Here is a 72,089-nt window from a genome sequence, read left to right as displayed (position 1 = left end):
GTCTGGTAAGAGTCCTCCAATAAGCACTACCAACAGGAATGACTCTTGCAAGGCTGTTTTGATATGTGACTATTTATTAACTAAATTAATATATTTCTTATGCTATATTTTTTCATATATTTGTGATACTTGTTGCTGACAATAAACATTTTTTTTTCCATACATGCAGTCTTATGTGCATTAATTCTGTGATGGTATTGCAAATTTAGGCTGTATTACATATACGTTATATAGATGTTTAATTTGCAATAATGTAACACTTCTCAGTAGTGCATCCAGGTGAGGTTGTCCAAACATTTCAGTATTTGATAGCATACCAGTGATATTTGAGGATCCCAATATCAATTTTAAACATACTCCTTTATTTCAAAAGTAAATTGTTATAAGAAATAAAGAACCTTTTCCTGGAGTGTGTGTTCCAGGTCATTTCAGTTTATATGAGGCAAACCAAACAACTCCTGCACATAACGTTCAGGCTTTTTATAATATTTTAAAGTGACAAAGTTAAAAACCCATGTTTTGGTGTAATGGATAAAATTACAAAAGCTTTCAGAATCATAACTCCATTGACATTTATACTTGGTGCTGTCCACTGATCATACCACCTGAGACAATGTTAACATGACATAAAAACAAGGATGCCTTGCCATTGATATTTTAGAACAGATCTGATTGAGAAAGAATTTAGACTTGAACATAAGTAAGCCCATATTAAGTCCATATTGATCATACAAACGATAAAATACAGATACATGTGTAGTTTGTGAAGCAATGCAGTGATATTCAAACATCTTAAAGTGACTTAAGTGTCCAAATACTTTTTTGGAGTCAGTGCATGTTTCAATATGTAGACAGATGAGCACCTTCTGTTCTTAAAGAGGGGTCACTGGGCAAACAAATGCAGCTGACTTTATTATTTGAACTGGAATCCAGGCCCGTGTGAACGTTCCAAATATTGCTGGGAAAATATCTGAACAATCCCCTTTTCACCCTGACCATGACATGTGAGGGCATTTTGACCTGTGTTCGCGTGTGCATTGGAATTCTGCACTGGGAATGCTTTGTGGTCATGCATAAATGCATAAAATGTGTTTTCAGTTGTTCCTGCATGGGGGTCTCAGTGAGCTGATGTGCCGTCAGGCTGCAGGAGGGGTGGTCAGAGGAGTATGGGCTGGGCTCAAGCCCTTCAGGGACCACAATAGGAGCAGCTGCAAGGCGTTTGGGAAAAGTGTGACGACTAATGCGCACTCAGTGTTCGGCCAAGCACAGGGTGTTCTGTGCCTCATCCTTTGTGTCATGTAAGATGGCAGCGTGGAGTGTTTTCACAAGCCTCAATCATGGTGGCTTTGTAATTAGCACAACATTGGCAGTGATATGGGCCTTCAATTAAAGGCCATTTGGATTATAATGCTCCAGTGAATTTGGGTAAACAACATGTGCATGAACTTTTCTCAAAGATTGTAAATGAAAATATATACATTTATGAGCGAAAGTGTATTTTTTTAGGTACTAAAAGTGGATATTTTGTTTTCCACCATTTTTAATGCTTTTAGCTTCTTTGAACTTCACTAGTTCTGTTGGGTGACAAATGATTATTTAAATGTACAGATATTTGTAATGGAATTATTTATTTCACAGAGAAATGTAATATTCATGGTCTTGCATTTGTACACACACCTAAAAATACTAAGTCCCCAAAAATAAGAATTTTTTGTATTTATTTTATGAACAGGTGAAAAAAAAAAATTTATTACCGGTAATGAATAAAAAAAAAAAAAAAAAACATTGCTCAATAAAGTACAATCATTTTATGCAGTGTCCCAATTAGTATAAGACCATACAAATGAATGTAAAAGTTGTTTAACCAGGTTATACAGTTTAGTAGCCTATCACTGATATATTATTATAGTTTTTAATCAATTTAATTAAAATGTATTTTTATATTTTTATTTAATTAAAGTGTTAGTAAATTTGTCATGCTTTTGTCATTTTTCTTCTTCTACTACTTATTTTTTTAATAATAAAAAAAATGTTTTTAAGCCAGTATAGTTTTTTATTACAGTATATTCAAGTTTATTTAGTTTGCTCACACTTTATTTTAAGGTCCAGTTCTCGCTATTAACAAACTATTAACTCCGACTTCTGCCTCCTAATTTGCTGCCAGTGAATAGTTAGTAAGGTAGTTGTTAAGTTTAGGTATTAAGTAGGATTAGGGATGTAGAATATGGTCATGCAGAATATGTGCTTTGTAAGTATTAATAAACAACCAATATGTTAATAATAGGCATGCTAATAAACAACTAATTCATAGTGAGAATTGGTCCCATACTGAAGTGTTACATTTGCTTTTAGTTATTTTAGACTTGAATGAATGAATTAAGCAGTTATATGGTGCTTTTCTTATGTGCTACTATACCCCTAAAGCACTTTACAATCATATCAGGAGGTCTCTCCTCGATCAGCACCAGTGTGCAGCATTTACCTGGATGAGTGCTCACCACACACCAGGTGTGTTCTTTTATGTGCTTTAGTTTTAGCTAATGATATTAACCTGCACTGCGGTTCACCGCTCGGACTACTTATTGTTTAAAAAACCTAAACAAAAGTCAAGTCACCTTTATTTATATAGAGCTTTATACACAATGTGCAGCTTTACAGGAAAACAATGTTTCAATGTTACAAACAAAATTCAATTCTTCTATAAAGCAGCTCTGAAAGGGGACAAAAGTAAGCAGTACGTTTTCCAGTTAAAGTCTGCTCATTGAGATTCAGCGATGCCATCATCCAGCTCAGTTCTGTTGCTAAATGTTGTTTACCAATGAAATCCAGCCGATTTCAGTGGCATATGCTCTCTTCAGTGTCCAGACTGATCTTTTGTGCCTGTGAAGAAAGGGAGGCCTGCTTTTGTGGTTGTCCTTTAGTCTTCAGGGGAAGGGGTAGAGAAGGCCACCGCAAGCACCCATCACTGATACGTGGTCAAAATAAATGTTCTCTCATCAGCATAAACAAACAAAACAAACACGAAACACTTTTTGTTTGCTAATTACTCTTGCTCATGGTTAACTATATCAGAGAGACAAATTATCAAAATATCAGAGACAATAGCAATTGTCTGGTATCCACCCTAGCACTTAATATTTTCTTCAAAACATTTTTTAAACTCTTTTCATTTGCAGGCATACATGCAGCAAGTTAATTTCAAACGAAAGTCTACATTTAAATAAACTCGCATAATTAAATAGTCACTATCTGTCTCTTTGCATAAATGTATTTTCTTTCATTAAACAAGCATAATGATAAAGAGAGGGGTTTGTTGTCACAGTGGGTGTCATAACACTGAGTGGAACTGAGCAAAGGTCACTTATTGCTAAATGTTTTGCGTCTGTTTCTTAAAGGTTGAGCATAAATCACAGATGGAATAAATGACATGTTATTTTCATTTTGTTTGTAGGTGATCTTTATCCAGCTCTGTCTAATGCTGCTGTTAATCTGTCTCTGTGTGTCATAATAAAGCAGCTTGAGGAGCTGCTCTGATGTCATATCATGGCTCATAGGAGATGTGAGAATTGATTATGGTAATGCAATCAGTCTAAAATGAGTACAGAGTGTGCAAGATCTTAAATCTGATCCTATGAAAAGAAAACAATATTAACAATGATTTTTAAATTCTAATTTTAACAACATTTATAACAATAACGTTGGAATTTATAGCCCTTGGAAACTGCTCACCTGGTTACATATAGCTTCTGTGTTTGTAAGAAGATGCAGACGTGTGAAGGAACGTGTGCTGTATGCTTGAGAAGGGCTGCTTGCACAGTCCAGGGTTTGAAATTAAATATCCTGATATTTGTGTACTATAATCTCAATGTCTATAGAAAGTAGCGGTCTTATGTTTTATTTGTTCCATATGTTTAGAAACATATTGCTGTAATATATAAAATTGAACAATTGTTTTACCTACAATTACAGTTAAATTTACTTACAGTTAGTCTTCTTGTCTCCTGAACTGGTTTAAATGAAAAATGTGTAGGATACAGTTTTGTTTTTAAGCTGAAGTCTATATATTTCATGACAATCCAGACAGGGCATGACTGTTAAAAATATAGTGTATAAAAGCACCATAAAGATCCAAAAACGATTAAAGAGCGCCACCTGGCGTAAATAAGTTAACTTTCTTCCTTCCTTCCTCTTATATGACGTGACATTCAGCCAAGTATGGCGACCCATACTCAGAATTCGTGCTCTGCATTTAACCCATCAGAAGTCTGTGTACACACACACACTATGCTGTGGCACCCCAGGAGCAGTTGGGGGTTCGATGCATTGCTCAAGGGCACCTCAGTCATGGTATTTCCAGCCCAAGATTAAGCCCCACAACCCTATGGTTAGGAGTCCAACTCTCTAACCAGGCCACGATGTCCCACACATATTTTTGCTTTGACCTAAGGGAATAAATAAATAAATAAATAAACACACACACGCATAATAATAATAAAAAAAATGATAGTTTATAATATAATTTAGTTTATATTTTTGTTGGTTTTATGTATATATATATATATTTATTTATTTATTTATATTTATATTTATATTTATTTGTACCATAAGGTCAAATAAAAAATATAAGAGAATTTAGGATAATAATAATAATAATTTGTTAATATAGCCACTGTGCTAAATAAAAACCTTGGATTGAATCATGTTTAAATCACACAAAATTCTGTTCTTTTTAACAGCATCATATAAGCCCTTTAACAGCAAATAAACAGACAGTGTATGTGCATTCTCTGATAGCTTTTTGCACAAGCACATTTCAGTATGGTCGCATGTCTGGCAATTGTTTTATAATGGACACTCGCTGAGGAAGCCTGTTTTTTATAGGAGTTTGCTGCGTTCAGCACTCTGACAGAAGAAATTCAACCAATTCAGAATGTTTTTATTTGCTTTTTTAATGTTTTGTTTTGCTCTGTTTAATAATTCTGAATGGAACTGTATAAGGTCAGGTTAAGGTGACTGGTATAGTGGTCTGTTGGCATCTCTGTGTGCTTTTGTTTGGTATTGCAGCTTGACTTGTGCTGTAGTTACAGAAAATGCTCCTAACCAGAGATGTTAACCTCAATTCCTGGCTGCCCAGAGCCCTGCAGAGTTTAGATAATTCAGCCCTTATTAAACACACCTGATCCAACTAATGAAAACTACATGGTATAGGCTTATGTAAGTTGCAGAAGGGCTGGAGCTAAACTGCAGGGCTCTGCTCTAAACAATGTGTGTACGAAAGCCTGTCCTAGGGACCAGAGTTGTTATCAACACGGACTGATCTACTGTGTGACACACAAAGGACGGTTTGGTGAACGCTCATTTCTGCACAATTGCTTTGTTCTGTATAATGCGTTTATGCCTTGATGTAAGTACATCTGCATATGTATGTCTATATAATGTATCTTATTGATGTCCCGCGATTGTTCTGCGGTTATCATCGGTGACTTTTGAGCGCCGTAGCGGCCGTAATTTGCCGCGAGAGAAATGCGCTAATCTGTATTAGCATCAGCTGTATTATTATTCTGCGTCAGACTTGTGTTTACATTAATATCGCATCATTGCACAACTATGTCATGTTTATTTGCATAGATTAGGCTGCTGTTAATGTTAAAGATGCAGACTTGAGTGTATAATCAGTGTTTATTTGCATATGTTTGATTATCATGTTAGTGTAAATAATTATCAGAATATTGTTGTAATTATATTTCTTTATTATTCTTTTAGACCATTAATACAGATGTCAGTGCCAAAGAATGACTAGTGCCGATGACAACCCAAAGACTGTTAAATAAAAGCATCTTTGTGAAGAATCTCTTCTCCAGCCCTGATTCTCTTACCGGAATCCTGTCCCTATTTGGCCGCCTCAGCCAGTGTAATATAGAGTTGTAACGTGCCTCCGTTACAAAGGTGGTCCTTCGAGCCGGATTGAGAGCAAGATTGAACCAATATGGACAAAGCACAAAGTGACGCATCTGAGACAAGCTCCAGACCTCGGCGCAAGACTAATCTACCTACCCATCTGGATGATTATGATGTTGGCTACCAACCTTCAAGTGACCCTCCTCCAAAAGCTTCCTCTCATTGTCCTAGTGAGCCCCGAAGCAGCTCGAGGAAAACGTCTCACAGTGGTGTCAGCTCTCACTCCAGGACGAGTAGGCGTTCCATTACTTCAGCTGGTGTCTATGTCCCACCAGAGCTCTCTAGCGTCCAGACTGCTATGTTGGAGGAGAAGATTAAACAGAGACAGTATGACAGTCTACGGCAGCAAGTAGAAGAGGACTCACTGATTGATCTGGAACACCAAAGACTGCAAGCACAAGCAAAAGAAGCCCAGCGTATGCAAGAGGAGGCGCTTGCCGCAAAGGAGGCCTTGTCGAAACAACTAGAACGACAGCGTAAGCTTCAACAAGCAGAGACTGAACTTGAAGTAGCTAAACTTGTATCCTCCATGCTGTCTATGGACTCTGGTACGACCACTCCAGTTCCTCCAGACTCTGGTTCTCCAAACACGCAACAGCTTACAATGGAGCTCAAGCAGGCTTGTTCACCTCAGCTGCACCACTTCCAGTCACCAGCTGTGACATCATCGCTGCTGCCCTGTCCTACTGAACTGCCTGATCCTGATGTCTCTGCAGTTTCCCTGCCATCACCTAGACCGCCACAGTGGGCCCCACCTGTCACTTACTCTGCAGGTACACATTTGCCTGTTGCACCTCACACAGGGCCACAAGCATTCTCATTGCCAGTCTCTGACATTGCACCATCTGCCCATACTGCCGTTCCAGTACACTCTGTATCATTAACATCGAATGTGGCACCTCAGCCTCCAGCAGTGTACACCATCCCGACATCCGCTGCATACCAGGGTGTGACCCAGCAACCTGTTACTGCCACAGTACCTACCCTTGGCTACGGGCTACAACAGACAGGAACAATGCCAGTGAAAACACTCCCAGTTCCATCGCAGCTCCCTGTCTCCAGCCACCAAACATTGGCGACAGCACTTCATGCTCCTGGTTACGTTCAAGCAGCTTCATCTGGGCCTTTCCCCCCAGCTGTCCACTCACCTCACCCGAGTCCAGAGCTCCTGTTTGCATCAGCCTATGGCATTCCATGACCCACGTTACCAGTTTTCGAAAGTGGTGCTGAGAGTGACTTTGCATTGTTTAAACTAGCATTGGACAATTTGTTGAGTAATCACAATCATATCAGTGAACAGTATAAATACCATGTTCTACTAAGCCATTTGAAACTTTCCAGTGCTCATCAGCTAGCTAAATCCTTCATGTACCACCCCCAGCCTTACACCGCTGCTCTGCAGGCGCTTCAAGACAAGTATGGACAGCCAAGACAGCTTGTTCAGTCCGAGTTGGGTGCCATCCTGAGCACCCCACCTCTTAAGTTGGGTGATGCTAATGCCTTTGACTCATTTGCATTGTCAATACAATCCTTAGTGGGTATGCTGAGAACTCTTGAGGGCCAGAATGGTTATGAGCTTTTGTGTGGCTCACATGTGGACCGCCTCTTGAGTAAACTGCCACCAGCCTATCGCGACAGTTTTGTTGAATACTGTTTAAGTCGGGGTATTCTCCAAACGGGCACAGACAAGACCTACACACTTCCTGATTTTGCAGACTGGCTCCAGATAAAGTCCCAAGCAAAACGGATCTCCAGCAGAGCCGCGGCTATGTACCAGAGTGAGACTCTAAAGGCCCCTGGTAGAGCTAGAGGAGCACCTCATCCCAGGGAGCAGCCAAGGCCAGTTCTCCTGACAAGGGAGAGTACAACCAAGACTCCTGAGCCGACAGCATCTAAGTTCAGCTCCAAACCCAAGCCATACTGTCCACACTGTGACAACAGGGAACACTATCTCAACTCTTGCGAGGCTTTCAAGAAGTTGACTACCTCCCAGATTGTAGCTTGGATTAAAGATAGTAAACGCTGCTGGAGATGCGGACGGTTCCATGCTGTAGAGTCTTGCAACCTCAAACGTCCATGTACAATCTGTAAAGAGCTACATCTCACAGTTCTTCACAATTCTATCAAAGACACCACCAGTGCTGTCCTTACCGTCAGCCTTCCATCTACCCGGGTTTACTTGGACAGACCAAACCGTACACCCAGAGTCATGCTGAAGGTCGTCAAGGTCCTCCTCCATAATGGACACCACACAATGGAGGCACATGCCATTCTCGATGATGGGTCAGAGAGAACACTCGTGCTTTCCCCAGTCGTGCAGCAGCTCAAGCTAACCTGTACCCCAGAGTTACTTCATTTACAGACTGTTCAACAATCTCACACAGAACTTGAAGGGTCGTCTGTTTCCTTTGAGGTCTCATCAGTCACCAAACCCATGCAGAGGTTCACTATCCCCAATGCCTTTACTGCGACCGGTTTGAGCCTGGCAGAACATAACTACCCAGTGGCTGCACTTCAACAAGCTTATCGTCATCTGAGAGCTCTTCCTCTTCACCCTGTTGACAGAGTAAAACCATTACTTCTCATTGGTTCTGACATGCCACACCTCTTAATGCCAATACAGCCTGTATGCCGAGGTCCAGACGGAGGTCCAATAGCCATCAGAACACAGCTGGGATGGTCTCTTCAAGGTCCCATGAGCCCCAAGCAGCCCTCACGGCGTTATCAGCAGTGCCTTCATATCACCACCGCTCCACCACATGATGATCTGATTCGGCATGTTGAACGACTTTGGTTGGTCGACACCCTCCCATACAATGAGAGAATGGTCACCAGGTCCAAACAAGACAAAGACGCTCTCGCCATGCTCCAGAATGACACCACTAGAGTGAACATAGATGGCGTTCAGCGTTATGCCACACCTTTGCTCCGACGCCTGCCCATGACCATACTCCATGCCGACAAGGATGCTGTTCTTCCCAGTCTTCGAAGTACAGAGCGCAGACTGGCACGAGATCCTGAACTAGCCAAATCTTACTGCACTGAAATCCATAAATTGGAATCTGCTGGATATGTAGCCAAGATAACCTCAGAAGAAGCGCACAATACTTCAGAGTCCTGGTACATTCCACACCACATCGTACATCACAATGGTAAGGACAGGATCGTCTTTAACTGTTCCTTTCAACATCAAGGGCAGTCCTTGAACAGTCAGCTACTTCCTGGTCCGATGCTGGGACCATCATTGTTAGGTGTGCTCCTGAGGTTCCGACAACACAGTGTGGCTGTGAGTGGAGACATAAAGGGTATGTTCCACCAGGTTCGCTTGCTACCCAAAGACAAACCAGTGTTGCGGTTCATTTGGAGGAACATGTGCAGAGACCAGGAACCTGATATATATGAATGGCAGGTGCTTCCGTTCGGAACTACATGCAGCCCATGCTGCGCCATCTACGCCCTCCAGCGCAATGCCCAAGAACACCAGGATGACAAGGTCAGTCTGGTTAACATAGTTGAGAATTCCTTCTATGTTGATAACTGCCTGCACAGCACTTCGAACTCTGATGAAGCTAAGAAGGTAGTCGATGGACTTCGTCAACAGTTGTCTGAGGGAGGATTTGATATAAGACAATGGGCCTGCAATGTACCCTCTGTCATTGAACATCTTCCCACAGAAGCCCGGTCTGCTAACACTGACCTGTGGTTGACCAAAGCCAGTACCGACCTACAAGAACCCACTCTAGGTTTACAGTGGGATTGTCTTAGTGACACCCTGGGCTATAATTTGCGCTCAACTGAGCCCCTAGAGCCTACTATGAGAAACGTGTACAAAACCTTGGCCAGCCAGTATGACCCACTGGGGTATATCATCCCATTTACCACCCGGGCCAAGGTTCTCATCCAAGACCTCTGGAAGCGGAATTTGGGCTGGGACGATCCGATAACACCTCTACAGTTAAGAGAGAAGTGGCTATCATGGATAAGAGAGATTCCTAACCTCCTACAGCTGCAATTTCCTCGGCCTTATGCACCAGCCTGTGCTGATAACCCTAGTGCCATCCGGGAACTCCACATCTTTTGCGATGCGTCAGAAAGAGCATACGGCTCAGTGGCCTATTTGCGCACTACTGATGATCAAGGCCACGTCCATATCACTTTCATTTTGGCCAGATCCAGAGTGGCTCCCAGAAAATGTCTCTCCATGCCTCGTTTGGAACTGAGTGCAGCCCTGACCGGCGCTCAGTTAGCCAAAGTGATCCAGACTGAGTTGTATCTTAACATCCATACAGTCATCCTCTGGTCTGACTCAACAACCGTGCTGAACTGGCTGACATCTGAGTCCTGTCGCTACAAGGTATTTGTGGGGACACGTGTAGCAGAAATCCAGACCCTCACAGACAAAGCTGAATGGCGGTACATTGATTCAGCTCACAACCCTGCTGACCACATCACAAGAGGTCTGACACTGACCCAGCTAGCAAGTCCCCACCAGTGGAGTTCAGGACCAGACTTCCTCCTTCAACCTTCTGAACAGTGGCCATCTACACCCGTAATTAAGGTAGAACCAGAGGTCAGTGAGTTGAGGAAAACTGCATTCATCGGCACTGTCACAGTCTCCAGTCATTCACTTCTGGACCCCAATCAATTCCACACATGGCTAGAGCTTGTTCAGGCCACTGTCAGGTCCCTTCACGGGGCGGCTGCCACAGACAGTGACTCTTCCCCGCAAGCTGACGATTACGTAGAAGCAGAGAAACTTATCCTGGCTCAAGCTCAACAGGACTCATTCCCACTAGAAATCCAAGCTCTGAAGACTGGACAGCCGATTCCAGCTAACAGCCGTTTGGCATCCCTTGCACCAGAGTATGATAAGGACACAGGTCTCATCAGAGTAGGGGGGCGATTACGTCGAGCAACTAACCTTGACTTCGATGCCATTCACCCGATTGTGTTGGATCCTAGCCATTCTACAACTAAGCTGTTAATCAAAGAGACAGACTGTAGACTTCTTCATCCTGGTTCTGAAAGGGTGCTAGCAGAATTACGTCGTCAGTTTTGGATACTTCGGGGCAGAGAAGCCATCCGTAAGCATCAGCGCAAATGTCAAGATTGTCAGTTCTGGCGAGCTAAGCCTGAAGTCCCCCAAATGGCCGATCTTCCATCCTGCAGGCTGCAACTTCACCAACCGCCATTCTATTCTACTGGGGTAGATTGTTTTGGCCCCTTTTCAATCAAAGTTGGTCGTCGCCATGAAAAAAGATGGGGCATCCTCTATAAATGTATGACCACCCGATGTGTGCACCTTGACCTGTTGGAACACCTTGACACTGATGCATTCCTGCTCTCTCTGCGTCGGTTTATAGCACGACGAGGTAAGCCCATGGAATTGCTCTGCGACAATGGTACCAACTTCGTAGGAGGAGATCGAGAACTACGTGAGACCTTCAATGTCATGGCCCCCAAGCTTCAAGAGCTGCTTGCTCCACAGACGATCAGATTCCACTACATTCCACCTAATGCTCCTCATTTCGGAGGAACTTGGGAGCGTGAAGTCAAGTCTGTAAAGACTGCACTACGTGTCATTCTACGAGAGCAAACGGTGCCAGAGCCAGTGCTGCAGACCTTGTTAGTGGAAGTCGAGGGCATTCTAAATGCCAAGCCTCTTGGCTACGTATCTTCTGATGTCGCAGACGTGGACCCAGTCACTCCGAACCTACTCCTTATGGGCCGTCGCGTTGCCTCCCTACCTCAAGTCTTATTTGACTCTACCAACCTGCTCGGAAGACGCAGATGGAGACACAGCCAGGTGTTGGCGGATCATTTCTGGACTGCCTTCATCCGAGATTACCTCCCAAGTTTGCAGAATCGGCATAAGTGGAGAAAGGATGGTCGAGAGCTGACTATGGGCCAAGTGGTTCTCATTGTTGACCCCCAACTTCCTCGTGCCCTCTGGCCTGTAGGCACAGTGACTGAGACGTTGGCTGGACCTGATGGAAAAATTCGCACTGCTCGGGTCAGAGTTCATGAGAAATCCTACACTCGCCCAGTTGTTGGGTTGATTCCACTTCCTCACTTTGAGGAAGAGCCTAAGACACTGTAGACAGACTTTCTTGATGTTTACAATTATCCAGTCAGATAATTGGGGGCGGCTGTGTACGAAAGCCTGTCCTAGGGACCAGAGTTGTTATCAACACGGACTGATCTACTGTGTGACACACAAAGGACGGTTTGGTGAACGCTCATTTCTGCACAATTGCTTTGTTCTGTATAATGCGTTTATGCCTTGATGTAAGTACATCTGCATATGTATGTCTATATAATGTATCTTATTGATGTCCCGCGATTGTTCTGCGGTTATCATCGGTGACTTTTGAGCGCCGTAGCGGCCGTAATTTGCCGCGAGAGAAATGCGCTAATCTGTATTAGCATCAGCTGTATTATTATTCTGCGTCAGACTTGTGTTTACATTAATATCGCATCATTGCACAACTATGTCATGTTTATTTGCATAGATTAGGCTGCTGTTAATGTTAAAGATGCAGACTTGAGTGTATAATCAGTGTTTATTTGCATATGTTTGATTATCATGTTAGTGTAAATAATTATCAGAATATTGTTGTAATTATATTTCTTTATTATTCTTTTAGACCATTAATACAGATGTCAGTGCCAAAGAATGACTAGTGCCGATGACAACCCAAAGACTGTTAAATAAAAGCATCTTTGTGAAGAATCTCTTCTCCAGCCCTGATTCTCTTACCGGAATCCTGTCCCTATTTGGCCGCCTCAGCCAGTGTAATATAGAGTTGTAACGTGCCTCCGTTACAATGTGACATTTATTTATTTTTTCCCTCTCAGTTTTTGCTTTTTGCCCTGTATACATAAATTATGATTTTATATATGTATAGTATTTTTTGAAAATTGTTTTAATTTATCTTTGTCTTGTGAGAATCAAACTCGAACTTAATCTTGAATTTAGTGTAACAATTGTCTTCATTTAAAATGTTTCAAGTCTTAAAATTGTTCCCTTCGTTATACTGGGATAAATCACACTGGGATCGGATGTATGCTAAAATAGTTGGACGTGGCGCCTGACATAGAACATTTTCCACCAGCTGGACATTTCTACACATTCGACTGAGGCGGGTCAGCGGGAGGGACCGTGTTTGTCAGGAGCTTTGGGGCGTTCACACGAGGAGCCGGACATAGCGATTGGACAGTTCACGAGAGATACAAACACACGTGTGATGTGTTTTTAGCTTTCAAACTGAATTTAGGCGGGTTGTTCGGTTTTCCTCCGCAGTATCCACTGCAGTCTGTATCGAGATCAGACAGCTCCGTGACGGCTGTTTGGAATGATTCGGTTGTATTAAGATTCAGTTAGAAGTGTTTTGATGGGGAATAACGGATCTTCCACGGGGGGTTCCGCTCAAGGGACAGTTCACAAGACAAGAGTTCAGTGGCAAAGCAGAAGTCTGCATGGTGAGTGTCTGGTTTATTTGTGATTATAATAGCAATATAGTGTATAGACCTGTAGCTAATGGTAAATTATTTTAACAGTTCAATATGTCACCGCATTAGATACAAAATAACAAAGCGAGTGACATCTCAAATGCTGCTTGAGCTTCTCTGACTCTTGGAAGTAACGTAACTTTTCTGAGACGTTTTCGTGGATGTATGACGTCAGATCCCCTCACAGGTATCCCAGCAGTGTAACTACAGATGTAGCTCATTATCACACTGTCTATGATCAAATAACGCTTCACAGATTTTAACAATATGGGCTTCATCTGAATATGCCCAATTCCCCACTATATGTGAAAGTGAGTAGTATGTCCAACCTCACAATATTCTTAAAACAGTAGGCAAAAGGTACCCGGATAACCTACCAATTTAGTATGTCTGGATTATGCTCGTATTACACTCATCATTCATACTTTTTTATGTAATTTTAAATGTAAACTGATGTATGAAAGCAGCATCACACTTGCAGTTGTGCGTTGGTCTGAATATGGGAGCATCAGCAGCACTCTTGCCTGTGATATAACCCAGTTCTAAAATTGTATAATTATTGTATTAATTATTGTATAATTAAAAAACAACACAATCAGAGACTGCTGAAGTGGCCTTTTTTACTTCAGAATTGTGGCATTATTATTAATCCATAATCTTTTTCTAACTCTTTTCTCCATTCTGTTATAATAGTTTATAATATTGTTGGGTTGCCATTTCTAAATATTTTTTGGAAAATTCCATGAGAATGGACACTGTTCTACATAATTTTCGAGTCAAACAGGAAATGTAACTCCCACGATGAGAGAGGGGTGGCCACTAGCTTCTGAGCTATGCAGAGTTGGCAAGGTTGTGGTTTTCCCAGGACCTTGATGAGAAGAGAGGGGGAACAATTATTTCAAGTACAGAAATGAGGACTCTGGAAAAACATTTGGTCTGACTAACTAACATTATGTAAAATATGAAAGTAAATATGAATTAAATCTTTCAATAAAGAGTTTCAAGAATTAGCCCAAGTATAAATTGTCTAAGATTTCGAGGAGCAAATGATTATACACAACCGTTAGAGGGCAGTTTGAAATTATTGCCATTATCTTACCAGCAGATGGCAGCTAATGTGGGATATACTGTAATGAGAACAATAATAACAAAATGTGCTATTTCTTTTACTAATAGCAATAGTGAACATTTTAAAATAAAAGTAGACACATTTTGCTCATTTTGAATGCTTATCTTTATACATCTTTTTATTGATCTTCACTTGAATGAATTTTATTGTAGCCTTTATCAAATAATTTCATGTTTTCTGTAAAACAAGTGTTTTCTTGCTGACAAATACAGACGCAGGGCTCTACCGTGTGTGTGTGTGTGTTTTTTTAAATGTATGTTTCTCATTTGTTTAATTGAGTAATGACTCTTTGAACATACTTGCATTGTTTAAGGCTTGTAGTCATATGAGTAGTTTGTCTGTATTCCTTCATCCACTGAGTCACAGGCCAGTCAGCTGCAAACTGCAAAAAACTAAAAAGTGTGTTGTAAAATAAAATGTCTATAGAGTATCAGATTTATTCTATATCTTAGAGGGAGGGGATATACCTTAAAGGAGTATATATATTAGAATTCTTCAAATGGTTTGTAGCAGCTATTCTTTGATAGTCAGGCAAACAGGCACAAAGTTTAATGAGGGTTAACAACACATCCCAGAGCAGAGGTCATGAAAGTGTCATACAGCGAGTGATAAGGACCAGATACTGGTTGTAGTCATCACAGACATGCAAATAAAGAGGTAACAACACCGACCGTGACAGCTAGCAGTATATACTAATCTATATTTATAGTGCCTGCCTGCATTCACCTTACAGAGATTTAACCCATTATGCTGGTCCTTTAAGTAGGGCCTTCAGATAATGTTTATTTTATTTTATTTTTTTCAATTTTCTGTAGTTTTTCTTTGGTAAATTGCAGAATGGTAGGGCTTCCCACATGGAAAGAACCTATATGTGGATATATGCGCATATATGAAACCTATATGCAGTGTATATGCACATATAGGCAAAATTGAAATGCATATATGTGCATATACAGTAAATATAGGTCTCCTGTATTGCTTCTTCTTATCCACATATAAGCCCTATACATACAAGATATGTCTTCTAGGCTATATAATAGCCAATGGCAGGATCTGGTCATTTTGTAGCTCATATCTAATTTTTGACTGTCATATATGATGCCTAGCTCATATTTTCTATTATCAAGGCAAAAACTAAGAATTAACGAAAAAAATTATGCAAGAACTTATGTATGTGCGAACACGTGAAATTTGTATCACATGTAATTGGCATGTTATGGAATTTAACTATGGCAATATATTAACATGATATACAGAGCCGGACAGTAACGGAGTACATTTACTTGAGTACAGTACTTAAGTACAATTTTGAGGCATCTGTACTTTACTAGAGTATCATTTTTGGGGAGTACTCATGAGTCACGACAAATATTGTACTCTTTACTCCGCTACATTCTATCCATAACCGTAAGTACCCGTTATTTCTTCGGCCCCGTCCACACGGAGATGGACCCCCGATCTTTTTTTCCCTTGTCTCAAGAAATATCAGCGTCCACACGAAACCGATGTAGTATACATGCCAGACCAGCATGTGGCGCTGTAATTCTGCCACAGAGATGCACTTAAAACGGAGAAGACATGGATTTGCTGATAAACCTTGCGCGTGGTACACAAGCGAACATCGAACAATACATTTATTAATCCGTGTTAATGTTAGCGTTCAGTGTTTGTTCATGTTTTTGTTGCTGTTACGTGATGTAGTGGTGTTTGACTATAGGGCGAGACGTGGGCTAATGACGCCATATTTTCAGAAAATGTACGTTACGGATTCGCCGTTGAGACGAAACGTAAAGGCGGTGTTTTCAAATATATCCACTCTGGGACCCGGTTTCAAAACATCGGTTTCACTCTTCCAAAACGCCAGATCTGTGTGGACGAAAATGCCTATCCGCTAAAAATTTTTTAACAAATCTCGGACACCCTATCAAATGTCATTGGATAGTGCAGGAAGGAGGAGGAGGAGGAGGAGGAGGATGATGAGGCGCGTCATGATGACAGACCTTCAAAGAATAATAAAGATATATATTTTTTCTGTTCAGTTTTTTGTCTTATTTTTTGTTATTGTACTATTTGATTGTTCTTGTAAATACATAATGTACATTTCTACATTTTGGACTTTTATTTATGTTGCCTAGCAGCTATGTATTTAAATTTCACTATTATAGGTGAACATAAAGGTGCATATATACGTGCATTACAATAAGACCTCACTAGTTAACCTTAGTTAATGCATTAACATTCATAATGAGCAATAGCTACATTTGCTACAGTTATTAATCTTTGTTAAAAAAAAAATCATATTAGCTCATTAAATAACAGTTGCCTATTAGAATTATAAATTATTCTTATTATTAGAAAATAAATAGCCTATTAAGTCTAAATATTTAAGTATTTGGAGCTGTGATGAACACCATAGCAAGTCCACAAAAGCTTAATGGCTATTTAAATCTCTTAATTTAAGAAAGTAGCAGCTGCTTTATTTATGCAATTTCCAGGGTAAAGGCTGCATTTTCTGCAGTTTAGCGCCATCTGCTGTCAGCGAGTGAACGTGCTTTCATTCAGCGCTTCTCTCAGGAGTTCCCCATGTGCTTCTCATGCGTGCTTGTTTACATCAGAGCATACAGCTCTTTCAAGCAGCATACAGTGGTGTTGTGCATTTTGACCAGTTGATGGGAAAATAATTCTTAAAATGCATTCCAAATTCGTAATAATTTGTAATATATAGTTCTACACTGTATTTAGAAGTGCCCACAATAACCGTATCGTGGATATTCATTACCTTGGTACATTGCATTACCGAATACCGGCACATGTCTAGTTGAAACTAACAGTTAATCAATTTTAGGATGACACAACCTTCAGTAAATAAAGTTAGTGGAATAGCTGTTAAAAAAGGAATGCACTTATAAATATACAGTACTAAAAGGACCAAGTCTTCATGTCAGTGGAGACTATTGCATTTAAACATGTTTGGTCCCACTTTATATTAGGTGGCCTTAACTACTATGTACTTACATAAAACATAAGTACAATGTACTTACTGTGTTCATATTGTATTGTAAAACACTTTTGCTGCTATTGAGGTGGGATAGGGGTAAGGTTAGGGAGAGGGTTGGAGGTATGGATAAGTTTAAGGGTGGGTTAAGGTGTAAAGTATGGGTCAACAGTGTAATTATAAATGTAATTACATAAATTAAATACAGATGTAATTACATGTAGTTTTTTTTTAAATATAAGTACAATGTAAAACATGTATGTACACAATAAGTACATTGTACTAAATTATTAATTAAAATGTAAGTATATAGTAGTTAAGGCCACTTAATATAAAGTGGGTCCACATGTTTTAAGTTAAAGTGAAATGACATGCAGCCTGTTTTAATTCTGAGATGGTATGGGTGAGATTATATCCATATTGAATGGGACTAGGGCCTACAAGCTTAAGATCAAGATTACCCTCAAGACCACCTGAATCTATGCAATAGCAGCATCTCTTGTCAATTGCTATTATTGCTGCCAACATTAGTAAATTAATGTGTTTCAAACTGTCACTGTTTGACCTTGTGAAATGGTACAATTGTGCGTGTGTGTGTATATTAGGGGTTGAACGACTAGTGATTATTTTTCAAGTCGACTAGTCGCTGATGACGAGCGGCCCAGATTTTTTGCCACACATAATTGAAAATGATGTCATGGTTTGCAGAGAAAAGAAGAAAGGAAAAGGGCATGTATGCACGGATGTTGGGCCTGGGTAGAGGAGCAAAAGGTGACCAGAAACCATAAAAACCAAAGGCTAATTTCCTTTCATCATTTCAACAGTCTACTGGGGAAACCATTACGTAATGCAAAATAAGCTCTGACCTGCTATTAACAACTTGACAGCCTTTCATCTTTCATCAGTTTTGTTGGGGAAAATTGTGTTGCTGTTTCTCAGTGGGTGGACTACATTCATACCTGTTGATGTAGTATCCCTGTGCTACTCTCTGTGTTGTTTAATTCTCCATATTACACTTACATGTTCTGTAATACATTGGGCCTGGCAGTATGATAGGACAATTTTATCAGCTGGTAGAAATGGTGGTAGAAATTCCATTTAACTGCGTCTAGAATTATTTATGTTACCTTATATGTATTTTATCTATTAAAATACAGAGTGGAACATTTCAAAACAAGCATAGATATGGAAGAAAGATATGGAGGATTTACAACTGTTACAATATATATAAACAACATCTGTGGTGGATTGGCCATCTGTCCAGTGTGTGTGTGTGTGTGTGTGTGTGTGTGTGTGTGTGTGTATGTCATTTCACCAGTTAAAGTTGGTGTTGGTGTTGAAATATCCTTCTGAACATGTAATATCTGTAATATCTACGTGACTAGCATGACTTGGAAGGAAGGGTTCTGGAATGTGGAAAACAGAATGCTGTATCTGAATAGATCCTTCCACTGTCTTCTTTGTATTTGAAACAGTCCCCTTCACAATACTTTTGTGTAAGGGAGGAACACTTCAAGAGGGTGCCAAAATAAGCTGATTTAATCACAAGAAAACAAGCACGCTATCTTCAGACTTCCCCGGCTGCACACGCTGCAGCTGTTTTAGCAGATCATGTGATAGTGATGTGCCTTGGAAACTGCCAAAACAGTAACGCTGACATGCACGGTCCCACTGTTGGTCACTACAGCTATTGTGTTCCCCTCTCCAGGAGGCTTGTTCCACTAGCAGGTCTTATATTTGAATTTGAATTGTAGTTGTCCTTCTCAAATTAAGTAGTACTGTAAATGTTAACTAAAAATCAATTTATAAATATATATATATATATATATATCTGCATAATAAAGGTTAGATAAAACAAAATAATCAATGGCAAAGATTTCTGACTGATTTAACCAGCCCAGGAAAAATGTATCAATTGTGACATTTCGGCAAAATGGTATTGCGTTGCTTTTTAAATGTTTCGCAACACTTTCAAAATGTCAATGAGCGGAGCTAAAAGCATGTTTAGTTTTATAAAAAACAGATAAATGTAAATCTGGCAATGTTTTATTAGGAAGGTTGTTAAATGTATTGCGGCAGATCAGATATTAAAAAACTAGGTGCTGAAATGTTAATGCTCTATCACATTTGAAAATAACAGGACTCATACACAAGTGCTCCGCATTGCTAGTGCAATGCTGTTCCAGGTGAGCTATTAATCACATCAAAAAAGATGTGATTAATAAATGTCAAAAGATAATATAGTATCATGCACTATGGTGAAACAGTTTTGAGCTCATAACATAGCAATGTGCAAGAAATCAAACATTTACCACACATTAATCAATAATCATGCTCCTGTAATCATAATTTGTGTGAACAGGAAAAAAGGTTATTGGTGTTTTACTGCAACGAGTGTTAAAGTTGGAAACTGGAAAACTGCCATGTTTGCTATAGTAATGAACACCACTTTCACACTCATCTAATGGATAGATAACCTGAAGGTATTCACCGACATTTAACTAAACCGTGCGCTTACATTTCAGACATATCGAAAACGACAGCGGACATGGAGAAACACTGTAAAAAAAAATATGCCTCTCCAACATAAAAATTTCTAGTGACCCGTTGCACCTAAAATTTTTAGTTGGCCCAATTTAAGTTGCTGAAACCAACTTTTTTGTGTTGTGCTGACTACCCCTGCATGTAGACGGAACTTGAAATAGAACGTTGTGTCAATTAAATATTTTCTGTTGACTAAACATAGCTTGTTGGGCCAGCAAGCAGACTCAAATTGAAATAAAATGTTGTATTAAATATTTAATCTTGGTCAAAATAGTCTATTTTTCATTATTTCAAATAAATTACACACTGTGCTTTGATAAAGAAGATTTTATGTATTTATTTAAATACATATGAACTTGCCTGTTAGGCTCAAGTAAAATATTACACAAGTATTCAACCAGTGCCAAAACAAGCATCATGAGGGCATTTGTGAAGTCTCCCAGATTTTCCATGACAGCTTCCTCCTCCAGTACTACAGCCACATCGACCACTGTGGGATATGGTCCTGAGTTGGTAGAACTGTCAGTCACTTCCAGGATCCCCATTTTCATGGCCTTTGTGTGTGGCCCCAGTGCCTCAGTATCCTGTGAAACAAAATAAATTATTTTTAGTGTCAGACTGAAAGCATAATGTCTTATGCAATCACTACTGCATCACAAACAGTAAGACCATAATAAAGATATTCAAATTAATTACCTTAATAGTCTTTGAAATTGAAGCTGGCTCTCTCAAGTACAGTGGAAGACCATGAAGAACAGAAGACCTTCTATAAGTAGTTAGATCTGTGGTCTGCCAAAAAGACCATCAATAAGACATTATTAAGTCACTTAATTAACAAAGAGGTTACAGATATACTCTACCAAAAGTTTAGGATCACCTACTCTTTTCACCATTGGGCATCATTTCAACTTCATGAAATAGTTACCTGAAATACATTAAGATTACAATCTGCGGGGGATAATCAGCTAACAAATGCAGCAAGTCCGCAGTACCTTAAAGAGATACTCCACTGAAAAATGAAAGTTCTGTCATCATATACTCACCCTCATGTTGTTTCAAACCTTTATGAATTTCTTTCTTCTGCTGAACAGAAAGGAAGATATTTAGAAGAATGTCAGTGGGGTATCCCTTTAAGACTGTTGGAATAACATTCCCAGAGTCTACTTAGGTTAGATACTGAGAGTGGTTTTCTAACAGTCCTACAATAGATCTCAAACATGCTGTGTGCTCGTTAGCTGTTTTTTGTTCAGTCATATTGACCAAAAGTGCGTCAGGTGACTTTCATGAGGCTGATCAAGATTAACCAATGGTGAAATTAGTCAATTTTGCACAGTATGTAGGTGCTGGTCAAACGGAGCTATGATAGGAGAAAAACAGCTTAATACTACAACAAAATATTTCTCTCTAATGCATACATGTTGATCTCAAGGTCATAAACAGGGAAGTTGACTGCTTTGCCTATTTTGTTATCCATACCAATTGAAACAATAAATTAGCACCATAATCAAAATCTCACCGAGTTTCCATGTACACTCCATGTAAATAAGATAAAGTAAACAATACATGTGACATCCCACAAGCAAAAAAATATGCCATTTATGGCATACATTATATTATGTATTTGCGGGATTTGTACTTGTATTGTAGATCATCAACATCAAGTGTACATGGAACATTTTTGACAAATTCTGATCATATGATGTAATTCTATTGCTCACATAATACGCATTGGATAAATGTCACAAGACAAAGTATCAACTCAACTGCCAGAGACCTTGAAATTAAAATGTTGAGTTTTTGTGGAGCAGTGAGCTGTTGGCAGTTTCTTCTCTTACACAGGTATCAGAAAATTATGTTACACTGTTTAACACTGTTATATTTTATACAAAGAAATGATTAACATACCTGGGCATCCAGTTGTTCCAGAAGTTCATCCAAGTTGTTTCACCTTCCCTGTCTTGCTTTGGTTCTGTACATCTTTAGCAACCCCTGGGTGTGATTGTCCAGCGCTGTCAGGAATGGCTAACTTCACGGTTACCCCAATACGGTAGATGCAAACCTGTGCGTAATGAAAGATTCAGAAGCAAACAATTAAAAGCAAAGCAAATTATTTCCTAGCCTAAATTATCAGTCACTCTGTGATAGCAAAAGCATAAGTTGTCAATACTAACTGTCTGTTACAGTCAATTATCAAATATATAATAAGCCAAAATGCAAATGGAATTTGAAAATATTGACCATTAAAAATATTAAACGGAAACATGTTGGCAAACTGATAACGTTAAACAACTTACAAATCTGATAACATTAGCAGCTATTCATTTGCGTGTTAGCACAAATTTTTATTTATTTATTTATTTTTATCGGACTGAAATGTTATTTCGTTCTTGCAAAAGGAAGCTTTGTGCAAAGTACTAGCTGCTAACATGAAGGCACACATGCTTTGAATGCCAACTAACTGTTAGAACTAACGTTAGCCTAAATTATCAGTCGCTCTGTATAGCAAAAGCACAAGTTGTCAAGACTAGCTGTCTGTTACAGTCAATTATCATACATATCATAAGCCAAAATGTAAATGGAATTTGAAAATATTGACCATTAAAAATATTAAACGGGAACATGTCATGCTTAACCGTTAGGGTCGACTTTAAATCACATGCCAGTTGGAAAGGAATGCTAAGCTTTATGTGTTAAACATGTTATTTTCCAGCACTGCTAATCACTGTAGGTACTCACAATAAAGCTATTTCAAACTTTGTTGATAGACAATCGATATATTCTTAACCTAAATTTGCTCATTAACTCGCAGCACAAAGTACTCACCAGTGTAATGTCGTGAATCGTGGTGGGGGGAAACTCCAGCCTGCTGCCTGCACCTGGTAGAACTCCTTTGCGCATGCTCAGACGATTGACGCTGTTCCCTCTTGCTCGGCCAACATAATATTTTTTGTGCAACGTTAAAAGTTCTCTCAACACAATTATTTATTTTCTCTTGATGAACATTTTGTAGTACTTTCATGGAAATCATGCTATCATTGACCAAACATATTTTTCTTTTTTGACACAACCATTATGTTGAGCCAACATGTATTTCCTCATTTGTACAACTTTTTGCATCAGTCATTTTTTACAGTGAATGGGATGCTATTCGCAGAGAGTTTGTTTTACATTTTGAATGGAGGTGATGTTGTAGCGCTACTCGCGATAGGTTTTGGGAAAAGTTTCATTTATCAACTGTTACCGATCGTCAGCGAGAAACATTTATTTTATTTTTTATCAGTCTTATGAGGTATTCTAATTTGTTGGGATTGAATTGGTGGGTTTTTGTCAAATGTCAGCCAAAATCATCACAATAAAAAAAATTAAAAAAAACCAATTTAATACACAAGTGTCACAATTTGAGTTGAATTACTGAAATAAATTAACGTTTCCATTCTAATTCATTGAGATGCACCTGTAATCTCACTATTAGCTTTGACTTTTAGCTATTATATACTTTCAAAGGACAGAAACATGAACTTAAAACTAATTGGCTTTACTTCATTTAGTAAGCTGTCATTTTATTTTGCTGTGGAGTTGCACACTTGGCACAGCTCTTGCTACATTTACTGCTGCGTAAGAGCTCCAGATTGATGAATATTGCTGGGGGATCTCTTCAGTGACTGTTATATGAACTGAATTGGCCATCAGTAAAACTAGATTTCTCATAACACTTAAATTATTACAAGATAGCAAGACCACCAGTTACACATTCTTCACGCCTGACACCCAAGGTCAACAAACAACATGGAAATGGGTGCTTTAGCCCAAAAATACCCTGCAATGTCTCTTTCCCATGGAGAGGGGAATGGCCCACCTCCCCCAAGGGCCCCTGTGTTCTGGTGAAAGCTCTCAGGGGGGTGTTATTCTTGTGCAGGATAGGTGACACGAGGACCCACAGGCCAGTTTGGAGTTGCTTTAAAGGGGATTAAAATAGCATTCAAAGGACAGAACAGCTGTCTTATTTAGAGCCTCTGAAATAGATACTGTATGTCTGTATGTACTAATGACATCACTGTGAAATGAATGCCCTTGTTTATACAACATTAGATGTTTGTATCTTTAATAAGCTGATAAGCTCTTCTACTGTTGTGACATGCATTAATGCAAAGACATTTTTGAAATTATCCATCTTTCTGACAGGGATGGTTTCTCTTTTAGCCATGCAGAGACAACTCGTCACAGCTAGTATTAATCATATCAAAAGTTAGAGATGTGAAAACCCCATAGGTATTAAAGTTTGGCACAAAACTGACCCTGCAGAATATTATGCTAGGAGACTAGGAGTTGGCACTTTGACCACCAAGGTACAACATAGCACCTTAGAAAACACCTTGCTGCCCCTGTGACATGGAGAAGCATCACTCACATTTTTTTTTTTCAGAAAAAAAATCTGGTTCAATTGAATATTTTCAAATAGATTTGGTAAGGTGTATTGTTGCTGATATGGTAACAAGGATTCCCTTAAAGCAGCGATATTAGAAGATCAAATTCACCTCTCATTAATCTCAAATTCACATGGCTTCCATTCAGTCTTACAATATGTAAAACCTATTTTGAACATATTGTTTTTTTAAAAACTGAATTCTTAGGAACAACAGCATTGTGCCATATAAATAGAAGAGGGGATTGCCACTAGACCTTTGTGATCAAGAGGGATTAGACATTTGCTTGTAGCACTTTGCTTAAGTATAAGCTATATATTACAACGTTCGAAATATGGAAATTCCTTAAAGAAATAAAAAAAATTGTAAGGTGTGTGAGCTGCTTTCCACAAAGGATGTCATTTCATTATAGATGCTGGTTTCCACGTTTAACCACCCTTTGACCTCGGGATATCAGATGTCACAGTTTGGGATTGTTGTTGTTGGTGTTTATGTCTCACTGAGAAAGCAAGTCAAATGGAAACATCCAAGAACAAAGACATGCTGTGAAACCTCCTTCTTTGTCAACAATATATCCAACATTTTTGCTTCGTAGGATTTGGATCCTATTTGATGACTTCAGTGAAACTTTTGTGTCTGGGATCCATATGCGCATACTAACTACCACATGCTGATCACTTGTACTCACGATATTGAAGTCACTGACAGCTCTCTCATGTAGCTCCCCATTAAAACAAATACAGAGCCCATGCATTACTCTGATTTGTACCACAAATACCCCATAGTCGTCATAGCCCCATCCACATAGCCCATAATCATTGTAGCATATGACCAGTTAGATTTTGTTAATAAAAACTGGAAAAAATCATTCCATTTCACTTTGTTAATTAAATGGCTGTTTACGGTTGCCAGGCAATGCTGAAATTAAAAAGTAATTAAATGCAGAATTACATTGATGTGCCATCACAGGTGTGTGTGTATTTGGCTATTTGGCAACAGCTTTAAATATCGCTCATCCAGTCAGATTTCAGAGTCTGGAATAGTCCATTTATAATTGCCCCAGTTTACGTTGGTTATTAGGGATGTAATGATGCACCAAGCCAGTTGAACATCGATGCAAATATGTGACGATTCAAATATGTTGGGGTGGGTGTTTACATGAATGTATCTCTGAGGGAAACTGACTGTCTTTAGAAAGACCGACTTAATGCATCCTAATTTGCATACTATCCGTCCTAAATAATATTCTAAATTAGAATTAGTACGTCCCAAATCATAGTATGTTGAAATGAGTATGCCAGAGATTCTTGGATGGTTTACTGCTTTCCGGTAGAAATTAGAAGTGCAGATCCGTGCACACTCTAAATGGTCATTTATATTTTCGCCTGGCTCCGCTCCATGAACCTCCACAGACTGCATGCGCACATCCCCAAATTCTGGAGGATTTTATACTCAACGTGTTCAACATTGTCATATTATTTTAAACGACGGGGCACACAAGTGAAATCGTCATTGGAAGTAGCAGAAAAGAACCGAGAAGTAGGAGTTTCCCAGAAATGTTGTTTAGAACAAATTGTGAGAGAATCATATCATAAAATTGAGTTGCTGTTCCTATTGGTTATGTAATAACTTAACCATCACCAGGTGGTCTGCCGCACTTAGACTGTTCTAGCAGGTTTAGGTCTGTTATATGTTCCTTCACATAGAAAAAGACTACTTTAGGGCAGTCATTGAAATATTCCTTTGGTATCTGACTCCTGTTGACCTCAGGGGTTTGTGAGGCAGGTTGACCTCTGTTGTCAAGGTTCACACTATCTTGTGTCTGTTAATGTGTTACGGCACTTTAGAGAATATGACACTCAGCAACCTCCTACTGTTTGTCAAATGAACCTCTGATACTCTAGAAGCCTGTAAACTGAAATTTAAGTCCTCAAAGACTACATTTTGGACATATTTGGGACAGTTTTTACCAGATTGAATGTGCAGGGTGGTTCAACAACGAATATCCATTGGATGTAAAGTCCAATTCATCATGGTTTTCTGAGGTAAAAAGCTCAGTTGCTTATCTTTCTCAATCACTTTCCTGTTTCCTCTATTTAAATTTACATCTCAAATATTTAACAATGTATTGCTAATATTACATTGGCTTGTTAAAAAAATAGGCTAATATGAAAAATTTAATTTTTTGTAATTAAAGCATTACAATTGGCCAAATTTCGCATTTAACATCTGATTGCATGATCTCATGAAGACCTTACAGTTTCTATCAAGATAATGCAATTCTGTCCTTCTGATTGTTACCAATTATTACCAAATATTACCAGTTACCAAATGCTGCATTTGCTGTATATATATTTGCTATCTGGAAAATAAAGTGAACTATAGGGAGGGGAATAAATGATAGAATGGTCTTCCACAAAACACAGAAAACTGAAGCAGCCCAGTCGTACCCTTTACCATGACAGGAGCTTGAAATGTTATATCTTGCGGTTACTTTTAATGGCGTATTTTAAGAGTCTGTGTTCCCTATATGTGAAACATACCAAATACAACTCAAAAAGGTGTCCAATTCGGCCCGCAGGATGATTTCAACAATACAAACAACAAAACATTATTTTGAAAATTAAATAAAGTGAATTCACTATAACATTATATTTTTCATTTAAAGCAGAACAAATTGGTCATTTATTTGCATTGATGTTTGATGCATAAGTCATGCTGTGTTGTATTGACGCCTGGGGGACTTGATAAAGATATATAATTTTTGTAGAGAAAACAACCTAGCATCATCTTTGAAAAAAAAAAAAACATCAATGTATTTGTGAGCAAACTAAGGTTTAACAAAAGGTAATTTTGGCCCTCACAAGGGGAAATTTTCTTTAATCTGGCCCTCAACATAAAATGACTTTTACATCTCTGTCCTATAAAAAGATAAAATAAAAAATAATACAATAATAAAAAACACATTTACCACTAAACTTACCGTACTATTTAAGAATAATTATAGTTTAATAATGGTATATCTGCACATCTGCTTTTTTAATAGACTTGTTGTGATATACTGTATGGTCCAAGTGCATGATTAAATATGAGACTAGATATACAGATATACAAAACTAAAATGAGCTTTTGGAATATGTGTTCACTAACTATCTATCTATACATTGCAATATTTGCCCACTCATCTTTGCAGAACTGCTCAAGTTCAGTTAAATTTTAAGGTGACTGTTTGTGGACTGCAGTCTTCAAGTCATTCCACAGATTTTCAGTGGGGTTTAAGTCTGAGCTCTGACTAGGCCATGCAAGGACATTCACCTTTTTCTCCTTCAGCCACTGTTTGGCCAGTTTTACTGTGTGCTTTGGGTCATTGTCATGTTGAAAAGTAAATCTTCTTCCCAACTTCTTCCAAACTTTCTGGCAGAGGTCAGCTGATTTTCTTTAAGAAATTGATGGTATTTTGCCCCATCCATTTTTTCTTCTGTCCTGACAAGTGCTTGTCCATGATGCAGAGAAACACCCCATAACAGAATATTACCAACTTCATGCTTTACTGTAGGAAAGCTGTTATTTGGATGGTGAGCTGGATTGGATTCCCGCTAGACATATTGTTTGGTGTTGAGGCCAAACAAGCTCAGTCATGACTGCATGTGACCTTTCTTGAGGAGTGGCTTTTTTCTTGCAGCCCACCCATACAAGCCACATTTGTGGAGAATTTGTTGATATTGTTGTCACATGCACACAATGACCACTCTTTGTCATAAATTCCTGCAACTGCTTCAGAGTTGCTCTATATAGTCTCTCTGATCAGTTTCCTCCTGGCTCTTACATCCAGTTTGGAGCTACGCCCTGATCCAGGGAAGGTCTGTATTGTACAAAATAACTTCCACTTCTTAATAATAGACTTCACTGTGCATCTAGGCATTGATAAAGCCTTTGAATTTTTTTTTGTAACCATCTCCTGACTTGTGCCTGGAAATATGAACACGATCATAATTTACAGATCTATCACTTTTCCCGCTCAGAAATGTTCACGCAATCATGCAGCACATATCAGAAGCTCTATGCTCCGGAGCGGTTAGCGCTCGCACTCACTGATCTATATATAAATGAACCCGCTCTGACCCTTTGCTCTTCCAACCGAGCGTGGCACGGAGCGATCACACTACTCAAACAAACGGGGCTGTGGGGGTCAAACGCGCTCAGGCACAGTTAAAAATGACCTAGTGTTAGTACACCCTCATACTCCTGCATCCCGCTAACACGAGTCTCTACCAGCTTCCACACTCACCCATCAAGTGTTGCCCTGCAATGCACTCTGCCGCACTGGGTCCTGCGATAGTAGAGGTCTCTACAAGGAAGTCCTATTATTATGTTATGATCGAGGCTCTGGACCCTGAGCATAACTTTTTTTCTATAACAAACTAAAATATTTTCTATAAAAACATTGTGTTCAAGGCCATTTCTCATCAAACTTTGTGAAATACAGACTGAACAGCTGCTCAAATCACACAACCACTGCATGAGCATATGAACTTAATCAACAGCTCTTGTTTGGTATTAAAGCTTCACTTGTGCTTATTTGTATAAAAAATGCTGTAAACCAATATGTGTGTGTGTGTGTACCTTCTAAAAATGCTGAAAGTTTTCTGTGAGGGGTAGGGGTGGGTTTATGTTAAACACTGTATAACTATCTGTATATAACAATAGATGTCTATGTAATGTCCCCATGTGGATAGATGTGTGTGTGTGTGTGTGTGTGTGTGTGCTTTGCACTATATACATACTGATTTAGGAAAATTACTTCTAAAAAATGAATTTGTATTCTTTTGAAAATAGGCAAAAAATTGTGGGTACAGAGCTGTGTATGTTGTGTCAAAAGGTAGACCCAACTCTCTTTGAAAACCCCTGGTTTACCTAACAGCGGTATCTCTCCTGTGACTGATGGACAGACATGAGCTATTCAGAAAAAAACTCCTTCAATACATAAAATGATGATGCATGTAAAGGTAAATGTCGAGGAATACCAAGGAATTTTAGAAGGGTAGAAAATAATAATTCATATTTTAAATGGGGAAGTTGATTTTGAGTTTTTAAACTTGCAATATGCTTTTATCAATAAAATATTGAGTATTAAAGTAAACTTTGAGAATATTTTCATCCTCCCATTTCTTGACCACTTTATACGAGGGAGAGCTGTGCAGCGTCAGCCACACTCTCTCTTCACAATTCCCATCCAGATCCAGTGTCAAGATGACTGGAGATGGGCCTGGGTGCAGTGGATGACCAGGATGTCTTCAGTGTCTTCTCACAATGCTTGCAGAGATTGGTCTTATCCACTCATTCTGCTAGTGTCTGTTTTGTGGTATCTAGTCCATGTCTGTAAGTTTGAGGTCATTCATGCTATTGTATTCCTATTTTTCCTATTTTTTTTAGCACAGCCAAGAGAAGAGAAGACAGTGAACTCATGAATTTTTCATAATTTATAAGTCATGACTGTTGTATTTTGCACATGCATTCAATGAAAGCATAAGGCCCACTTAGACAGTGGTTATGACTCATTTTGTCATTAGATCTGTGAGTTTTTGGCTTTGGACAAGATTGCCCAGCTGCTCAGACAACCACATGCAGTCCTCCCAGTTGGCCATCTGCTTAGCATTTCAGTGTCTTTGAAACTTGATGGGAATTACAATACAGCTAATGTAACACTTCACAGTCCAAGGACTAGTCACTCCGCCACATGGCAGCAATTTTGATGCCATATTCCAAGTCTTACCACACAGTGTGACAGCATCTTCTCTTAAAGAACATAATGCTTTTACTTGCAAAAAAACTTTGTTCTGGTGGTAGCTTTGGTACATGTGCAGTTTTCCTGTACAGTTAAACATATGTCTAATGCTTTTTTTTTTTTTTTTTAATTCCAGAATTGTCCTGTAGAGATGTTATTTCATGCCTATCCTTTTGTCAAGTAACATTTCCCTGATTGCCATCCCTGACCATGCCAATGACTGCCAACATGAAATCAGTCTGACAAATTTGTGTTGGCTGTTCCCAGAGGAGAGGGAACACTGACATGTGACAAAGTGTTCCTGTGGCTCAGTGGTAGAGCATTGCATTAGCAGCATAAAAGGTTGTGGGTTCAATTCCCAGAGAACACACATACTGGTAAAAAAAACAAAACAATGTATAGCCTGAATGCACTGTAAATCGCTTTGGATAAAAGCATCTGATGAATGTAAATTAAATCTATATATATACTTAAATTGTATTTGCACATCAAGATGTTTTTTGTCCTGTTGTGCATCTTTTGACATGCAGTGTACTGGGGGTAATGAGAGGCGATCACCCCATTGACCAACTTGGGTTTAGGTTTTTACATTATCTTTTTTTTTTTTATTGACTTTGTATAATTGAAAGGAATGAGAGTAGTTAATAGTCTCTTGTTTGCCTGTTTCTGAGCCATCCATGGAACAAAGAACAAGATCTGAAAATTGATAAAAGAAGACACAAGCAACTTAATATTTAATAGTATTACATCAGAAGTCTTAGAACCCCATTCGACCCTGCTTCTGGGGACCCACTTCCTCTATTAGATTATTTGTTTATTGTATTTGATAGATTATACTTTCAATAAAACATTTGCAATAAGTTTGTAAAAGTGGTAATTTGATGCGTGTTTGGTATCTGGTTTTCTGCATTTAGACCATTCTGACCAACAAGCTTCACCAGTGTGTGATTTGCTTTTCTCCTATCATGAACATGAATGATATATAAATCAAAGGAACCTGGTCACATGACCAAGGACAACGACCTGTTAACAGTCCTTACAGTAATCTTAATTTATAATTTTAATCTTACTCTTCCTACAAATTGTTTCATATTTACAACAGGAGCTGATGGTATGCACCCCACTGTAAGATATCATTCTATCCCAAACAAAGAGCTTTTATGCTTTTATTCATGTGATGTTTGCTTACAGTGCAAATAGTCTCCGCCTCAAACATTCTTCCTGTGTTAACCACAGTTATCACTGCCTTTCCTTCTAGAACCATGACAAATGTTTGAAAATAATTTCTTTGTGCACTGGCCCTGCCTTAGCTTACATATACTGTGCATATCAGGAGGGTTACCATTTCTACATATCTGGTAAAGATAAGTAAATTGATATAACTTTATTAAACTGCACAAAAATCTGCTACAGTTATTACAGTATAATGGCTTTAATATGAAAGTATAATTCAAGATTGCTGTGTTATATGGGTCACAGCTATTACCCCTTTTTTTTTTCTTTTTTTGAAATAGCTGGCATTTTATGCAATAATAACCTATCGATGTTCTTCCACACTTGCACTTTTTGCACATAACAGTCCTGCCCAATCAACCATATTAGTAAAACTGTACTTATTTTGAAATTATTTTATATGCATTCATTTGGAATGACCATGGGCCTCTTTACCGTCTGAATGGTCACACTTGGTGACATACTGTGCATAATTTGAACATATTGAGAAGATCTGGGGCAGATTTAATAGCCGTTGGCCTGTAGCTGGTAATCATGGGCTAGGTCTGTTTGGACAAGGTTCCTCAGAGACAGCTTCAGCTCACAAGACAGGAAGCAGCTTGCATGGATCCCAGCGGTCAAGGATGTGAGGAGATAGGATGGGGGTTGGAGTAGAGAGGGGATTTCCTCGTAAGGGGTTTATGTCATTTTCAAAAATACTCACAATTATTCTGTAGTCATGAAACATTTAGATACTAATCTGTTTTTCTTTTTTTATGAATTTTAATTGCTTTGATATCTGCTGGCCTGTTTGCTACTGTCTGTTGGAAAATGCTAAGTTTATATTACATTTAAATATCCATTTCTGAAAAAGAAGGAAACTGATTTAATTTCTAAGAGCCAGGTGATTGACATAAAATAAGCTGTATTTTATTAATAAGTTATTTATATATATATATATATATATATATATATATATATATATATATATATATAAATAAATACATAAATAAATAATAATTATTATATTTATTATTACTATTAGAATTTATTTAATTTATTTGAATGAAATTAGCTTGATTATATATATATTTATTTAGTTCAAGTATGAAAAACCACACTTATATATATATATATATATATATATATATATATATATATATATATATATATATATATATATATATATATATATATATATATATATAAATTGTACCGTGGTCATTTTTTTTTTTTTGACCTGCATCTGTAGAACCATGTTTGTTGATGTTCCCAGTATAATGTAAATATCATGAAATATAATAAACACATCAATACCAAGATATGTAACATTATTTTGTTGTGTTGTGTGGGGTCTAGGCTACATACGAGGAACGTCTTTTGACGTTTGCCCTTGTGAACGATGCATTGACGGCGACTCAAATTAAAAAGTTAAATAAATAATAAAAAAAAGACCCGCACGAATGATCTCTTTAAACTGAAAGAACGACGTCGCGTTTGAAACACAGGGCACGTCTCTGATACGTATATATGCGCCATTGCCTTGAGTCTCCCTGTTTTTATCAGGGTTTTGCGCCACCAGTGTTGCGTTTTAAGACGCTTGTCAAGTCAAAAATAGTTTAGCTATTAAAATGTTTCTTAAACTTCCCGCGTTAACTGATATATTTTGTCGCGAGCTTTATTTAAAAGGGTTTACGAATCGATGTGCGCTCTTACAGTGCAGCCAGTTTTGTTTAGTATAATGACAGCGTTGTTGAGCGTCGCTTCGCGTCGCGTCCATAGTAGATGGGTTGTAGGATGATCAGGCGTGGGGAGGGCTTGGCTGCCCAATGCGCCAATAGACGCCAATGGCTTGAAAAGCCGCTTCTGTGTGTGACTCTCAGGCGCGTAGAGATTCACACAGCTGCGATTACGAATATATTCCTCATATCTGATAATAAATGGACAGACCAGGAGTAGAAACATTCGCGATCCACTTGTCATCAAGGAAGAGCAATTATTGGAAATAATGGGGAATACAACACCCAAACCACTGATAGGTAGGAGATGGCATGTTGACCGTTCGTTGATTTGTCTTGGGACAGAAATCAGAAGCGTTTTTGTATGCTTTAATGTGGATAGAGAGGTTTAATATCTTGGTTTCTTGTGCAAATACAATGCGTGTACTACTCTAGCTTCTGAACTGTACTGGGATGAGAGCGTGCGCTGCGTGGGAGTGAGAAGATGATGGGTGATGTTCAAGTTATTCAAAGATCCTGCAAACGTGTCATTGCTTAAAGCTGTCTAATTCATTACGCATAACATCATCCTTCATGTTTTAATATTCTTTTTTTCGGATGTTGCATGGCGTTTCAAACTAAATTGTGAATATTTGGAATGTGGATTGTTTCTTAATGTAGGCTGCATGGACATGAATGTTTTTCACCTTCTTGTTCAGATATTTGTCTGTATTTAAATGTTCAACAAAGATGATGATTATATTTTATAGCAACATATTGGTGACTTATTATCCCTTATTTAATAGACTTACTAAATAGGCCTACACCACAAGAGTTGATGCTGATGATAAACTGTGGTATGAGAAAAGCTCTGTTTCTCTCTGCTGTATTCTAATTTGTTCTACACTCCTCCACCTCCCAAATTTAATGTACACATAGTGTGCCTCAAGAATACCTTATCGACACACAGTTTCCATTTAAATCCTAGATTCCTTCTTATAGATCTGTGTGAGTTCATATAATTGCTTTTAATGGGATCTAGATAAAGTGAACTTTATAACTGTGGTATATGCTCAGTCATAAGTCTGAGGGAACATTGACAGTTTGGAATATATTTTCACACCATTTTAAAAACAAAGGCCTTTTTTATTTAAGTTGAATAAATATTTCAGATTATAGTTCAGAAATCAAATTAAGAAAATGAATGACATTGATCATGTGAAGTTCTCTAAGATGCAGATGCTGTTGCTGCATTGAAGCACAAGGTGGTTATTGTAAAACCAAATATTAAGAAATTCCAACATTTGTGTTAATTTTTCACTCAGCTTGTTGTGCAGATAATATCATTTGAAATGTATCAGAAAAAGAATAAGACATAATTTGAGTGGTCTCAGGACCCTGCAGTAGGAAATTGTGACACTGAACATTAATAGGTTAAATGAGATATTTAATTGGTCGATTCTGCTCTATCAGTAAACTTATCACAGTGTACATGGCCTGCACATGTAACGCAAGGCGTCAACACCATCAGCTTCTGTCGCCGCTAGTTCTTTGAAGTCGGCTTGGTGTGTCCCGGCCTTAAGCTAACATTATGCATGTACACCAAAAGGTTATTAATGACTCACAATGTTTTTCAGTGGCACTGCTGGAGTTGCTGCTCATTGACCCCAAAAGAACATTCTTTGTTTTCATATTCACAAATAAAGCTGGTATTCATTATTTCTTATTGTGTGCTCAGTCCCCACCCTCTAGTAGCCTGACTAGAGCAGTTGGTACAGTATAACTTTGATAATTGCCCCCACAAACTGTATGATGACAGTTAAATGGGTACATCTATTAATTATGGATTTACTTCTAGTCAATCATAAACTTGTCTTAAAAATCGTACCTATAAATGTATGGCTTGGCATGCAGTACAAGGATGATTTTGGGTGTGTGGAACACAATGCTAGATCAGGTCACAGTATTTCTTTAGAAAAGTCTGGAAACACATGTATTCATTGTGGTGTTTTCATCACTTTTTTTATTTTGGCAGTTTAATATATATATATAGGATAAGATTTAGTCGATTGGACTGGCATCAAATACAATGTGATTTTCAGAAATCAAGATTTAGCAGCAAAAATTAATTTTTCCAAAAAACAGTTCTCAAACAGATTTTCTTGTCCATGAAATCACACAAAATACAGAACAATAATGACAATATAAAGCAAATAGAGTGTAGGCACCAAAGCTTCTGTAGATCCACTCACTCAAACCCCTACATAACTGGCACAGATCTGAAAATAATTTAAGGACAGTTACGTATGTATTCCCAACATTTTATTATGCAAGTTTTATGTTACACATGAGATGAAAAGGGAATTCATAGTAATTTTAATATTTAGCCAGTCAGTTTAGCCAGAGGGCTTGGGTATGCAGAGCATTTGCATCTTATATGGACTGCACACCTCTGATATATACTAATTAGTGCTGTAAAACAATTAACATTTTCATTCAACATTTTCATACCAAAGTGTAATCATAGGAAATAAATGGAAACATTTGCTGATTTAGTAAAGCAGAAAATATCAAATAATATAAAGTTACATTTATATATTTTTAAAGTGGCATTCATGTAAACAACTAAACCAATTATTCTATTTAAAATATTATTTTGGCAATTTTGTTGAATAATTAAATAACCAAAGTGTAGAATAGATTAATCTGAAAGGTCAAATTATTCTATGACTTCAATACAGGCATATTAATATTTACATATTTAATTAAATATTTTAATTGAAGATATGTCATATAGTAACACTGCAAATGAATGATTTCACTCGGTTAAACTACAGGTTTCATCAAAAGCAAAGACATCTGAAATAATTCATGGAAATGTTAAACAATAGATTAGATTCAACTTTATTGTCATTGCACATGTAAGGTACAAGGCAATGAATTGCATTTAGAATCTAACCAGAAGTGCTAAAAGCAGTAAGTACAGGATATACAGTGTCTACAATATGTTACAAATGTACAATAAATATACAAATAAGGCAGTACTATGGACATAATTTACAGATTTTAAATACCATCAGCATGATATACAGATAGGTGTACTATGAACATACTATACAGATGGATTATGTAATAAGTGTATTTACACATTAAGCAGAAACTATGAACATATGATTATCATTTACACTAGTGCAATGGACAGTAAAAAAGTGCATAGAAAAATATTCCAGTGGCATTGGCCCGGACGCATGTGCTCACCCGGAGCAATAACCCCATTAATTACAATTAGTATTAAATTTAGAAATAATAACACTAGTAACAACATGCCACATGGGAACTTCTGTGCCAAATTATTTTTTATTTCAAAATAAAAACTATAAATTTTACTCCACAAATCTAAAAACATTGTGTCCAGTCCACGTTTCCCTCATTAACAAATAGGCTCAGAAAGCTTTGACATTCGCCATAAATACAATATCATACATCATTATTTTACAGAGACACAAAATGAATTCAATAAACATCAAAACTGTTTGGCTGTCTAACTTTCAAAGATGTTGATATTCAGATGAAATTACAAAATTAAAAATGGTGTAGCTTACTCGTAGATTACTGGTTTTACATGTGCATGTGTTTTTATTTTTTATTTTTTGTATGTCAAGTCACCTTTATTTATATAGCACTTTAAACAATGCATTTTAAATGTCAATGCAACTGAACAACAGGATAACAGGATAAAAGCTATTCAATGGGATCCAAAAGTTTTATACCTCTATTAAAAATGGTCTTAGTTATTCTTAAATCATCTTTTCAAATTATTATTCTGGTAATTTGAGTGTAAAAGTTACATTGAAAAATGAATTATAATTGTGGAGTTACACAATTAAGTTCTGTGAACTTTCAGAATCCTACAACTGTTTATTCCCAGTTTAAACTTTTTTTTTTTCAGTGTCGTCTTTTAAAATCCCAGTGTATTTAGTGATGCATCATAGGTAGATCATAGGTATACATTTAGGTGGATGTATAAAATGCAAATATTTTTTTTAAATGATTGGGTTTTTTTATGTCATTTGTAGGCCTTTAATAAGAAATAACTTGCATACATAAATTATATTTGTGTGTATTACATTACATGTATTCTGTGGCTTTTTACATGTTTCTAATGTACTTTAATGCTTTCATTCCAATAGACTCCAGCCTACAGCATCGCCCAGTGGCCAGTAGGCAGTACTGTACGGTTTCCAACAGTGGAGCAGAGCGCCACAACTCTGCCCTTCCAATCAGGGTCAAGTCTCCCCATTTTCACCCCCACGCCAAGGGCAAAAATATTCGACTGGACACACAACTGCGCCGGGCAACTCGGAAGAACAGTTTCTGCAATGGCATCACCTTCAGCCAGTGTCCTCTGCGTTTGTATGAGAAGGTGCGGTTGCGCCTCTCAGGTGTCCACACAGGCTGGAGTGGAGCTCTACGCTTTGGTTTCACAAGCTTAGACCCTAGCAATCTTGCCTTAGCTGACATCCCCAAATATGCTTGCCCCGACCTGGTGACACGGCCAGGATACTGGGCCAAGGCCTTGCCTGAGAGGCTGGCCATGCGGGACAATGTTCTGGCCTTCTGGGCTGACCGACATGGCCGGGTCTTCTACAGCATCAATGATGGAGAGCCCATTCTCTTCCACTGTGGTCTAAGTGTCGGATGCCTGCTCTGGGCCATCATAGACATCTACGGAACCACACAAGAAGTTACATTGCTCGGTGGGTGCTCAGATAATCTAACTCACTTCTGAATATTCAGTCTTTCATTAATGATTTTGCAGTAAACATCAGATATTGTGGGAACATTATAGCTTTCAGTGATTTTGTTAACACACAAGTGATTCTCATCTCTACCTAGTACCAAAAAGTGTCTATAAAATCAAACATTGACATGCATTCATTTTACTATGAAATACATTATCAGCAAAGTGCTAAAGTTGACAAGTTGACAGGCCGAACAATCAGCAAATTAAAGATATTAGACACACACTAATTGACTAACTTTGTAGGCCACTACATTTAAACTGTTGAAATGACAGAAATGTGGAAAGATGAAAAGAATACATAACGGTCCAAATAATGATTAATGTCTAAAAGTGAGTGTTAGATTTCCCCAAATAACACTGTGTCCATCAGCAGCACCACTATTCACCCCTTCTACAAGTATTCGTGCATGAAATCACTGCTGTGGGAAGGCCCCACAGATTTGTGGTATGCCACTGGTTTTCAGAAACTTTTGCAGCTCTAAGTAGGTCAGAGAAGAGTCATCTGGGACATCTGTCACACTGGCTGTGACACTTAAAGCTTGACTTCAAATTGAGCCATATGAAAATTTCTTCCCTGATAGTTATAGATGGTAGGGATTGCACTGACCAATCGACTAGTCGACTTCAATGCTCTGCCATGACACTTTATGTTTGATGTCGACTAGTCGCCGGTCCTATAGAGGGCGTAACAGGATAATAAATCTTTGAAGGACTTCCACATTTAGGCACCGTTTCTAAACAGTTAAAAGGACGAATAAATGTATACTCCGAAAGGTCCACAAGACATGTTTGATTATATTACAGGATGCTCAAAATTGAACGTGAGAACGCACATTCTAAAAAGCATATTGTACAGGTAAGTTAAATTGCTGTTCTAATCTAAATTGCTGCTGCACTGTAACACACACACATAGGCTATAGACAGCAGCTCTTGTGTCTCTCGCGCACAGAATCATTCAGTGCGGAGATGTACTGTCAACGTTGATCTGTGATTTTTCATTAAATGGCTTAGAAACTGTAAAGTTCAAGTATATATTTGTTGATAACTAAATCCCACAGTGTCACTACTACTAGAGAGACGCTGCTATGTAAAAATAATTCACAAACACAATCGCTCTCACTAATGCAATCATATGAATGTAATCAGTTCTGTGCTACTTTATCTGTATCTGATTTAGAATAGCAAAAATATGTGAGAAATAATGCGACCCAAAGGCAAAAGAACTGATAAAAATTAGCTGTTATAGGAGCAATAGCTATGTACGCATTGTTGTGTCATATGCCATAGCTGTGCACAAGGGGTTTTTCACAGCTCCAGATTTATTTGTTCATTAATGACGTCATCAGCGACTAGTCGATTTCAACTCGACTTTCATCACATAAAAGTCGACTTTAAAAAAATCAGTAGTCGTTCAACCCCTAATAAACGGACATGTCTAATAAAAAATATCCTACATACTACTTGTTTTATTGTCATACTACAACAATAAAATAAGTCAATGTGTCAAGAAAAAGCATTAAGAATATTTTATTATTATTTATGCCATAAAATTATTTTGTAAAAGGTACTGAAGTTACTAAAAATAGGTGGGTGATGGTGGAATGATCGTCAGCTTCTACGAATGAAGCGAATGAAGGCTTGTTACCTTCGGGAAACCATGGTTACATATGTAACCTGGGACGTTCCCCTTCAGGAACTCGAGCTGTGTCCGAAAACGCTATAAGAACAAGAATGGTCCCGCCGCCAAACTTGCAAGCTCTGCCTAGTGTAGTGTGTATACAAGGAGCACAGCTAAGGCCAGAGAAAGAAGAGCCGTGAGTGGCTCGCAGATCTAAACCATAAAATCTGATGAATGTGAGGGACGTGGACCGTCCAGCTGCATTGCAGATGTCCTGTATAGACACATCTGACAAAAAGGCCTTGGAGGCTGCCATACTTTGGTTCGAGTTAGCCTTGACTCCCAGTGGGGAGGGAAGATCAGAGGACTCAAGGTTTTAGGATAGCATCCTGATCAACCACTTCTTCTGGCCGGAGGCCTTAGCCTCAGTGCGCCGCAGAGGAAACATGTTAACCAGAGGGTGTCTGCCCACTGAATGGCCACCAAGAGGGGCACGGTAGGCTGTAATGGCTGCCACGTAGACCCTCAGGGTAGAATGGGTCAACCCTGCAGAGAGAAGGGCCTGCAGGAACTCCAGAACTGTCCCAACTGGGCAAATAACTGGGTCGAGCTGGCAGTCTTCACACAAGGAGGTGAAAGGTTTCCACCTCAAGACTTACAGTTTCCTCATGGAGGGATTTCTGGATTGGAGGATTGTAATGATATAAACTTCCTATTCATTGGGAAGGAGGAGGCGGGAACTGGTGCACAATCAAAATGAAACTTTAATAATTCAAAATAAACACAATACGGCGCACCAGCCCATCACAGACGACTGGTGCGCATAAATAAAAAGCAAACACATAAAATATGGTCCAGGCCTGGTCCTCTCTCGTCCTTCACTATAGTCGCTCCAGTTTTATATCCATCCATCTCCTACGTGGGACTCGATACCGGCGGTGGGGCGCAGGTGCAGCTCATCTCCAATCACTACACCTGGCCTCACTCCTCGTTCCCACGCCTCTCGGCCCCGCCCCACTCGCCACATACCCCCATCGCCCCTCGCAGACAGGGGGTACTGCCGAGACTGCACTCTACCCCCCCCCCCCTTCCCTCCGGGGGGGACCGCTCACAGGGACCTGCGGGAACCTGGGGGTAGGACAGAAGAGGCGAGAGAAAAAGAGATGGAAGGAGGAGCGAGAGAGGGCAGAGAGGAAAAAAAAATCCGGTTCCCAGACGCACTGCTGCTCGGCCCTCCACCAGCTGGGTGATCTCCTCCGCGGCGCCTGGCGGTGGCACTGGACGGCCCTCGGCGGATGGCACGACACTCCTCCGCCGCCCGATGGACAGCGACGGCTCCTCCGGTTTTGGGCAGCCGGCAGGAGTCTGCCGTTCCCTGCCCCTCCGGATTCCTTCGCGGAGGCAGCCGGCTCCGGCCCCCTGGCGAACGGCGCCGACTCCTCCGCTCCCTCACGGACGGCAGCCGCCCCTCCATATCGTGGGCGGCCGGCAGCGAGCTACAAGATGTGCCCCCTCAGGGGCCACTCCCATAACTTTCATAGCTCCGGGCAGGGATGGAATATCATGTCCTCCACCTGTGAGAGAAGACCCCTCCTGAAGTTAATCTCCCATGCACGGGCACGCTCCAAGGCGAGAGCGGAGAAGCACAATCAGCCCCCTTATTTTTCTTCAAGAGCCGACTGCATGAGCTACACTCCTCATTAATGCTGCTCGTTATAATATTAGGTCATAATATTGCTTGTGTAATTGATGTTTTTGCAACTGATGTTTATGTAACTGATGTTTGTGCAACTGCAAGCTCATCGACGCCCTCCAGGTCAATCTCCTCGGAGAAAGACAGGCGGAGCATCGTGCCCTCTCCTTGGGTGGGAAGTACTGCAACGTGGGCTTCAGAAACCCTGAGAACGGGTGTGAAAGCGAAACCCACGAGCGCAGCCACCGCTCCGCTTCGGGAAAAGCGGGACCGGCACCACGAGAAATGCTAGTGAAGGCTCCCTCCTCAAAGAGAGCCTTCTGAAAGTGAAACTAAACAGTAACAAATGGTCGCATCGCGGGCCTAAATAACAAACAACACTAAATAAGGCTCACAAAACAAATAGCGACTGACACACACATAGAGCTTCGCTGAATGACAAAAAGCTGACACTCGTTCCACTCCATGTGCTTTTATAGCTTCCTGGTCGTTACATCACCTGCCTATGACGTCACGCCCATTCATGAGACTGATTTCACATATCATTCAGAGCTGGTCACGCTGAAGGGTGTTCCCACAGCGTTTTCGGACGCAGCTCGAGTTCCTGAAGGGGAACTTGTGTTTGGGTTTTTTCTTAAAGGGGACCATGCTCGTTTTCAATCAATATCCTGTTAATCTTGAGTACCTATAGAGTAGTACTGCATCCTTCATAACTCCAAAAAGTCTTTAGTTTTATTATATTCATAAGAGAAAGATAGTCTGTACCGATTTTCCCCGGAAAAACACGAGTGGCTGGAGGCGTGACGTGTGAGCGGAGCTAAAGAATCACGAGCGCCAGTAGGCTTTTGCGAGTGCGTCTGGAAGCTGTGACACCGTGAGGACAAAACCAACCAAAACAAACCATGGCTAACAGTCAGATTCAGCGTATATTTCTGATCCAGAATCAGATCCAGAGGCTGAAATTTAACAAGAGCAGCATCAGCAACAATGTCTCTATGTGGTATGTATTGAAACTGTATATATTTGCTTAGCGGTTTTGGAAAATGACTAAGTTCCACTTTGTCGTCTTTTTTTTTTTAAGCTGTAACGTTACATGTGGAAGTGCAGTTTGATGACAACATCGCATGTTGTTTACTTGATGTGCTTACGCGCCGATAGCTAAGTTAACAACACAGAGATATTTGAAGCAGTTTTACTCACCGCATGCGGTTCCAACACACGATCGTGACCCTTTTTCGTTGGGAGTGCATTATCCTTAAGAAATAAACGATGTGCAAACCCGGCGTCAAACGGCCTCAAAGCATCTTCGAAATACAGGGAACAAACACAAACACTTGCACAACTCCGTTGATGCTTTGTAAAAATAAACTCCATTCACTGGTCCCTTAATGCTGTTTCTCTTTTGGTAATCTGTGCAGGGTTGTCTTGCCCTGGCAACCAAAAACACACTTTTTTTGTGACATTTCGTGACACTCTCGCTCTGATCAGTGAAGTCTGTTGTGCTCTCAGTGCTGTGCTATACGGGAGCGCGCGCTCTTCCGGCAGACGTGCCCTTAGGACCCATATAAGGAAATTCCGCTCCATCTAACGTCACACAGAGCCATACTCAAAAAAAACTTTCCAAAACTTGTGACAAACCGGAAGGAGCATTTTTGGAACAGAAATACTCCTTCAAACGTACAACTTAATTTTTGAAACTTTGTCCATGTTTAGCATGGGAATCCAACTCTTTAACAGTATAAAAAACTCAGTATGCATGAAATAGCATTTCACCCCCCCCTTTAAGTTGCGTATCCTTATAATATTTTTCTTCAGGTTAGATATTGATTATTAAATTAATCAAACCCTTTTCTCTAAACCTCTCCACTTAACCATCAGACATCTGCCATGTTTGTAGTTTTTTTTATTTCCATTTTTTATTCATGTTTGTAGTTCTTAACTGTATCCTCCTTAAAGCACAATGGGTTGCAATTAATCTCACACTTTTTACACCGAACAAGAGTTACAATATTGACACAAGTGCTACAAGCACATCTGTGGTAAAGTGTTGCTCAATATCAACTCTGATTTTAGAAATAGCATCAGATTGTTAGAATATCTGCCATTTCAAGGGCGCATTTTACACATGTTTAGATAGCATCCCTACAACTTTGGTTGAACTACCACTTGGTCGCACTGACATACAAGGGCTGAACGTCAGAGGAATATCTCAAATGAGGTGCTAATATTCAATTTATCACCCAGACTGACATGTGCAAGTCAAATGAGCCTCAACAGCCTCAGAATAAGAGGACTAAATACAAACCACATGTTCAGTATACTGGACATCAGTGTCTATCCAATTATGTGTGCCAGGAGTACACTCGAATTTAGGCATAAATACTTATGAGATCACCGATTTTATAACTAAAGATTGTTTGTTTGTTTATAAAGATGCCTATTTGTGGACACGAAGCATCCTTAGTCTAAATATGGGAGTCAGTAAACTGAACCTGGTTCTTGACCCTGCTTATTTTTTATTTCTTGCTCCTTTTCTCAAGTGCTGGAGGACTTTGTTTACCTTCTGTCTGGCAAGATCATTGACCATGTTTGGTCAGAGATGCTGTGTGTTCCTGGAGGGTCTGAAAAACTAACCAATCCCAGACATATAGAGACGTTTTGTCTGTGTTGTCAGTTTTTTTGGCTTACAAAAAGATTTATAGGTTTAAGTAAAAAAAAGATTTATTTATTTAAGTAAACATTACAATTTGTCTCTGAACCATGTTAAACCATCTTTACCAGTGATTCTCAATCTTTTTCAAGTGATGGACCACCTTAACATTACAATAAAAATCACAGCCAACCATACACCCCAAATCTGGGGCAAACTACATACTACCTCAAAATAAATACCTGAAGTTTTAAAACATCTTAAAATTATATTTAGTCTGTGCCCTATATGTTAAATCATACAGTTCATAATTTTGATTATTTCAACAAACTAAATTGCTGCATTTATCTAATGAACCATAATGACTGTTCACTGGCTGTGAAGTTGGACCTGTTTTTGTGTTGTGACCCATACTACAGCTTGATTAAAGGAAAAGAAGTGCATACTCAAATGAATGTAAATTTTTTATTATTATTTTTAATGTTTGAATTCTGAATTTAAATCTTTATGCTGATAATATTCTCTTTTGTCTTTTGGCTGCTCGTGTTAGGGGTCACCAAAGCAGAATAATCCACACTGCCATTTGGTTTTATGCCGGATGTTTATGATGATAATATAATTGATCATAAAAAAGAAGCATTTTGACTAGTGATCAGACTTTTGAATCTCACTATAAATCATTTTCATGCACTTCCATTCAAAAGTTTGGGATCAGTAAGATTTGTAAAAAATGTTTTTAAAAAGTCATTTAAGCATATCAAGGCTGCATTTACTTAATGCAGAAAAAGCAGTAATACTATGAAATAATGATACAATGTAACATAACAGTTTTCTATGTTAATATACTTTAAAATATAATTATGTGATGTAAAGCAGATTTTTCCATCAGCCATGACTCCAGTCTTCAGTGTCACATATTATAACTTTTTTTTATTTTACCAATTTTAACATATCCTGCTGAATGAAATTACTAATTTCTCTCTCTCTCTCAAAAAAAAAAAAATATTAAGCAGCAAAATGGTTTTCAACATGTAATAAATTATGACAATAAATCTGCTCATTAGAATGATTTCTGAAGGATCAGAAGATTTGGTAATACTGAGAATAGGAACAGGAATAAATTATACAAACCTGATTTCAAAAAAGTTGGGACACTGTACAAATTGTGAGTAAAAAAAGGAATGGAATAATTTACAAATCTCATAAACTTATATTTTATTCACAATAGAATATAGGTAAGATATCAGTGTTGAAAGTGAGACAAAAATGTAATGCCAAATATTGGCTCATTATGGATTTCATGACAGCTACACATTCCAAAAATTTGGGACAGGTAGCAATAAGAGGCCAGAAAAGTTCAATGTACATATAAGAAACAGCTGGAGGACCAATTTGCACCTCTTTAGGTCAATTGGCAACATGATTGGGTGTAAAAAGAGCCTCTCAGAGTGGCAGTTTCTCTCAGAAATCAAGATGGGCAGAGGATCACTAATTTCCCCATTGCTGCTGCAAAAAATAGTGGAGCAATATCAGAAAGGAGTTTCTCAGAGAACAATTGCGAAAAGTACGAAGTTATCATCATCTTCAGTGCCTAATATCATCCGAAGATTCAGAGAATCTGGAACAATCTCTGTGCGTAAGGGTCAAGGCCGAAAAACCATACTTGATGCCAGTGATCTTTGGGCCCATAGAGAGCACTGCATGGGCACTTCCAGAAAACATTGTCGGTGAACACAATCCACCGTGCCATTCGCCGCCTAAAACTCTATAGGTCAAAAAAAAGCCATATCTAAACATGATCCAGAAGCGCAGGCATTTTCTCTGGGCCAAGGATCATTTAAAATTGGATTGTGACAAAGTGGAAAACTGTTCTGTGGTCAGATGAATCAAAATTTGAAGTTCTTTTTGGAAAACTGGGACGCCATGTCATACGGACTAAAGAGGCCAAGGACAATCCAAGTTTTTTGCAGCACTCAGTTCAGAGCCTGCATATCTGATGGTAGGGGGTTGCATGAGAGCGAGTGACATGTGCAGCTTACACATCTGGAAAGGCACCATCAAAGTTTAAAGGTATATCCAAGTTCTAGAACAACATATGCTCCCATCCAGACGTTGTCTCTTTCAGGGAAGACCTTGTATTTTCCAACATGAAAATGCCAGACCACATACTGCATCAATTACAACACAATGGCTGCATGGAAGAAGGAACAGTGTACTGAAATGGCCAGCCTGCAGTCCAGATCTTTCACCCCTAGAAAACATTTGGCGCATCATAAAGAGGAAGATGCAACAAAGAAGACCTAAGACAGTTGTGCAACTAGAAGCCTGTATTAGACAAGGATTTTGTTTGGAATCGGGTTTGTATTTTAAAGTATATAATTTAAAATTTTAAAGTAAATTGAAATAATATTTGACAGTATTACTGTCACACTTCAATGGGTGGAAGGAACGAGATGACGCTGGAGAATGTTCAAAACTTGACTTTAATTCGAGAAAACTAAGAAATTCCAAAACACGGGAACTTCAGGGATGACATTTACAATACCGGACAATGAACTAAGAACAGGGAACACCATTTATGAACGTGACAAGATGAGGGGATGATGACACACAACTGGCATCTATAGAAATAAATGGGGAACACCTGGAGTTGAATTAACACAATGGGGACAGGAAGGGCCAAATATGGCCATGGGAACACATGGGGAGCAAAACAAGGAACAGAGTGTAATATTACTCCCCCTCTCACAGAAGGCGCTAACTCGCACCACACAACATCCAATGGTTAGGGGGGTGGGCACTCCGGAGGTCCCTCAGGACAGACATGGGACAGTGGGCCTCCAGAACCGTACCTGTTCAGTGCACCATGGTGGATCAGAAGACTCAGGAGGCCTTGGTGAAGCAGCAGGCCTGAGAGGCCATGGCAAAGCAGGATGCCATGCTGGAGAATGTTCAAAACTTGACTTTAATTTGAGAAAACTAAGGAATTCAAAAACAAGGGAAATTCGAGAATGACATTTACTATACCAGACACCAAAATAAAAACAGGGAACAATATTTATGAACATGACAAGATGAGGGGATGATGAAACACACCTGGGACCAATAGAAATAAATGGGGGACCCTTGGAGTTAAATTAACACAATGGGGACAATAACAGGAAGGACCAAATTTGGACATGGGAACACATGGGGAGCAAAACGCACAAAACATGGAAAAGAGTCTAACAATTACTGCTATGACAGTGTATATGAAACAAACATTTTTGCTGTAAAAAAAAAATAAACATGGCCTACACATTTTTGGCCAAGAGTCAGCTGCAGTGTGAATGGACTGAATTGGATGCACTACTTCTGACAAATAACAGACTACAGAAAAGACCATTAATAGACCAAGAGACATAAGGGGGCAGTCAAACTGAGTTCAGAATAGAGTCTTGCACGGGCCACAAATCTAGGCCCTAGCCCGGCCCTTGTCCAACAATTTATCAGAATTCTTGGCCCGTGTCCGACTGGAGCCCATGTGTTTAATTTCTCTCTCGCTCTGTTGCAGCCATTAAAATATTTCTGATATTTTATATATTGCAAAGTGATTATATTTAGTTTCTTTATTAAGTTAATTAAAAATATATATGCTTGGAAAAAAAATTGTTTGTTAAATCCAAGCAGCCAGCGGCAGACAGTGAGTTGATCATACTTTTGATCAATTTAGCCTTCCCAAATCATCACGACTTGCCTAAAATAAAATCTATAGATATAAAAAAACTTCAACATATTACAATGTTAGTTTAAACGTTAACCTAGATAAATGTGTGTGATATTAGGCGCATGTCATTTGTGCGGAGCTGAAGCATGCTTCATACGACATTGAGGTGCCACCTCGAGCACTTGCATTTTATTCTTATTAATAGTCAAAACAACTTAATGCTGTCATTTTTGCTCATAAAGATAAGAGTAATCGGGAGATCACATGACCCTTCAACAGCAATGCACACGTAGTCCTTTGCTCTGCTCACTTTGTCAGAAATTGTATATATCATGTCAGTGAATTTTGAACCACTCTTTACCTAGCCCACTATGAGTACTCCAGCAGGCAAGGACTTTTGGAAAAGAGAGATTGAACAATCGCCAAAAAAGAAAAGATTCCACCATCTCCAGAGAGGATCTGGTTGCGGCTATAGCTAATGATATCAAGCTAGCACTCAAAGAACAACAAAGTACACTTGATTCAGTTGTGGCTTTGACTGTAAGAAAAGCAATAGACTCTACTGTTCAAGCAGCACCACGTGAGGATAGGAGGGCAGTTACAAACATAAGAAATCAGCTGGACCAACTCACCGAAAAAATTACAGACGTTGGAAGATAGGAGCAGGAGGAATAACATACGACTGGTGGGGTTGCCAGAAGGGGCGGAGGGCTCCGATACAGCTGGCTTTCTTAGAGCTAATCTTTTCAAGTGGATCCCTTCACTGAAAGGCCGTGACATCGAGATTGACAGGGGACATTGTGTGTGTGACAGAAGGAAAAACTGATCGGGCGCTTACTCTCATCTTCTGTGTACTAAGATGGCATGACAGTTCAGCGATCCAGAAGGGTGCTCCGCAGGCATATCTGGTGAAATATACACAGGAAAATATCACACTACTATTTGTTCCCGACTTTATTCCAGCCACAACTACCAAGAGAAATCGCTTTAATCCAGTCTTGTAGAAGATGACAGCACTTGGTCTCCATCCCTTCCTCACATATCCGGGTTAATTAAACTATGGTAAAAAGGTGAGCAGATGATGTTTGACTCTCCTTACAAGCCAGAGGATTTTGTTAGTTCACTGTCGCAGAGGACGTATGCTGCAACGGCAACGGCTACCATCTAACATTTGGTCTGTGGTGATCCTAACTGCCCTGAAGAGGACAATAGCAAGGTGGCCATGGACATTTGTATATTTCTTTTTGGAATTCTCCTATTAAGCGTACCCGGATATTAAAATATATTTGCCTCGTAAATCGATTTCCTGTGCCCTGATACAACAAACTCAAGAAACCCACTGGATAAATCTCACTCTGATACTACAGCTAACCCACCCTCTAAGTTACTGAATAAATTTATCACGGAACTTGTAATTTAATGTAATTGATCTGTGGGGAATACAGAATACTACATCTAAGGACTTCACTTTTTTTCTAACAGACATAAGACTTTCTCAATGATAGATTACATATTTCTCAGCCCATCTCTAATTTCAGCTAACTCTTTCATCTCTATTGCCAATTGTATTGTCTGATCACTCTTCAGTGTTATGTAATGTTCACCATTCCAACATTCCAGACCAAGGCCCCTAGATGGCGTCTTAACACATAATTTACTAAACAATCGGACGTTCAATAACTCTCTAAAACTCTCGAGGAGTTTCTCGAAATTAATATATCTTGTGGTGCAAATGTTGTGGGAAACGACAAAGCGTGCAAGTCAAGGACTCTGTATTTTGTTTTCTTCTGCTCTTGCCAAAGCAAAAAATAAGATCCAGTTATTACAAAACTTACAATAACAAAATTTTTCTGACCAACAAGCTACATGGTTGTCCTCCTTGAAAGAGGAATATGACTTACTTTTACAATCAAAGTCAGAGTTTATTTTACAAAGGACAAGGCAAAAATATTATTTTGAATCTGAGAACTAGCCACTTATTTGCCCTTAGGCTGAAGGAATGTGAGTCTGAGGCCTAAATCAGTGCAATTAATTTTCGGATGACCAGGTTACCACAAATCCTATGTTAATTAACAACATATTTAATGTGTTTCACAAAAATCTGTACAAAACTGAAACCATCAGTATGTAGAGAGTACTTGGATAAATTAGAACTGTCTCAAATCACACAGATGGATAAAGACAAATTGGAGGTCCCGTTAAGTTTGGAGGAGCTCCATGAAGCACTAAACATCCTTCAAAAGGACAAATCACCAGGCATAGATGACCTTCCTCCTGAATTATATTTAGAAATATGGGATGTGGTAGGGACTTGCATGCTTGATTCATTTAATTTTGCAATTGAGTATGGTACATTTCATAGAGACTAGGGATGCCCCTAATCCAGGATTCGGATTCGGCCGAATACTGGGCTTTTTGACGGGGTTCGGTTTCGGCCGAACCTTAGGTTTTTTTTTCACCGAACCGAACCCTAGGCTTGCGCTACGCTGGTCGACGTCACGCGGCCGTTGATTGCATGAAAGTGTTTATATGAGGAGGAACACGGTTCGACAGTTCGCTCTAAACTAAACTGTTCAGGAATCTTGAGCGCCGGGGACGATTTAGGGGCCGTTTTCATGTCGCGCCTAAAAAACAAGTGGAAAACGCTAGCCGCGCCGCTTTCTCCTCCTTTCCAAAGCGCTCGGACAGTTACGCCCCTGAGGCGTCTGCCTTTGTTAAGCAACCATGACCTGCTCTGCCCATGAAGACGCGGAAATTTCAGCAAAGGATAAATGGATTTGCAGCTGTGAAAATCGCTTGCAGTAGCTCTGCAACAAAATTTATTTCCAAATGGCAATCCATATACAACTATGATCAGCTGTTCCTTCATCTTGGCTGATCTTTCAACGTTGTTACGGGAAAGGATGAAGCTGATTTGTTAGTTCTTGTCACATGACCGCTGTGCGCTTGCAACATTCTGAAAAGTTGAAATGTTTTTAACTCGTTGCGGTGCGGACGCGCCTGGAAAAAACGGGCGCGTCGCACCGCGTGCGCATCGTGACCGTGTCGCTTCCATTATGAGCGCGCATGCCATGCGCTTACATGGGAAATAACGAACTTGAGCGCGCAAAAGACACGATATGTGAACGTAGCAATACAGAGCCAGCCAGTCACATCGGGTGCTGACGTGGAGAAAAGCGTTTTTTTTCGGTGAGCCTTTGATTCCTCTTAGAAAGGATCCTCTTCAGTGGTGGAAGACAAACCAGCAGCGATTTCCAATGCTGGCAAAAATGGCAAAAATCTACCTCTGTGCCCAGTGAAAGACTTTTCAGTACTGCTGGGGACATTCGTTCCCACACTCGCAACCGGCTGTCACCTGTTAATGTTTTTTTTTTTTTTTATTCAACAAAAAAGTTCTTCTCACTTGTCATTCTGGCATAATCTTGCCTATTCTTTTTCTTTTTTTTTTACAGTTAAAATAAAATAAAATGAAAAATACATTGCTGTGGACGTTGTTTGCTTCATTAATGTGTTTTACTGTGTTAATGGAATAAGCTGATGCGAGTAGGATTCGGTATTCGGTTTCGGATTCGGCCGAATCTTAAACAGTGGATTCGGTATTCGGCCGAACACCAAAAATCTGGATTCGGTGCATCCCTAATAGAGACCAAAAACATATTTGATATAATTTCTTCTTAAAAAGGGTAAAGATCCGTTAGATTGCTCCAACTACAGAACAGTATCACTCATCCCATGCGATCTAAAAGTTTATGTTAAAACTCCTGCCTCTCGCATGGAGAGTAATTCATAACTTAATCTAAGAGGACCAAACCAATTTTATTAAGGGGCGCTCAATCATCCGATAATATGTGTTGACTGTTTCATGTACTTGATTTTGCGGACTCTCTTCCGAGTCCTTGTGCGTTTTTTTCACTTAACGCAGAAAAAGCCTTTGATAGGCTAGAGTGGAACTATATGTGGGCAGTTCTGCAATGTTTTGGTTTCGGTGAACATTACATTTCTAAGATTAAGACACTCTACCACTCACCTGAGGCAAATTTGATAATACCTAGAATATCAAAATCAACTGCGGGCGGCAGATCCTTTTCCTATTTGGCGCCTAAACTCTGGAATAACCTACCTAACATTGTTCAGGAGGCAGACACTCTCTTGCAGTTTAAATTTAGATTAAAGACCCATTTCTTTAACCTGGCTTACAGATAACATACTAATATGCTTTTAATATCCAAATCCGTTAAAGGATTTTTAGGCTGCATTAATTAGGTAAAACGGAACCGGGAACACTTCCAATAACTCCCGATGTACTTGCTACATCATTAGAAGAATGGCATCTACCCTAATATTTGTCTGTTTCTCTCTTATTCCGAGGTCACCGTAGCCACCAGATCCAGTCTGTGTCCAGATCAGAGGGTCACTGCAGTCGCCCGGATCCAGTACGTATCCAGACCAGATGGTGGATCAGCACCTAGAAAGGACCTCTACTGCCCTGAAAGACAGCGGAGACCAGGACAACTAGAGCCCCAGATACTGATCCCCTGTAAAGACCTTGTCTCAGAGGAGCACCAGGACAAGACCACAGGAAACAGATGATTCTTCTGCACAATCTGACTTTGCTGCAGCCTGGAATTGAACTACTGGTTTCGTCTGGTCAGAGGAGAACTGGCCCCCCAACTGAGCCTGGTTTCTCCCAAGGTTTTTTTCTCCATTCTGCACCGATGCAGTTTCCTTGCCGCTGTTGCCTCTGGCTTGCTTGTTTGGATTCACTTCATCTACAGCGATATCGTTGACTTGATTGCAAATAAATGCACAGACACTATTTAAACTGAACTGAATTCAATGATGAACTGCCTTTAACTATCATTTTGCATTATTGACACTGTTTTCCTAATGAATGTTGTTCAGTTGCTTTGACGCAATGCATTTTGTTTAAAGCGCTATATAATAAACAAACAGTGTATGCCATTCTGCCATCTCGATCTTGAACAGGACAGCTTCACAAAAATTAATATAGAAAGCTTTAAATTACTACTTTAAAATGAAATTATTCAAATTGAAAACAAAACTCTTTCATTATATAATCCATAAAGATGCAATTCTCTAAAGGTGCGTTCAATGAGGAGATGACGAGTCACAATTGTCAACTTCATCTTTGCAATACTGATTCATAAAAGATTATTAATAGTAGATTATTAATAAATCATTCAAATATCTCCTTACTATTTCCCTCAGACACGTTCATGACAATTATGTTGCAGAAAGCTTTAGCTTATTGCATGCGCTTGAACACGGAATAGCCTAGTCTAAATATTAAAGGCTCATTATTGTTTAAAATTAAAGTAATTAATCTCTCTTTGGAAGCAGCCCTAGTTTTAATACAGTACTCCTTTTTTCTATAGCCTATCTCTTCCAATTGCACTGAAGAGATGCTCACTGCTGCTACATTGGGGACAAAACACCATGCGAGCCGGTCTTGACAGTTGCGGAAGCATGGTCTCATGTTGTTTCCAAATAATTTTCATCACCATAATTGATGGATGTCTAAAATATAAAAGTAAGGAGAAGCCTAAAACATGCCGATGAGCTATGATGTGAAAATAGGCCCGAATCCCAGCCCTAGGGGAATTAATTAGCCGAGGCCCATCGGGCTTGGGCTGAAATGCAGGGCTCTAGTTCAGAAATTCTGCAGATGCGGTATTGTCTGATCTGATTATCATATAGGCAACAGTATGTTGATACATTTCAGCTGGTATGAATATATAGTGTGCGACCATACAACTGAATGTGATGTATTCAAAGCAAAACTATGAGTGCAATATAAGAGAACTATATTGTTTTAAAATAATTTATTCTAAACATCTGCTTCAGCTTCACAAACCAATTAAGTTTCTTACAGCTGCCGTTATGTGGTAAATTGCAGATCCAGAGTAAAAAGGCATTGTTATTAGAGCAGAAGAAATGAAAGTGGTTTGCTTGTTATTATTTATAAAGTCTCACTGGTCTTAACTTCCTCTTGCAGAGAGCACGTTTGCTGAGAGCGTGGGCACAAGCTGTCTGAGTAGTGCCAGACTTAGTGCCTATCTTCCCCAGAGCAACCACGACTCGGCTAACTACAGCAACAACCAGCTAGAGAGCAGCCAGGCTGCAGCAGCTAAATTTGCCACATTACATCTCAGCAACTACAACCAACTCATCCCCTGCTGCTCTATGTCTTCTGCACCCTCTTCAACCACCTCCTTAAACATACAGAGGGCTGCCCGCCAGCTCTCCATGGCCCTTGACACTGACCTGCATTTTCACCCAGTGCGAGGCCCTGACGTGGTTCTCTCAAATGATCATACAGTTGCATGTACCCACTTCCTGGACAGCAGCAGGACGTTGATGTTCAGTGACAGGCCCATCCGGGTTGGCGAGACTCTGTATGTGGAGGTGGGTCATCTAGGCTTGCCTTACTTTGGGGCTCTTCTCTTTGGTATGACCTCTTGTGATCCAGGCACCCTCAATGCTGGAGAGCTGCCAGCTGACCCAGAGGTGCTTCTGGACCGTAAGGAGTATTGGGTGGTCTACAGGGGTTTTCCTGTGCCAGCGGCAGGTGATGTGCTCAGCTTTACATTTCTGGCCAATGGGGAGGTCCATCATGGGGTCAACGGAGGGGCACGCTGTCGTCTTCTGTGTGTTGACTCCTCTCAGGTTCTGTGGGCCTTCTTTACACTACACGGAGCTGTGAACCGGCTCAGAATATTAGGTAAGATTTAATAAATGTGACTATAAAAGTTGTTGAATATTAAAGTATTAATATAACTTTATCAAAATCATAATGTGGAATTCCTGCCTGGAATGTAAAATGTAATATGCTGCCAACATTTATTAAGTCATAAGGCACAAGAGGCTATGCTATGTTGTCAGTACAGGGAGTTGCCAAAAAAAAAAAAAAAAAACTTTGATCATGTAATTGTTGATGTTATATTGTGCTTTTTTAGCACAGCAGGAGTGCTGTATAGACCAATCAGCATTCAGCATCCAAATTGTGTTAAATACAGCATAATGTACATGTGATATATTTTTTGTCTATACATTCTTTAACATTTTGTTGAAAAGCATTCCGTCATTGTCAGATGAAGGTGATTTGTGTCAGTGATAAAGTTGTAATTAAGGCAGTTGTCCATTGTGGTAAATTATGTTCTTTTTGTTCTCAAGGAACTGTTCAGGCCAGCCCTCCCACCTCCCCATCAGTGTCTCAGGTATCAACGCCTGATGACAGTGACTCTGATCTGGCTTTCACTGTCAACAGATCCTCATCAGCATCTGAATCCTCTCTAGGTGAGTCTCTACAAGCTTATTTATGCATTCAATTCTGAACCGCTGGAAGAAACAAAATGCTAATGTCATGAAATTACTGATCTAATTGTGTGTTCACCATGCATGTTTAATTTTTAACACTTTAATTTTTAACCTAAATATAATAGCTCATACTTCCAGTGAAAATGACAGACTTCTGTCTGGTGATGTATACAGTTCACTTAAACCCATCCGGGCAAGCTCGCGTTCATCTGTCTTCACTTTAGAGTGCCACGTCCAGATCTCACTTTCAATCAATGACTGGTACACAAAACCAAGTCCCAGCCTGCATGTTTTTTTGTTTCAATAATCTGTTACACTCAATGGTGCTGTACGTCACCCCCGAGCGGCAACCTTTCGCTGTCTCTCGTGAAGCCAATAATGAAGTAACTAAAACTGCAATTCATCGATTGGCCGCTTGAGGCTGGCTGCAAAAGAGAGTCAGTCCCATAGACTCCCCATGTTAAAATGCCCAACTTTACAGCAGAAAAAAAACATGTTTACAGCCTGGTTAAAAAAATGATTTTGGTCTATATTGCTAATTTTGCCCTTCATAACAACTGTGAGGGGGGTGAATTTTTTTTTAAACTCATTCGTTTAAATTATATTAAGACTTAAAGTTCTGCATAATTAAGGGCGTGGCCACTTGAGTGACAGGTTGATTGCCGCTGCTGACAATGCCGTTGTGCTAGGTGGGCGTGGCTTCAGCAATCAGCTCCTGGCTTTTTGCCCATTTTCTATTATCCGGGTGAGACGCGCGGTGAGGCGCTGCCAAGATGGCGACAGCACGCTCTGCACACTTTAGGCTTCAAAACCGCTATTGAGGAGTCTATGGGTGACGTCACGGACACTACGTCCATATTTTTTTACAGTCTATGGTCACCACTCAGAAGGAAAAATCAGTTGCTACTTTCATTGTGACTTTAATAGAGCTGTAAAAGTTTCTTTTTAAAGAGCCACACAGATGGGAAATCAAAAATTACCTGTATTACAGTGTATGATGTAGCTGTGCATCAGTGTAAACAATGTGCAAAGTAATTAAACCAAAAAGTACACGATTTATAAAGTTATTGGCTTCTAAAGTAAGGAGTCGACTCTGAATCGCTGAAACGAGTCGTTATAGATTTCAAATCTTTTGCCCATCTCTATGTACGTCACTAGAACACTTTGCATAATAATCTCCGCCTACCGTGTTGAGAGAAACGGAACTCTGACCTGCCCCACCCCCCACACACGCACAGACGCTCTGGTTGGTGTGAGAGCATCATGTCGAGGAGACAGTGTGTTTTTAATTGTAAAGGCAAGTTTGTTTTATTTTCACTGCCAAAGAATGAAGATCAGAAGAACCAATGGCTAAAATTCATTTTTACCACAATACCAGAGCAGTACAACAAATCCCTTTTGTTGTGTTCACAACATTTCACTGATGACTGCTTTTCTAATCTCGGTGAGTACAGCGGGATTTTCAAAGCGCTTGGCCATAAAAGAGGGTTCATTACCAACTTTATTTAGAACAACGAGCATCTCCGAATCACAACGCGAAGTATGATTATGAAGTTGTGTTTGTTTTCTCCCAAGCGTCTTATCAGTATGTGTGCTGTCTGCAGCTGCTGATCTTCATTTACAAACACGTCATTAAAATGAAGTGTAACTCCGTGAATACTCAACGAAGAGACATGAGAGAGATATCTATAGAAAGCTTGACATGTCTTTAAAACTAAACAAGTGCTGCTAACAGATATTCTGTGATAAAGTAATCCATATGAAAACAACGCGATGTCTGTTTTTCACGTCTCCCTTCATTATATCTAATGTGACCACACCCCCGCGCTGAACGCACTATTCAGATTCAAACTGAATCGTGCGGCTTGAATACACCCACACAGAAGAAGAAGCAGCGAGACTGTTCAAGTTTTTTATTTTACCGTTTGCTTCACGGTGAGAGGAATAAGACATAATTCACCCCAAAAAGATGCTAACGCATTGTTTACCATGAAGTTGTATGCGGAACAACCAATCAAAACTGACTATGTCAGTTGACCAATCAGAACACAGTATGCTACCGAAAGGTGGGGTTTAAGGAAACTGAATCTTTTGTACAGCTTCGCGCGAACCGTTTGGGGTTCTCTGAGAATTTAGGTCATTTTAAAATGATATTTTTGACAAAATGACAATGTTTTTTAACCTTGGATGGATTTAAACCTATTGTACAGGACAGCGATAGGAAGCTTAAAATTTTCATCTTACTGGCTCTTTAACTTCTAACGTGATTAGTCTTCTCTCATGCTAGGTTTCACTACAAGCTAATTTTGGCAGTATCCACTCTAGACATAGACATCACATTTGCTAAAACATTGCTATTACTATTGCTCATACAGGGTTAAGGTGGCATCACTTAAAATATGTTGTTTTAAAAAAAAATTCCACTGAGGCAGATTCCTGATGTTGTTTTATGTGTTATTTTTTTCAGTGACGGCTCCCAGCTCTCCTCTCAGTCCTCCTGTCTCACCAAGTCTATCCTCATCAGATGCAGCCCTGAGCAGCAAGAGCAGTGAGTGCACAGTGTGCTTCGATCAAGAGGTGGACACCGTCATCTATACGTGTGGACACATGTGTTTGTGTAATGACTGTGGACTGAGGCTCAAGAGACAGATCAATGCGTGTTGTCCGATTTGTCGGAGACCCATAAAGGACGTCATAAAAACCTACAGACCATGAAGGGACTAAAATATTTTGTGTCAAATGATTCAATGCCAAACTTTGGAAGCTGTGGTTTAATATCTGGACTAAACGTGTATTTAAGACCTTTTATGTAGCTTTGATTTGTGTAGCATTAAGCTCTTGTCCATTTTTCTCTCACCTCATATGTTAAAAGCAGATCATCTGAAGCTGAAGATGATTCAAGGTTTGAGAATTAATCTCTGTTTTGAACTGATATTTCCAGTGCCTTTAACATTGTTTATCGTTCCTCAAGCATCAAACAGATGAATTAGACAATCATTTCTGAGATGTATTGCATAGGTATGAAGAAATAATTCAGAGAGACCTCAAGATATGAAGTAAAGAATGTTTTATTGTGTAAATAAATAATACACAGGTCTACAAATCTGTTTTTATATGTTATTTTAAAGGAGTTAAAAGCTGTTGTCATATTGCAAGTGAAGAAAGATTTGCATTATGATAGTTGAAGGGTTTGGAGATTTGTTGCACTTATATCTAGAGCTAAACTCGGCACTAAAAACACATCTGTCCCTCTGGATGAAGTGATTTCAGATGTGGATCTTGAGGACTGCATTTTAAGTAAGAACAAAATATTTTGTTTATATAATAGAGTGATGTGGTATTGTATTGTATTGTATTGTATTTCATCTTTTGTTTTTTGTTTTCACAGAAGATTTCTGTTTCTTTGTTTGTTTGATTTGGAATTAATGACATGGAGAATCTGTCCTTTTCTTCTTACCTTGACATTTTGTCCAATTAGCAGTCTGAAATTAAACCACAAACAATAGGTTTATTCTTTACAATAATCTTTTTTTTTTTTTGGACTGTACATCAGGGTGCATTATACTTATTAGTAACATAGAAGTGCCAGTGGTGATGATGAGATAAATTATGTAAAACTATTTACATAAAATCAAGTACTCGTGTAATGGATCGTATACTACCATCCATTTATCATCATTGTTGGTCTTCTGTCAAATGTAACGTAAAAATGCCAGTGACCAGACAAAACTATTTCGTTTGGTTGACACCATGATTTCAATTGGTTACAGTTGAATTTTAGTTTCATATTATTGTCAATAAAAACCAGCCGCAGTTCTGAAGGTCACGCACCAATATATTTGTTAATATAAATAATTGATTCTGATTACATTTAGCATTTCCTAGAATGGGAAACTGGAAATTCTCTTCAAAAGGAAATGGAGGCCCATTGTTCAGCTGAGTTGTTCATTAACCCTAACCAAAAGCACTTTAACAAGATTATTACCTGAGTTATTGCAAATTACAGACAGATGTGTTAAATTAGGGTTAAAACTAACCCGCCAGCACTAAAGTTGAAGAGCCTCACCCCTAGCTCGCTGTTGCAGCTCAGATATCAAATTTATACTTTTTTCCTCAAAAAACACCCTGGGACATTTAACCCTCAATCCTGCTTCATAGAGCAGCCCTTAATGACATTTGGGCAAAAATGTCTCGGGTGTGATTCTAGCTTTTTTTATTTTTTTTGTCATGATGGCTGTAGAAGGCTTATTCGCAGGCTGCATAGGCTGAAAACTAAATCAATGTTGTAACCAGAGGCGGACTTAACCATTAGGCAAAGGTAGGTGATCAACTTGGGCCCCCAAAAGCCAAGGGCCCCCTAGAATGCTTTTTATATGCGAGATGCATGTTCAGTGCAGACGAACAAGTGGTGTCTGTGGTGTTCATTACCACAACAACCATATGTACGTATGTTGAATGTGCATCTTAGCAAAAGTAGGGCCCCTATGATTTCCACTATGTAGAAAATGGGGAAGGAATCCTGGAATCCATTCATAAAAATGGAATTTAGGCTACTGTGTAACGCGGAATGTGATGGAATAAACAGCGCAAATGCATGTCTTGATTGATAGTTTGCTATTGGAGCACGCTCAACACTTGCAGTTGTCGTCTGTAATAGCTAAATAGTATTTTTGCCATTTAATATTCACATACACTAGTCCATGCGGTTTGATTAAAATGTACCGAACTGCATTTGATTTATTAATTCAGTATTTGACGAATTCTGTGACATTGCTCATTACATAGTAAACTTCTGTTGTGTAGCACTTTGAATGTACAAAACTGAAAGGGTTTGTTTTATATTCATTGGAATGAAAGATAGATGAATGTTTTTGCCTTCAACAGAAAAATGTAAATACACAACACAGAATTTCTAAAAGAATTACAAATAAAATTTCATAGAGCCCTATTATTGTATTCAACTTAATAAATTAAGTTGCTTTTATGAATTCAATTAATTAGAGTTTTTTTTTTTTTTTTTTTAAACCATTAAAATGGAGTACCGAAAAATGTAAATGGAAAGCAAAGAATTTGGGCCCTAAGAATTATTATTTTTGTTAAACTTTTAATATGCCCAAATTGCTGTTAAATTAAAAAAGTTTCATGATTTTAATTAATTAGACATGTTTTATGATAAAAAAAAAATCATATAATCATAAAAAAAAAAAAAAAGTCCAGAAAAATTAAACGGAAAAAAATATTTTGGAAAAAATAAAACTTAGGCTACTTTGGGAAAAATAAAACAAATTTCATAGGGCCCTATAAATATCATGCATCTGAAGCTGTAATGTAATAATAAGCAACAGTGCATATTATATAGGTCTTTTTTTCTTTGTCTTTTTTTTTTTTTTGACCCCGAAGGAGGACCATGCAGAGTCACTTTCTACACAGGCACACTTAATGTTTGGTTGAAATAATCCTTATTAAAGCATATTAAATGTATAATTTCCCCAAAGCACCACATGTCCTACCTACTCTAATACTATTATAATCTGAGTAAATGTGAACAAGGGATCTACAACATTAAATAAATCCTTTATTTATACCTTGTACATGAAAAATCTTAAAGATTGGACACAACTATGGGACACGGTTGTGCAGCAGTGAGAATCACAAGGAAAGGAACCTCATGGTTGTAAATATGTGAAATTGTATAGTGCACCTTTCCTGTATTAGCCTGGGTCCCCCAAATCGCTACATCCGCCCTTCTTAAGTTTTAGATTTGAACACAAATTAAAATTGTAGAATGAAAACAACAACAACAACAAATTGTGTTGGGTGAGACTATACAAAGATCCCAAAATATTCTTACTGACAAATCTGACCATACTATACGGAAAAGACAAACTAGAGCCAGAGTAATCATTTATTTCTAAACAACAACAACTAAATTAAATTAAATTAACTCCCAAAAAGTAAAATTGAACAAAATGGTACCAAACAGAATCAACAATAAACCTAGCAAGTGGCATGTTTCAGACATGTTTTGTTTGGAATCTTAACAATTCTTGCAGTAAGACTTTGATCTAACTTTGAATCACACACACACAAATTCAATTAATTGCTCATTCTGTTCTTTGTTTGTGTGTGAGTGACTGTTTTTTTTATTTGACAAAATAAAAAATCTGTTATAGTCTCATGCTTTATAGATGTGTGTGTGTGCCATGATTTTGAGATACATCTTATCACACTGAGGACATTTGAGGGACTCAAACAAAACTATTTAAAAAGATTCAAACATTCACTGATGCTCCAGAAGGAAACAAGATGCATTAAGAGCTGGGGGGTGAAAACTTTTGAACACAATGAAGATGGCCAAATTTTTCTTATTTTGTTGAAATATATATTTTTTTCCATTTCGTTCTGCACTTCGTAAGCAACAGAAGATACTTTTTATGTTTCCCGGTACACAAATTAAGTACAATTTACCTTGATCTTCAAATTCCAAAAGTTTTCACCCCCCAGTTCTTAATGCATCTTGTTTCCTTCTGGAGCATCAGTGAATGTTTGAATCTTTTTAAATAGTTGTGTTTGAGTCCCTCAAATGTCCTCAGTCTGAAAAGATGTATCTCATAATCATACAGTCACTGCTGGAAAGGGTTCAAATATGCAAAGATACTGGAAAACTGAAGAATCTGCAGGAGCTTAAAGATTTTTCTGAAGAACGCTGCTCAGTTTAACTGTTCAGAACAAACAAGGGACTCATGCACAACCATCACAAAACAGAAAGACAGTCGAGGATCATCAGGTAACAGAACACAGTATTAAGAACCAAGGGTTCCCAAACTTTTGAGTGAGGTTATTTTAATAATTTCAGCAATTTTTTTGTCTTGTGGACTAAATGTTAATATCTTTTATGTACAATATCCTACTAAGGACAGTACTAAATACAAAATAACATGCATTTAGTATGATCTCTCTTATTTTTTGAAAATTACTAATATTTTCACAGATTCTGCAAGGGGTGCCCAAACTTTCGATCCCCACTGTATATATACATTTTTACCTATACATAAAATGAAAAAATACAAACTATTCAAATGCTACACATAAACACTGTACCTATACACAACTAACCTACTGACATACTTTGAATATGAATATACTATATATAAATGTTTACATACATAGACTATATGGATGCTGCACATAATACTGTACATGTGCAAAGAGAAACATCATAAGTCATGCAGCTGGCTGGTGAACAGTGCAAGATGATTTGTAGTGTGTGGGCATGTAAAAATAGTCTTTTGTGGGATTATGTACATTCCGCAGTGTGTGTGAAAAGTGTCTAGTGCACATAGAGGAGAAGTGCACAAAATAGATTTGAATTGCACACACACAAGAAAAATGTTTCAGACAGTTTTGTACCAGATTTGGTAAGGTTGCGAGGTGTTTGGGAGGTGGAGAGGGTAAGATGGTCCTTGTTTCGGTTGTGAGAGGTTTCAGAGGAGGACGGGGTGATTTGAGTTCAGGGCTCTCACAGCCTGGGGGAAAAACTGTTGAGCAGTCTGGTGGAGCGGGCTCTGATGCTCTGGTACCATCTTCCTGATGGTAGGAGCTGGAAGAGACTGTGGGAGGGATGGGTGGGGTCCTTTACGATAATGTTTGCTTTGCTGAATCATCGTATGTGGAAAATGTCCAGGATGAAGGGGAGAGGGGCACTGATGATCTTTACAGCTGTGTTCACTATCCACTGGAGGGTCTTGCGATCTGCTGCACTACAGTTCCTGTACCAGACAGTGATGTAGCTTGCCAGCATGCTCTCAATGGTTCCCCTATAGAATGTGGTGAGGATGGGTGGAGGGAGACTTGCTCTTTTCAGCCGGTGGAGAAAGTGTAGCCGCTGTTGTGCCTTCTTGGAGACTTGGTGACATGATGTTGGTGGTCCAGGTGAAATCATCTGTGATGTGCAACCCAAAGAATTTAGTGCTGCTGACTCTCTCCATAGTCGAGCTGTCAATGTCCAGTGGGGGTTGGTCAATGGAGTTTCTTCTAAAGTCCATCACAACCTCCTTTGTCTTCCCCACACTGAGGGACAGTTTGTTATTGCCACACCATTCAGCCAGCTTTGCCACTTCCTCTCTGTAGTGCGTTTCATCGCTGTTACTAATGAGACCTACCACAGTTGTGTCATCTGCAAACTTGATGATGTGTTTGGAGCTGAACTTGGCAGTGCAGTCCTGGATCAGCAGTGTGAAGAGCAGCGGGCTAAGCACACAAATTTGTGGGGTCACCTGTGCTCGAGGTGTTGTGGCTGACACAGACTGACTGAGGTCTTTCAGTTAGAATGTTCAGGATCCAATTACAGAGGGAATTGTTGAGGCCCATCAGGTTTCATTTATTAATGAGCTGTTGTGGTATTATTGTGTTGAATGCTGAGCTGAAGTCGATGAACAGCATTCTTACATAGGAGTCTTTATTTTATATGTGGGTTGAGTGTGTTCGGGAGGCTGGTTTTGATGTTGTGTGTGTGTTATGGTTTATGGGGACACAAATGTCTATAATGACATAGGTATTACAACGTAAACATGGCTTAAAAAAAACTCTAAACGGTGTTTAATTGAACATTTTACGTGATGGATAGTGGGAGTGTAAGGGGCTAGAATATACAGTTTGTACAGTATAGAAAAAACGTTTTGTCGGGTTTAAAAAAGATTAGATCCAGTCTGTGTCCAGATCAGAGGGTCACTGCAGTCACCCGGATCCAGTACGTATCCAGACCAGATGGTGAATCAGCACCTAGAAAGGACCTCTACTGCCCTGAAAGACAGCGGAGACCAGGACAACTAGTGCCCCAGATACAGATTCCCTGTAAAGACCTTGTCTCAGAGGAGCACCAGGACAAGACCACAGGAAACAGATGATTCTTCTGCACAATCTGACTTTGCTGCGGTCTGGAATTGAACTACTGGTTTCGTCTGGTCAGAGGAGAACTGGCCCCCCAACTGAGCCTGGTTTCTCCCAAGGTTTTTTTCTCCATTCTGTCACCGATGGAGTTTCGGTTCCTTGCCGCTGTCGCCTCTGGCTTGCTTAGTTGGGGTCACTTCATCTACAGCGATATCGTTGACTTGATTGCAAATTAAAACAGACACTATTTCAACTGAACAGAGATGACATCAATGAATTCAATGATGAACTGCCTTTAACTATCATTTTGCATTATTGAGACACTGTTTTCCAAATGAATGTTGTTCAGTGCTTTGGCGCAATGTATTTTGTTTAAAGCACTATATAAATAAAGGTGATTGATTGATTGATTAGTATACCGCGGCAGCGGTCACGGCAGCCCTCCAGTTAAGCCCTCCTCGTGTGAAGACCGAAGAGTGTAAAGACCATCGACTCTACCGTGCGACTCCACCGGGCAGGGACACCGGCAGGGGATATAAGTATTTTTTTGATTACTCTTTTTCCTTTTCCTTGTTTCATTTCTGTTTCAGTTGTTTTTTGTTTATAACCAAATCTTACTATGTGTTTCCAGATCCCTACTATCATTACCACTCGTAAACCATGCAACACACAATGTAGACAGCGCAATCTTAACGACCTGCATACTTTGCCTATGTCTGCTAATACACTACTTTCTTTTCCTATTGGTCTCTGGAATTGCCAGTCTGCTGTAAACAAAACCGATTTCATTACTTCTATTATTAGTCATTCAAAGCTTAATCTCATGGCCCTAACAGAGACCTGGATCAAACCAGAGGACACTGCTACACCTGCAGCACTCTCCAATAATTTCTCATTCTCCCACTCCCCCCGTTTGACTGGAAGAGGTGAAGGTACTGGTCTGCTCATCTCTAATGATTGGAAATTTAATCCTTTACCATCTTTGGGTATCAACAGCTCCTTTGAATCTCATTCAGTTACTGTTACCAACCCTTTTAAAATAAATTTTTTAGTTGTCTATCGACCCCCAGGGCCACTGGGTAACTTTTTGGATGAATTAGATGTGTTGCTCTCAACCTTTTCTGAGGATAGTACTCCCCTAGTTATGCTTGGAGATTTCAACATTCATCTAGATAAACCTCTGTTTGCCGATTTCCACACTCTGCTTGATCATGTTCTGGTTACTCCACTGCACACGTCGGATCACTTCCTCCTCACTCTTAACCTCAACATGATCCCTGACACATCACTTACCTCTTCACATGTCATCTTTCGATGTAACCTACGCACACTTTCACCCTCCCGGCTATCTGCAATGGTTTCACCCTCCCGGCTATCTGCAATGGTTTCATCTTCACTTCCTTCCCCTGAACTGTTTGCATCTTTGGATGCTAACAGTGCTACTGATACTTTCTGCTCCACTCTTACATCTTGTTTAGACACTGTTTGCCCCTTATCTTCCAGGCCAGCCCATAACACCCCTTTTGCCCCTTGGTTATCTGATGTTCTACACGAACACCGTTCTAAGCTTAGAGCTTCTGAAAGGGTGTGGCGCAAGTCCAAAAATACTACTGATCTTATTGTGTATCAGTCACTCCTATCTTCTTTCTCTGCTAATGTCTCTTCTGCTAAAAGGACATACTACCATAAAAAAATTAACAATTCATCTAACTCTCGCATGGTTTTTAAAACATTTTCCTCACTTCTTTGTCCTTCTCCTCCTCCTCCTGCTTCATCTCTAATAGCTGACGACTTTGCAACGTTTTTCATTAAACACATTAGTGCACAATTTTCCACACCACAATCAGTCAAGCTCATATCACCAGCAAACTTACACTCATTTACATCCTTCTCTTCACTCTCTGAGGCAGAAGTGTCAAAACTAATCCTTTCTAATCACCCTACAACTTGCCCGCTTGATCCAATTCCATCTCATCTCCTTCAAGTCATTTCTCCTGAAGTTGTACCTGCACTCACTCACATCATCAACACTTCCCTCCACACTGGTGTTTTTCCCTCATCATTTAGACAGGCACGTATAACTCCACTACTTAAGAAACCCAACCTCAACCCATCTCTTTTAGAGAACTACAGACCAGTTTCCCTTCTTCCTTTTATTACAAAAACACTTGAACGAGCTGTGTTCAAACAAGTCTCTACATTTCTCACACACAACAATCTCCTTGACAGCAACCAATCTGGCTTCAGAAGTGGACATTCAACTGAGACGGCCTTGCTCTCAGTTGTTGAAGCTCTAAGACTGGCAAGAGCAGAATCCAAATCTTCAGTACTTATCCTGCTTGATCTGACCGCTGCTTTTGACACGGTTAACCACCAGATCCTCCTATCAATGCTACTGGTGAAAGGCATCTCAGGAACAACACTTCAATGGTTTGAGTCTTCCCTATCAGATAGGTCCTTCAAAGTATCTTGGAGAGGTGAGGTGTCCAAGTCTCAACATCTAACTACTGGGGTGCCTCAGGGCTCAGTTCTTGGACCACTTCTCTTCTCTGTCTACATGGCATCATTAGGTTCTGTCATTCAAAAATATGGCTTTTCATACCACTGCTATGCTGATGACACTCAACCTCTCATTCCATCCTGATGATCCGACGGTAGCTATTCGCATCTCAGCTTGTCTAACTGACATTTCTTCCTGGATGATGGACCATCACCTTCAACTCAACCTTGCCAAGACAGAACTGCTTGTAATTCCAGCAAACCCATCGTTCCATCACAATTTCACCATCAAGTTAGGCACATCAACCATAACTCCTTCAAAAACAGCGAGAAGCCTTGGAGTTATGAGTGATGATCAGCTGACTTTCTCAGACCACATTGCTAAAACTGTCCGATCCTGCAGATTTGCTTTATTCAACATCAAGCCCTTTCTTTCGGAACATGCTGCACAACTCCTTGTTCAAGCTCTTGTTCTGTCAAGGCTGGACTATTGCAATGCCCTCTTGGCAGGTCTTCCAGCCAATTCTATCAAACCTTTACAATTAATTCAGAACGCGGCAGCAAGCTGCTCGCATAAAATTCAAGGCATTGATGTTTGCCTACAAAACTACCACTGGCTCTGCACCCATTTACCTAAATTCGTTACTTCAGACTTATGTGCCCTCTAGAAGCTTGTGTTCTGCAAGTGAATGTCGCTTGATTGTGCCATCCCAAAGAAGCACAAAGTCACTTTTACGGACTTTTAAATTAAATATTCCCTTCTGGTGGAATGAACTCCCCAACTCAATCCGAGCAGCTGAGTCCTTAGCCATCTTCAAGAATCAGCTTAAAACACATCTCTTCCATCTTTATTTGACCCTCTAACTTTAACACTCACTATTCTAATTCTATTCTTTAAAAAATCTAACTACCTTTCTAACTACCTTTCTAATCTTTTTCTATTTTCTTTTAATTTATTATGCAATTGTATATGTATGTGTGTGTGTGTGTGTTTGTAAAGACCTCTAACTAGCTTGCTCTATTCTTTTATTTTTTTTATTCTATCTGTCTTCTTTTTATTTATTATATTAGTTAAAATCCCATGCTACGTGTACTGTGTTAACCTAACTGAGACTTGTTATAGCAATTATATATCATTGCTCTTTTTGTTGTTTTTCATTGCTTCCACTGTCTTCATCTGTAAGTCGCTTTGGATAAAAGCGTCTGCTAAATGAATAAATGTAAATGTAAATGTAAAACCGTCAACTTCAGATAGATCAACAAATCTCAACAAAATCTCAACAAATCTCGTTCAACCGCACACGTCACAAATTCAAATCGATAGCTCTTAAACTTTTTAAACATATTTAAAAAAAACACAGGTTGAAATTAACGGGGACATAGAACACATGGGGAAGAAACTAGACTCACCTGGAATAAAATTAACAAACCATGTGATACAGAAACTGGGACACAGGGTCAAAAACACACAGACAGGTCCATAATCCTGACACACAGTCACACACATATGGTGATCAGGAGGGGACATGTTGTCATGGCTACAAAAAGTGACATGACATTCATATAAGTATGGTGAACCATACTCAGAATTCGTGCTCTGCATTTAACCCATTCAAAATGCGCACACACAGAAGTGAACACACACACACACACAAACACACACACACACACCCGGAGCAGTGGGCAGCCATTTATGCTGTGGCGCCCGGGGAGCATTTGAGGGTTCAGTGCCTTGCTCAAGGGCACCTCAGTCGTGGTATTGCCGGCCCAAGATTTGAATCCACAACCCTAGGGTTAGGAGTCAAACTCTCTAAACACTAGGGCACGACATCCCCCAAATATATATATATTGTGGCCTACACCAGTTTGTGATGTAAATTAGGTTCAATTTTCATTTATAAATGTATTAGCATATCCAAAACCTCAGAACAACTTGATGATGTAACAGACACTATGGACTCTCTCTTTTTTAGCATTTTAAATACAGTTGCTCCTTTACACATAAGGAAGGTTAAGGAAACCAGTATGACAACATGGTATAATGAGCAATCTCGCATCCTAAAGAGAGTAGCCCGAAATTGGAGCGCAGCTGGAGGAAAACAAAACTAGAGGTATTTCATATTGCTTGGCAGGAAAGTAACCTATACTACAGAAAAGCATTAAAAACTGCTAGATCCGATTAATTTTCTTCTATTTTAGAAGAAAACAAACATAACCCCAGGTATTTATTCAACACAGTGGCTAAATTAACGAAAAATAAAGTCTCAAAAAGTGTTGACGTTTCTACGTGTCTAGCATTTGTAAAACTGCATTTTTCCATCTAAAAAACATATCTAAATTACGGCCTATGCTCTCAATGTCAAATTCAGGAATGTTAATCCATGCATTTATGACCTCAAGGTTAGATTATTGTAATGCTTTGTTGGGTGGTTGTTCTGCATGCTTACTTACTTGACTTACTTGTTTGCAGCATATAACCTACATTCACTGGCACATGATATTCCATTGGTTCCACACATGGGTGAGTAATTAAGTGGGCAAATGTTAGAATAGTACTTGGCTTACAACAGAAAAAAAACCTGATCTATTTGCATCTGGAGTAAAAAAGATAGAATAAAGAATAAAAGAGTGTAAAATAGTGTAAATGCTGCATAAAGGCCTACTGTGACCCACTTCAGGCCCAAAATATACAGTTGCAATTGCTTTATAAATGCATTTATCCCATCTTTGAGCGATCCTAAAGGTTTTTTTATTTTTTATTGCTAGACTTAACTTTAATTCTACACTGTATATTGACACAGCTACAATATATCAGAATTCTGTTGCAAAAAAAAGGTAACTTCTGATTGCTCTTTTTGTTGTTTTTCATTGCTTCCACTGTCTTCATCTGTAAGTCGCTTTGGATAAAAGCGTCTGCTAAATGAATAAATGTAAATGTAAATGTAAAACCGTCAACTTCAGATAGATCAACAAATCTCAACAAAATCTCAACAAATCTCGTTCAACCGCACACGTCACAAATTCAAATCGATAGCTCTTAAACTTTTTAAACATATTTAAAAAAAACACAGGTTGAAATTAACGGGGACATAGAACACATGGGGAAGAAACTAGACTCACCTGGAATAAAATTAACAAACCATGTGATACAGAAACTGGGACACAGGGTCAAAAACACACAGACAGGTCCATAATCCTGACACACAGTCACACACATATGGTGATCAGGAGGGGACATGTTGTCATGGCTACAAAAAGTGACATGACATTCATATAAGTATGGTGAACCATACTCAGAATTCGTGCTCTGCATTTAACCCATTCAAAATGCGCACACACAGAAGTGAACACACACACATACACAAACACACACACACACACCCGGAGCAGTGGGCAGCCATTTATGCTGTGGCGCCCGGGGAGCATTTGAGGGTTCAGTGCCTTGCTCAAGGGCACCTCAGTCGTGGTATTGCCGGCCCAAGATTTGAATCCACAACCCTAGGGTTAGGAGTCAAACTCTCTAAACACTAGGGCACGACATCCCCAAAATATATATATATTGTGGCCTACACCAGTTTGTGATGTAAATTAGGTTCAATTTTCATTTATAAATGTATAGATGAGGTTTAAATAATTTGTTTTTATATAAAACAAATTATTTTTTTTATAAAAATGCAAATCTGATTCAAAACAAATATGCCTGTGGCTTAAAATGCAATTTCAATCACATTTTTACAGATGTGTCTCAGTCTGGATGCACTGGCTGCTCAAATCCTCTGCACCTGTGTTGCAGCCTGGAATTAGGCCTTGTCACTGTTGCCTTTAGCATGTTTAGCTGGGGATGCTTGACTTATTGTCTTCTTGCATCATTGACAAACTATTTTCTTGTTTGACTCTGTAAAGCTGCTTTGACACAACCCTTATTGTTGAATAGAGCACTATACAAATAAAGGTGACGACTTTATTGTGACCATAGCACAGAAGAGACGGACAGACAAATCGAACAAGTGAAGTTGAAATTAGATAAGAAACTGAGACATTTATGCAGAACATTGTCTGTGATAAATAAAAATAAAAAGTTAAAAGTTTTTCCATTTTATATGGTAAGGATTATTATTGCTATTATTATTTCATTGTTCTATTTGCATATCTTCAGTGTAGAAAAAGTTGGAGGAAGACAGTCATTCTTCCGGAGAACACAGAAGGCTAAGAAACCACCCTTCCTCTGCAGTGGTGTAGACATAGTGGAGCCTTTTGTGCTTCTCACAGTCTATAAAAGGAAATGATCTGTTATTACCTCAGAAGAGCATTGAGGTTATAAAGCACCACTTCCTCTGCTGCTTAAGGAAGTCTTTTGCTTATATATATATACAAAATTGTAGGTAACAGTTTAGAATACTGTTCTGTCATTATCTAATAAATACACAGGAACAAATAACGAATGCACTAAAAGATTCTAGTAACTACTATTAACTAACAAGAAACTCTGATTAGAGTTTAGTAAGTTTAGTAAGTAATAGTGCTCAGTTGAAAGTGGTAGTTCACTATTAGCTAATTAGTAACTAATATTATTTCACATATATCCTGGAGTACTACTTAGAGCTACAATAAAGGTTCATAATTAATCTGAATTATGCATAAAGTATAACTAATTACCAACTACTAATGACTCAAGTGTTCCCAAACCTAGCAAAAATAAAATGTATGCAGTTATAGCTGTTTAACTGTGGGATTTGGGGTGGAACTTTGTGCTTTTCCTGAAAATTCTCACACTTCACATTGCTTTGTTTCATAAGCAATATTGTATGCAGAATAATAAAGGACATTAAACAACAATAAAAAGATTAAACACTTTATACATTTATAAAACATAAATTAAAACAAATTCAAATCGAATTAATCTATCAAACTTCTTCTTCTGCTCTGTCTTTGAATACCGTTATTGATAAGTTTGTTGTGCATCCAGGAACTGCTACAAGTTGGAGATATTGAACAACATATGTTGCAAAATCTGTTGAGTATTGTGCTACTATGTACACTAACTAAATAGTTAGTTGCAACATCTCCTAACACAAACCTCTGCACATACAGTAACATACAGAGTTTAAGGGTGTAAAATGGTTCGTGAAATGGCAAGCTGCTTCAGTTTTGTAATGTGCACCTGACCTTAAACAGCTAATGCTGCAAGATCTAATTTTGAGTTCTGGCTCAATGGAAAATTATTTTGTGAGGTAAATATCTGTTTAAGAAACACTCCTAAATTGGTCAGCAGCTGTACATTTTTTTTTATATATACTGTGGAAAATATAAAACAGTCTATGAGCAAAACTCTTCTGAGTGTTTCATCATGGTCAGTTTACACACAGGTCAGTTATTTACAGGAGTGACAACTGCTTATTTAATCAAACACTTTCAGTAAGTGATAACTCACTTATTTGATTCCCATCACATTTACACCACACACCGTATGAATTATCTCAGCAAGATACCTGGACACTTAGAATCTACAAAATTTAAAATACTGTTTCTGAAACATCTAAAATATCTGCACATCAAGAGCAACAGAAACACTGAATATCTGTATTCACAATGTTTCAATGCTCAGACTTTATCT

General features: G+C 39.0%; 2 protein-coding genes and 1 long non-coding RNA gene across 5 annotated transcripts in view; 2 read left to right on the top strand and 1 right to left on the bottom strand.

Moving 5' to 3' along the window:
- The window catches only part of LOC128026918 (dual specificity protein phosphatase 1), a 3,029-nt gene extending 2,867 nt beyond the window's left edge, over positions 1 to 162 (top strand). The window contains exon 4 of the mRNA XM_052614187.1: positions 1 to 162. This exon is cut by the window's left edge and continues 1,020 nt beyond it. The gene's annotated coding sequence lies outside the window, so the exon portion shown is untranslated.
- A 12,653-nt stretch (positions 163 to 12,815) lies between these two features.
- On the top strand, positions 12,816 to 58,903 carry LOC128026913 (E3 ubiquitin-protein ligase NEURL1B). 2 transcript variants are annotated; one of them, XM_052614183.1, is made up of 5 exons: positions 12,816 to 13,440; positions 37,468 to 38,034; positions 53,766 to 54,491; positions 54,944 to 55,066; positions 57,555 to 58,903. In XM_052614183.1, exons 1-5 carry the CDS (start codon positions 13,353 to 13,355, stop codon positions 57,800 to 57,802), a joined length of 1,752 nt encoding a protein of 583 aa, XP_052470143.1. In that variant the 5' UTR covers positions 12,816 to 13,352; the 3' UTR covers positions 57,803 to 58,903. The 2 variants fall into 2 exon arrangements, with proteins under 2 accessions (XP_052470143.1, XP_052470144.1); XM_052614184.1 differs by lacking the exon at positions 12,816 to 13,440 and adding an exon at positions 33,364 to 33,598.
- On the bottom strand, positions 20,451 to 23,923 carry LOC128026916 (uncharacterized). Of its 2 annotated transcripts, XR_008186565.1 has the most exons (5): positions 22,044 to 23,923; positions 21,182 to 21,221; positions 21,020 to 21,063; positions 20,835 to 20,927; positions 20,451 to 20,722 (listed from the first exon to the last, which is right to left on the bottom strand). It is a non-coding gene; the product is annotated as an uncharacterized LOC128026916 (long non-coding RNA). The 2 variants fall into 2 exon arrangements; XR_008186564.1 differs by lacking the exons at positions 21,020 to 21,063; positions 21,182 to 21,221 and having other exon boundaries at positions 22,044 to 22,955.
- Positions 58,904 to 72,089: the final 13,186 nt, after the last annotated feature.

Source organism: Carassius gibelio, chromosome A14 (assembly GCF_023724105.1).
Source record: "Carassius gibelio isolate Cgi1373 ecotype wild population from Czech Republic chromosome A14, carGib1.2-hapl.c, whole genome shotgun sequence".
NCBI classification, from domain to species: domain Eukaryota; kingdom Metazoa; phylum Chordata; class Actinopteri; order Cypriniformes; family Cyprinidae; genus Carassius; species Carassius gibelio.
This window is presented reverse-complemented; position numbering and strand designations above follow the sequence as displayed.

What these genes read in the sequence shown, in the direction of transcription:
- LOC128026913 (XM_052614183.1), top strand. Translation starts at nt 13,353, where the DNA reads ATGGGGAATAACGGATCTTCCACGGGGGGTTCCGCTCAAGGGACAGTT. An exon ending in GAACCGGCTCAGAATATTAG is followed by an intron (nt 54,492 to 54,943) that starts GTAAGATTTAAT and finishes TTTGTTCTCAAG; the next exon opens with GAACTGTTCAGGCCAGCCCT. An exon ending in AGCATCTGAATCCTCTCTAG is followed by an intron (nt 55,067 to 57,554) that starts GTGAGTCTCTAC and finishes TATTTTTTTCAG; the next exon opens with TGACGGCTCCCAGCTCTCCT.